The 72,089-nt window shown below is 42.9% G+C and overlaps 1 protein-coding gene and 2 pseudogenes across 1 annotated transcript; all 3 read left to right on the forward strand.

The window, feature by feature from the left end:
* Window positions 1–826: 826 nt before the first annotated feature.
* On the forward strand, window positions 827–2,215 carry LOC141502631 (fizzy-related protein homolog pseudogene; annotated as a pseudogene).
* Window positions 2,216–5,849: 3,634 nt separating this feature from the next.
* On the forward strand, window positions 5,850–15,403 carry LOC141502621 (small ribosomal subunit protein eS1-like; annotated as a pseudogene).
* Window positions 15,404–31,950: 16,547 nt separating this feature from the next.
* Window positions 31,951–51,491, forward strand: LOC141499765 (extracellular matrix protein 2-like). Its single transcript, XM_074202456.1, has 9 exons — window positions 31,951–32,236; window positions 34,501–34,938; window positions 36,334–36,609; window positions 37,628–37,743; window positions 39,347–39,479; window positions 39,947–40,104; window positions 42,685–42,824; window positions 50,334–50,660; window positions 51,012–51,491. The coding sequence occupies exons 1-9, from the start codon at window positions 32,071–32,073 to the stop codon at window positions 51,187–51,189; spliced, it is 1,932 nt and encodes a 643-aa protein (XP_074058557.1). The 5' UTR covers window positions 31,951–32,070; the 3' UTR covers window positions 51,190–51,491.
* The last annotated feature ends 20,598 nt before the right edge of the window (window positions 51,492–72,089 follow it).

Below are 72,089 nucleotides of genomic sequence, written 5' to 3' on the forward strand. Positions count from 1 at the left end.
CTTCCAGGGCAGCTGGGTAACACAGTGGAGAGAACATTGGCCCTGGAGTCAAGAGGATTTGAGTTCAAATATTATCTCAGATACTTGATGCTTACTAGCTATGTGACCTTGGACAAGTCACTTAACCCCACAACCTCACAAAACCCAAAAACAAACAAAAAAAGAAAGTACCTCCTCCACAGAGCCACAACCAAAGTGAGAGTATCTGTGGTGTGTGAAGGCCTGTCTGCCCCCAGAACCAGGATCCTACATGTCTTCCCACTCTCCCTAGACCGAGATCTGTTTCTTTTCTGATGGTGGTCATTCTTTCCAGACCAAAATCTCAAAAGCCATCTCCTCCACAGATCCTCATTCAAAGAAAAAGGATCTTCAGTGTAAGAGCCCCCATCTATCTGTTGTCTCTATCTTGCTTTCTCCCTTGGACTGAGATCCCAAAGCTATCTCCCCCCAGATTAGCCTTAGTCATTCTCTCCAGGACTAAGATACTTAAAAGGCATCTCATCTGCAGACCCCACATCCTCACTGAGAATACTGAGAACCCATGAGCACTTAACTCTCCATTGATCCCTGCATTTTTCCATTGATCTAAATCCCAAAGTCCTCAGACTAACTTTAGTTATTCTCTTTAGGACCAAGAACCCTAAAGGTATCTTCACTACTGAACCATATCCACATCAGTCAACTGTGGGCATCCAAGAGATCCAGAAAGAGATTGACACGCACAGTCTGTGCCTAAGTGGACTTTACTAAAGGCTGTGTCACCCCAGCTAGACCTAGAGTGAGACCCCAGCAGAGCCCAGAAAGTTTGACTAGCATGGGAGCCATGATGAATTGGAGTCTGATGTCATCCAGGTCTCCAGAGTCCTCTTCCAGCAAGCATGGAGACCGCTACATTCCCTCCCGAGTTGGAGCTAAGTGGAACCTGCACTTCCAGAGCATAGATGACCCTGACAAATCTCCCAGACAGAAAGAGAAAGAGGATCCCTGGAGCAATGACAAAGGTGACCCAGTCTACTCTTTCTTGTTGAAGAATGAACTGTTAGAAGCTGAGATCCAGACGGTCCCCTATTCAAAAACAGAGGACCAAACACCTGGTCTACCAAAGAAGAATCTCTTCACATACACCCCCAGCACTAAGCGCTGGAAACCTGATGATGGCAGTGAAATCACTCCATATGCTTTATCCCCTATCAGTGACAAAAGTCAGACTCTACTTCTATCACAAAGGAAACCCATTAAGAAAATCCCTCAAGTGCCATTTAAAGTCCTTGAAGCCTCAGGTCTTCGGGATGACTTTTACCTGAACCTCTTAGACTGGTCTTCTCTCAACATTGTTGCTGTTGGACTGAGCACTTGTGTTTATCTGTGGAGTGCATATACATCCCAAGTGACCAGGCTCTTTGACCTGTGTGATGAAGGAGATTCTGTAACCTCCGTGGGTTGGTATGAAAGAGGGAACTTATTGGCAGTTGGCACCCAAAAAGGGTTTGTGCAGATCTGGGATGTAGATGCTCAGAAGAAAGTGTCCACAATGGAGGGTCACAAAGCTAGAGTTGGTGCATTGGCCTGGTATGCTGACCAGATTTCTTCAGGGAGCAGAGACACACGGATCCTTCAGAGAGATATCAGGGCAATCCCCCTACAGTCTCAGCGCTGGCTGCAAGGTCACAAGCAGGAAGTATGTGGGTTGAGGTGGTCCCCAGATCACCAGCTGTTGGCCTCGGGAGGAAATGACAACAAGCTTCTGCTCTGGAACCACTCTAATTTAAGGCCTGTCCAGCAGTACACCAATCACAAGGCAGCCGTGAAAGCCATTGCATGGTCTTCCCATCAGCATGGCCTGTTGGCATCAGGGGGTGGTTCAGCTGACCGCTGCATCCGCTTCTGGAATACCCTGACGGGGCAGCCCCTCCAGCGCATCGATACTGGTTCCCAAGTGTGCAATCTGGCCTGGTCCAGACACGACAATGAGCTGGTGAGCACCCATGGATATGCAGAAAACCAGATCGCCATCTGGAAATACCCCTCCTTGATTCAAGTAGCCAAACTCACTGGACATTTATACAGAGTTTTATATCTGGCAGTGTCTCCTGATGGGCAGGCCATAGTTACAGGGGCTGGAGATAAGAGCCTGAGGTTTTGGAATGTTTTTCGTAAAGCCCGTTCACAAAAGGAATCTGCATCTGCCCTCAACCTCTTCACTAGAATCCGGTAATTTCCCAGCCCCATGTCCTGGACTGGACTGTATACATTCAAGGAATAATCATTGTTTCTTGTCAGTGTGCATGATCCCAATGATCAATGGGAAGGGAAAAAAAGGTGGGATGGACAGGTGGACCTGAAGAAACCTTCCAGATTATTGTAAATTACGAGATAGTAGAGTAGCATTTAGGGAAAATACCAGGTGGAAGGGAGCAACTCAGAATGCATGAGCCCATTCTTCAGAAAGGACAGAGAAGAACCACACTAGACGGCTCTCCATTCAAATCTTGTCAACAGTGCTGTGACTAGGATCAGAGAAACTTAAACACAGAGTTGGCTCTCCTGCTTCATCTTCTGGGAAGAGACAAACAAACTTCCTTTTTGTTACTATTGTCTAGGACAAATATTTGGGAAAACTGGGAATGCTGGGGCAGGGGACAGGGGTGGTGGTGGTGGTGGTGGAAGAGAGGTTTACTAGTACAAGTGCCTTTCATTCAGATGGACTGCCCTGTAAGTTCTTTCCTACGTGAACTTTTCCTTCTTCTTCCTTTTGTTCATACTGGGCAAGTGGTTTAAAGGGCAGAGTGTAGGGAGCCTTGGGGATGAGCTCCATGTAACTTAGAGAAACAAACCAAAATTTCTGTTCCTAACAACAATGACCTCCTATTGCTAGGCTTCCCCTCAGTCAGGTTTTGCCTTTGACTTCCATTACTGGCCCTCTTCCCCTTCTTGATTTCCCTACTTCTGGCATCCCACCCCATCAGATGAATAGAGCCTGGGCAACCTGAGGGAAGAAGTCATGGAGAACAGGTCCGCAGGGTGATCAAGGGGAGAGGGGTCTCCTTTAGGGAGGATTGAGTGGTTTGGACATTGCCAGTGACCTATTGCTCCTTAGGGTCAACTGCAGTCATCTAGAAGGCAAGAGATAGATCCATGGAGAAGAGAGAAATGACTACTGGGGACCAGCCTGGGGTTTCTCAGATACCAAGTTTATTAACTCAATCCAATGGCCCAGGTTATTGCTGGAATACTCCTGGATCATGTCCTCTTAGGAAACCTCTTCTGCTCTGGGCTAAACAGAGACCATTTGGGGCATGAGTAAGAATGTATTTGTTTTGGTTAGAAAACATTTTACTTTGCCCCGTGGCTTCCTTGAGTCCTCTCATATATTTGTGTTTATATATGTTTTGGGGCATGGAACTTTGAGGAGTTTGTTGGATTCAAGTGTGGTAAATCAGCCCCCACTTCTTTCTTTTTTTTTAGTTTGCCTCAGAAAAGTCTGGGGACAATAAGAGAAGAGACTAACCCCTCAAATGTACAGAGGAACCCTTTTGAGGGGAAATCACTTAGTCTACATATTATTTTTATTCTTTTTTTTTTAGTTTTTGCAAGGCAATGGGGTTAAGTGGCTTGCCCAAGGCCACACAGCTAGATAATTATTAAGTGTCTGAGGCCAGATTTGAACTCAGGTACTCCTGACTCCAGGGCTGGTGCTCTATCCACTGTACCACCTAGTCGGCCTTTATTCCTTTTTTTAAAAATGTTTTGCTTAAAAACAAATTGTATGAAAACTGGACAGCTGAGAGAAAGAATTTCTTCTCACACCAAAGCAGAGGTAGAAAGGCAAACATTCTCCCAATGGTATTGGTCTCTTAAATGTCCCTCATCATCAGCCATTTCATGTAGTCCTTGGGCAACTCAGAAGGGCCACCAAACCCTGAGAGAGTCATTCTAGGCCCTGGCATCACTTACAGTTATGTGATTGTGGGGAAGTTTAACCAACTGCCTGGGGCACCTGAGAAGCTAGTAGGTATGGGAAGGGGTAGGATGAAATATGTTTATATTTGAATATTTACAGGTATATACTTTGTTATTCTTTTTATCTATGATAAAACTAGTCCTACTCTGTCTTTGCCCTCTGGCCTATGTAATTGGATAAATTCAGGAAACTCTTCAGAAAAGTTATCCTAACAGATTATGAGCTTGTTCATTGGGCAACTAGGTGGTACAGTGGAGCACTGACTGGGCTTGGAGTTAGGAAGATCTTGACCTCAGATACTTACTAGCTGTTTGCCTCAGTAAAATGAGCTAAAGAAGGAAATGGAAAACCAGTCCAATATCTCTGCCAAGAACTACTCCCCTGCAAAAAAGAGGTCAAAAAAGAGACAGATATTACTGAAACAACTCAACAACAACAACTGTTTAGGGGTGAGAGCAAGAGCTATATGGACACCTGGGACCTTGTATAGAATGGGGAGTCATTGATCTTTTTTTTTTTAGGTTTTTTGCAAGGTAGATGGGATTAAGTGACTTGCCCAAGGCCACACAGCTAGGTCATTATTAAGTGTCTGAGACTGGATCTGAACCCAGGTACTCCTGACTCCAGGGCCTATGCTTTATCCACTGCGCCACCTAGCCTCCCCCGGAGTCATTGATCTTGCCAAGCAATTGGTTGTCTAACTTCAACTGAATTCAACTTGTAAATGAGCCAACAGGAAGATAAAATTGTGTATTCTCCTTGTATGATTGGTGACATTACCAAGTGGGATGGTTTGGGGAAGAAGGACTGGAGCATAATTACACAGACCAGTCCACAGAAGAGGAGGCTTGTCCCACATGTTATATCAGAGGATGGGGAGTATATACTGAAAGTTGAGGAGAGGCAGGTAGGAAAGAGAGAATTTTGAAATGAAAATAAAGTGGAATTCATTAAAAAAACAAAAGCACAAGCAAAAGAGGGTATATATCAAGTAAGCTGTGTAAGTTCTTCATATAAAGTCATGCAACTGTCATTAAACCGATTGCAAATTTTAAAAAGTGCAGTTAGTGTTCTTGTGTTCTGACAGCCTGTCAACACTGAGGATTCTTACTTTTTGTCAGCCTTAAATAAGTAAATGAACTAAAAAGTATCTATGGACTTACTATATGCTAAGCATAATGCTAAAGACTGGGGACAGAAAGAGAAGAGCAAGGTGGCTCATTGAATTCAAAGTGTTCACAATCTGTACATAGTAGGGCTCAGCTCGATGGTGTTTGAAAGGACTTTGTAGTCCTAAGGGTACAGTTTAGGGAGGAGGGGAGAAGATATAAAACCCAGGGGTCCTCAAGGTGCATTACTGGTACAGAAGGTGATTCCTTAGAGTTCAGAGAACATAGAGGTGGGACTCATTGGAAGGCCAGTTGGGCCTGTGAATGTAGTGGTAAGAAGACAGGTGGGAAGGTCCACTAGTCTTTCATATTACTAAAGCAGTCTTTCACATTACTTTCATATTACTAAAGTTGATGACTCTGTTTATCCAAGCAATGTAAAAAGCCACATCTACCTGGCAGGGGGGCAGGAATGCTAGAGGAATCCCCTGTTTGTACAACCTGATGGCATGTTTCCCTCTTTATTGGGTATGAAGTAAAATCTCAGAGTCATTTGGATTTGAATTTTTCTTATTAATGATTTGGAACATTCTTTCATATGGCAACTTTTGGAAATTTTTCTTTGGAGACCTGTTGATTCATGTTATCTGACTATTGAAGAGTGGTTCTTAGACTTTGATTTTCTTTTATGTTCAATCTCTATAAATTTTTGGATATAAGACTCAAAGTGGCTTGTTTTAAGACTATCAGTGATATCTTTTGGTTTTCAGAGAGGGATGATGGCAGTGGGCAAGAATAAGTGGCTGACCAAAGGCAGTAAAAAAGGAGCCAAGAAGAAAGTGGTTGATCCATTTTCAAAAAAGGGTTGGTATTATGTAAAAGCACCAGCTACGTTCAACATTCACAATATTGACAAGACAATGGTTACAAGAACTCAAGGAACAAAAATTGCCTCTTATGGAGTGAGTTTGCTGATTTGCAGAATGATGAGGTTGCTTTTCATAAGTTCACATTAACTACTAAAGATGTTCAGGGTAAAAATTGTTTGAGGAATTTCCATGGGATGAATCTTAGCCAGGACAAGGTGTGCTCTATGTCAAAAAGTAGCAGGCCATGATTGAAGCCCATATTGATGTCAAAATTATCCATGGCTACTTGCTCCACCTCGTCTGTGTTGGTTTTATTAAAAAGTACAAGAACCAGATTCATAAGACCTCTTATGCCCAGCATCAACAGGTCCATCAAATTCGTAAGAAAATAATGGAGAGGCAGCTAGGTGGCGCAGTGGATAAAGCACCAGCCCTGGAGTCAGTAGTACCTGGGTTCAAATCCGGTCTCAGACACTTAATAATTACCTAGCTGTGTGGCCTTGAGCAAGCCACTTAACCCCATTGCCTAACAAAATCCTTTAAAAAATGATGCAAATCATGACCCAAGAAAAAATGATGTTTTTTATACATTACTAAATATTCTTGTCTAAGAGTAAACATAATACCCCCTCCCCCAAAAAAATATAGACCCTCATGAGAAATAAAGTAAAGAGAAAAAATATGTGCTTCAGTCTGTGTTGCAACACTACCAGTTCTCTTGCTGGTGAATCACATTCTTTATGATAAGGCCATCACAAAAGCTACTTCCATATTTTTCCACCATTGCTGTTGCTGATCACAACTCCCTCCATTCATACCTCCCCACTACCATATACTATATTTTCTCTCTCCTTTCACTCTGTCCCTTTTCTAAAATGTGCTGTAGGGTTGCTGAGTAGTGCAGTGGACTGATCACCAACCCTGGGGCCAAGAAGTCCTGAGCCCACATACCACCCCTAAGACAGAGCAACTACCAGGCCTCATGGTACTGGACAGGCCACCCAATCCCAGCCCCTTTCAAGAAGTAAAAAAGAAAATTTGTCATATCTGACCACTCTCCCCCATGAGTCACCTTCTCCTACATCACTCACAACCCCCCCCCCACCCCCCTTCCTCTTCTTTTTACTCTAGATGTCTATACCCCATTGAGTGTATATGCTGTTTCCTCTCTGAGCCACCTCTGATGAGAGTGAAGGTTCCCTCATTCCCCCTCACCTTCCTCCTTCCATATCATTGCAATAGCTCATTGTAAAAAAAATCTTTTATATGAAGAATCTTAGCTTATTCCACCTCTCCTTTCTCTTACTCCCAGTACATTTCCCTTTTAGCCATTGACTCCATTTTTACAATATATTATATATCTGCAAATTCAGTTCTCTCCTGTGCTTCATCTACAAAAGCTCCTTCTACCTGCTCTATTTTTTTTTTTACTGTAAAACAAGTTTATTCAACAACTGTTAAATTTAACTGGTAGGCATTTCAAATCTATTCTGATGATTCTTTTACTAGACACTATTGTCATCCTTAAGATACATTTAAAATTTGAAGCATTTATTCATATAGTAAGTTACACAATGATATATCTAGTTATCAGAAGATTTGTACTTGTGCTACTGGCCTTTGGCAATAAGATAAATTCTTTAGCCAACCATTCCAAGCCAACTCAAATTTTTATATTACATTTAATAGGCTTGACACATAAAAGGGATTCAAGATGCATAGTTAAGTAGAAAGGTCTGACAGAAATGAGGGACAGCATTATTATTTAAAACAATGGCTAGTTTTGTTACCAACTGAAGGGGAAAAACATTTACTTTTAACTTTTACCACAGGATTAGTTATATGAAAAAATGCAGGTTACAAGATGGCGACATGAAGGGATCGAGTCTAAGGAGCTCTCTGATAAAAACTCATAAACTAAGGACTCTAACTAAACTTTTGAGAGACAGAACCCACAAAGGGACCCAGTGAGGCAGTTCTCCTACTCAAGGTAACCTGGAAAAGAGCAGAAAAGCTCTGCTCCCTGGGGTCGGAGGGGTGGCCCGCCAGAGGGGTGGCCCACCAGAGCCAAAGAACTTCAGCCTCCCGGAGGCAGCCCCAGGGCACTGGGAGCTGAGGCTCACAGCAGCGGGGGAGTCTCCTGAGCTGCACCCCGAGGAGCACCAGCACAAAGTGGGGGAACAGCAGGGGACCTCTGCCAGAGTGAGCACGTGGAGCCCAGCCCTCAGGGCACACAGCAAGCAGCTTGGTCTTCCTGCAGCCCAAATCCAGGAAACAGAAGCAGGCAGAGCTGGTAAGCAGGAGCCTCCAGGGCATGAGCCCATTGAGCTGAGGGAGGGGAGTGAAGAGAGAGAGAGACTGCGGAGCTCTGTTCTCTGCCCCTGGAACAGGACTCTGGAGCTCTAACCACATTCAGATCCTGATCACAGTCTAGGCCCCCCATAAAACAGCAGCACCCCCCGCACCTCAGCCCCATGGCAGAGGGGCCGCTTATGGTCATTCACAGACCAGGAGGGAGGACAGAGCCTCACACACTGAGACCCTTGTGGGAGTGTCCCAAAAGCTCAGGAAGCACCCTAAAAAAACAGGCTTAGGCTGGGAAAATGAACAAGCAAATAAATAAGAGGAAGACCATTGAGAAAAATTTTGCAAATGAGCCCAAGAAGGATCAAAATACTCAGTCTGAAGATGAGGAAGCACAAGCTCCTGCATCTAAAGACTCCAAGAAAAACAGAAATTGGGCTCAGGCTATGATAGGGCTCAAAAAAGACTTTGAAAATCAAATGAGGGAGTTGGAAGAAAAACTGGGAAAAGAAAGGAGAGAGATGCAGGAAAAACATGAAAATGAAGTCAACAGCTTAGTCAAGGAAATCCAAAAAAATTCTGAAGAAAATAGCATGCTAAAAACCAGCTTAGGTCAAATGGATAAAACAGTTCAAAAAGTTATTGAGGAGAAGAATGCTTTAAAAAGCAAAATTGGCCAGATAGAAAAACAGATAAGAAAACTCTCTGAGGAGAATAAATCCTTCAGACAAAGAATAGAATTCAGGGAGATTGATGAATTTAACAGAAATCAGGAATCAATACTTCAAAACCAAAAAAATGAAAAATTAGAAGAAAATGTGAAATATCTCATTGAAAAACCAACTGATATGGAAAACAGACTTAGGAAAGATAATTTGAAAATTATTGGAATACCTGAAAGTCATGATCAGGAAAAGAGCCTTGACATCATTTTCAAAGAATTACTACAGGAAAATTGCCCTGATATTCTAGAAGCAGAGTGCAAAATAGAAATGGAGAGAATCCACCGATCCCCCCGAGAGAGCGATCCCAAAAAACCACCCCCTAGGAATATTATAGCCAAGTTCCAGAACTCCCAAGTCAAAGAGAAAATATTACAAGCAGTCAGAAGGACACAGTTCAAATATCGTGGAGCTGCAGTCAGGATCACACAGGACTTAGCAGCAGCTACATTGGAAGCTCGTAGGGCTTGGAATACAATATACCAGAAGGCAAAAGAGCTTAGAATGCAGCCAAGAATGAACAACCCAGCAAGGCTGAATGTCCTCTTCCAGGGAAAAAGATGGACTTTCAATGAACCAGGGGAATTTCAAAGGTTCCTTTTGGAATGGCCAGAGCCGAACAGAAGGTTTGATCTTCAGATACAGGACTCAGGTGAAGCATGGAGATTGGAGGAGAGGGGGGAAATATGAGGGACTTAATGAGGATGAACTGCATGTATAGAAAAATGATACTGATAATATTCATATGAACCATCTCAGTTAATAGAGTAGGTAGAGGGAGCTTTTATAGTTGAAGCACAGGAGAAAGCTGAATTCGAAGATAAAATATGGTGTAAAAATGGAGTCAATAAGAAAAAAAGGGAAATGGAATGGGAGAAAGAAAAAAGGAGAGGGGGAATAGTCCAAGCTATTTCACATAATAAGATTTTTTTGTTACAATGAGCTATTGCAATGATATGGAAGGGGGGAGGCAAGGGGGAATGAGGGAACCTTTGCTCTCATCAGAGATGGCTAGGAGAGGAAACAGCAAATATACTCAGTGGGGTATAGACATCTGGAGTAAGAAGGAGGGGGGAACAGGGGAAAGGGGTGGGGATGTGAATAAAGGAGGGGAGGATGGACCATGGGGGGACAGCGTTCAGATATAACACGTTTTCTTTTTTACTTCTTGCAAGGGGCTGGGATTGGATGGCCTGCCCAGGACCATAGGGCCAGATGGATTCTGGGCCTAAGGGGTAGTATGGGGGCTCAGGGCCTCTTGGCCCCAGGACCAGGGATCTGTCTGCTGCACCACCAGCTACCCTACAGCAGAGTCCGAGTGAAAGGAGAGAGAAAATATAGTACACAGTAGTGGAGAAATAAGAAAGGAGGGAGTTGCGATCAGCAATGGCAACAGTGGAAAAATATGGAAGTAACTTTTGTGATGGACTTATCATAAATAATGTGATCCACTCAAAAAAATGCAGGTTACAAAAAAGTTACTAAGTACAGATATTTTATGGTTTAAATGAAAACATCAACCTTAATTAATTTAAGTGGGTGAGAAGAGACCAAGAGATTAGTAGACTAGACAATGTAGAAAACTTCATTGTTAGTGTTTTAATCCTTGAATAAAATCTTATTGGTTATTGTTATAAATTAAAAAATCAGCAACATAGTATTGCACCTTAAGGAAAGATAGATTGCATTAAAGATATTAGCAACTGATGACAGTTTCAAATAGCAGTTGGTGGTTTCTCAGTAATTCAACTATTAGTTTTGTATACTTTATATTCTTGCTAACCAAAACAAGTTCTAGCCAAAACAAATAAATTTTGGCTTTATTGTTTCTTTTCTAGGTTGTAAATTTGTAAAATGTCTTCCTCAAGAAGTCCTTGCTGTCTTCTGATTTACAGGTTGTGAACTTTTAATTCCTAGGGGATCAAATGTAGTTCTACAACACTCCCTAGATATTCCAATCTATTAGTGAAGCTCAAGAGAGGCCATTAACTAATGCCATTGGTGTAATCAAAGTCATGAGTCATTTAACATTATAAGTATTTACCTTAGGTAGACAATAACATACTAATTCCTAGTGCTCCATGCTCAGCTACTCTATACATTTGATTATACTTTGGCCTCCCTCTTCATCTGAAATACTTCAACATTAAGAAACTTTATTATTCTTTCCCCCATTCCCTTTTTCAAAGTTGCTGCTTGCTTCTTTCTCCTTGACTGATATTAAGAGTGCACAATTCATTCAACCAATTTTTTAAAATAAAAATAATGGAGAGATAATTAAATTAGTCTTAGAACCTTACAATCTACTAAAGCTTAGCTATATACCAAATCTGGGGGTATTAACTACTAACTACTCTATATATTAATTTATCAGTCTGTGGTTTAATTTATATAGCATTTTAAACTCTGAAAAGACTGTCTTATGCCATTGATGAGGGTGTAATAATCTTCCCACTAAATAAATTTTAGTCAGAAAATGGTTTTCAAGCAACTCGTGGAAACTGCAATAGTCAAATCTGAAATTCATACATTCAAGGGTCAACCAATGAATTTCAAATTTCTTTTTCCTAACAGTCTTCATGGTGCTCTGCTTCACTGTCCTGTTAAAAGCTAAATATTCATTGCTTGTCTGCCAATAGTATTTTCTTTAGATATGTATATACCTGGTGAATCTGCTCTTATCCTCCTGGTTTACCCTTGAGGTACCCAGCTACCCACCTTTCAGATGAATGAGCTAGATCTTTACAATGAGTCAAAACAATCTCATGTATTTAATAAAGACCTAGTTCTTCCACTATGATAAAGGTGCCAACTCCATTATATCTTCACTGCTTTCACCTTTCATTTATGCCTCCTTCATATTTCATACCAAGAAAACCTAATGAAAATGTTTGATGGTCAAGCTTGTTTTAGGTTGTTTCTATAACAATGAAATTTAACAGAAAAAGGCAAAATCTGAAAGTCAAATCAATCCTACAAACTCCAATGGAAGACTGTTAACACTCTTCTACTTTATCTCTCCCTCACTAGCATCATCTACTGAAACTGCACAAGGAACAGTCTTCCCAGAAACCTTCCTCATATTCAAATTCTCTTTCAAAATAAGTCTTACTGTCTCTTTATCTAAAGATAACTTTTCAGCCATCATTCTCACAGTCAATCGACTATTTGACCGAACCAAATCTCTGACCTTTTCAACGTTTTCATTGGTTCTGTGGGTGATTGGGCGCCCACTTCGTGCATCATCATGGACATCATCCCTACCTTCCTTAAACCTTTTGTGCCAGTCAAAACCTCTTGCTCTCAACATTACTTCATCTCCATAAGCTTCTTTTAACATTTCAAGTGTCTCACTGGCAGATTTGTTTAGCTTTACACAAAGCTTGACATGAATTCTTTGTTCTAAATAACGGTCACTCATTTTTCCACCAACAGGAAGCATGCTTTTCTATACTCTATAACTACAGAATTGATTCAGAGACCTTGAAAAATATTTTTCTGCAAAGTGAAGCATTTTCCACTAGGGCCACTTCTCTTTCCAAGTCAGACAATAAACACTAGTCTCATATAATGATCACACCTTGTGAATTATACAGCAGTAGATAAAAGATTTTGGAAGTCTCAGAATCAGATCATCCCAGCTTGTATTTTTCCTACCTGATACTGCAAAATCACATATTAACTTTCAATTTTCCAAGGCCACAAATGGGTGCTCACAGGTGACATGTTCCAAGCAGCAACAGCACGGCCAGGGCAGGCCTTCCACAAAGCACCTCTGGTCCCGGGAGCCACCCGCATCCTCCACCGCCGCTGCTGAGAAGAGAGCTACCTGCTCTATTAAATGAGAAGTTCTACATAAATATTATCAGTATCATTTTTCTATGCAGGAATACATGCAGTTCATCATCATTAGGTCCCTCATATTTTATCCTTCTCCTCCACACTCTATGCTTCACCTGAGTCCTGTATTTGGAGGTCAAACTTTCTGTTCAGTTCTGTTTCAACAGGAACAATTTAAATTCCCCTGATTCACTGAAAGTCCATCTTTTCTACTGGATGAGGATGTTCAGTTTTGCTGGATAATTGATTCTCAGTTGCATTCCAAGCTATTTTGTCTAACATAATATTATATTCCAAGCCCTACAAGTCCTTAATGTAGTTGCTGCTAAGTCCTGTGTGATCCTGACTGCAGCTCCATGATATTTGAATTGTGTCCTTCTGGCTGCTTGTAGTATTTTCTCTTTGACTTGGGAGTTCTGGAACTTGGCTATAATATTCCTGGGGGTTGTTTTTCTGGATCTCTTTCCAGGGGAGATCAATGGATTCTCTCCATTTCTATTTTGCCCTCTGCTTCTAGGATATCTGGGCAATTTTCCTGTAGGAATTCTTTTTTTTTTAGGTTTTTTTTTAACAAGACAAATGGGGTTAAGTGGATTGCCCAAGACCACACAGCTAGGTAATTATTATTAAGTGTCTGAGGCCAGATTTGAACTCAGGTACTCCTGACTCCAGGGCCGGTGCTCTATCCACTGCACCACCTAGCCGCCCCCAGGAATTCTTTAAAAATGATGTCAAGGCTCTTTTCCTGATCATGACTTTGAGGTATCCCAATAATTTTTTAAATTATCTTTCCTGAATCTGTTTTCCAGATCAGTTGTTTTTTCAATGAGATGTTTCACATTTTTTTCTAATTTTTCATTATTTTGGTGTTGAAGTGTTGCATCTTGATTTCTCATAAAGTCATCAGCTTCCTTTAGCTCCATTCTACATCTGAAGGATTTATTTTCCTCAAAGAGCTTTCTTATCTCTTTTTCCATCTGGCCAAGTCTGTTTTTTAAAGCATTCTTCTCCTCAATAACTTTTTGAACTGTTTTATCCATTTGACCTATGCTGGTTTTCAACATGGTATTTTCTTCAGCATTTTTTTGGATCTCCTTGACTAAGCTGCTGACTTCTTTTTCCATGTTTTTCCTGCATCTCTTTCATTTATTTTTCCCATTTTTCTTCCATCTCCCTCCCTTGATTTTCAAAATCTTTTGTGAGCCCTGTCATAGCTTGAGCCCAATTTCCATTTTTCTTGGAGTCTTTAGATGCAGGAGCTTGTACTTCCTCATCTTCAGATTGAGTATTTTGATCCTTCTTGGGATCATAGACAATTTATTTCTCAATGGTGTTCCTCTTTTTTCTCTGTTTACTCATTTCTCCAACCTGTGCCTGGTTTTGGGGTGCTCCTGAGTTCCAGTATTCCATCTACAACTGCCTTGTGAACATTTCAAAATAGGTGTTCCATAGGCATCTCAAACTCAAACAAGTCCAAAATGAAATTCATCATTCTTTTCCTTCAAACTCATCCGTTCTCCTAATTTCCCTAGTTCTGCCTAAAAGTGGAGTCATCTTTTCAGTCACCTCAGAACTTTTGACTATTATTAGGACACACCCCCTCCCACAAGGATCTCAGTGTGTGAAGCTCTAACTTCCCTCCTGGTCTGTGAATACCCACAAGCACACCCCTCTGCCATGGGGCTGAGGTGGGGGGGGGCTGTTCTATGGGGGGCCTAGACTGCAATCAGGATTTGAATGTGGTCAGAGCCCCAGAATCCTGTTCCAGGCACAGGGGACAGACCCCTGAAGTCTCTCTCCACTCCCTTACCTTCGGGGGTCTGAGCATTTAAGGCTCAGTTGCCTGGGGGCTCCTGCTTACTGGCTCCAAGCCTGCTTACTGGCTCCACGCGAGGCTGCTGCTGCTGAGCTGACCACATTGACTACAGCAATTGCACTGAGGGCCTGGGTTTCACGTGTGTTCACTCAGGCAGAAGTCCCCTCCACTGATCCTCCAATTTGTGCCCAGTGCTTCCCAGAGTATAGGTCAGTAAACTGCCCCCTCTGCCATGAGCTGGGGCTCCCAGTCACCCTGGGGTTGCCTCCAGGAAGCTGAAGTTTCTTCGCTCTGGCTGGCTGCTCCTCTAACCCCATGGAGCAGAGCCTTTCCACTATTTTCCAGGTTACCTTGGGCTGGAGAATTGTTTCACTGGTTCTTTCTGCGAGTTCTGTCTCTCAAAAATTTAGTTAGAGTCATAATTTTAAGATTTTTGAAATATTATGGAGAGAGCACCTAAGAGATGCTCTCCTCCTGTCACCATCTTAGCCCCACCCCACCCCCAGAGAAAACCCAGACAAATGCCTTGAAAGAAGTAGTCAACAAACTAATTCCAGACAGCACTGGAAAAGACATAGAAAAGGCTTGCCAGTCCATTCACCCTCTCCATGATGTATTTATTCAAAAAGTCAAAAATGTTCAAGAAGCCAAAATTTGAATTGGGAAAGCTAATGGAGCTACATGGTGAAGGTGGTGGCTCTGGAAAGCCTTCAGGAGATGAAATAGGAACAAAAGTAGAAAGGGCTAATGGCTATGAACCACCAGTTCAAGAATCTATCTAAAATAAGAACTTTTAAATGAGATGAAAAATAAAAATTTATCATTGTGAAAAAATACTATCAGTGATAACCTTCATCTTATAAACAACTCATGCTAGGTCTTTTTCAAGGGTTTGGTATCACTCAGTGACATTCAGATGAACTAGGATTTACCCTGTTACAGTTTCAGTAAGAGTCAGACATCTGAAGAGTTACATTCATGTAAATGATTTGACCTAAACTATGATGCCTTCTCTTGGTGACAATTTATCCAGGTAATTTCCAAGTCAGATTCTAATTGTCATTCTTTTCAGGACCCCCTTCTCTTCTCCCTCTACATTATCTCTTTTGGTAACCTCAGTAGCTCCCATGGATTTAGTTCCCATCTTTTTAAAGATGAAAACCAGCCCTAGACTCTCTCCTGAGTTCCAGTATTCCATCTCCAACTGCCCAACTTCTCTCCTATGTGTGCCTTTCTCTCTATTCATACAATCAGGTCTCTCTAGCTTATGCCATCATCACTTCTCATCTGGACAATTACAGTAGCCTTCAGAACTGGTGTCCTAGCCTTCAATCTCTCACTTCTCCAGTCCATTCTGCAAATAGCTGACAATTTGACATTCCTGGGACCATGTTATTCCTCTGCTCAAAAAGCACTAATGGCTTCATCTTGCCTTTAGGAGCAATACAAACACCTCTGTTTGGCCTTTAAAATCTTTCATAGATTAATTGAAGCCTACCTTTCCAGGCTTATTACATGATTTCTACATATACATATCTGGCTGTTCCCCATACCTGAAATGCTCCTAGAATCCCAAAATTCTTTCAAGTGTCACTTCCTCATGAAACCTTTTCAGATCTACCCCAATAGCTCTTAACTCTCCTGTCCCACCCCCCACAATTACCTGATATTTACTTTGTGATTTCGCTGTGTAGATATTAGTTCCCTCTGATAAGATTGAAAACTTGGGGCAGGGGAGAGAAAAACTGTTTTTCATTTTGTTTTTATATCTTCAGAATAAATCCTTCCTTAATGAGTTTATTGGGTGACTGAGGGCAAACTCCAGGAAAATGTAAAAAAGTTAGAAAGAGGATGTGAGCCTTCTGACCGTTTGGGCCACAACCATAGGGAGTCATGGATGGTTAGATGACACATAGCACTGATGTACAACAAAAAGCTCCTCTTGAGGAGAATAATTTCACAAGAGAAGAGAGCCTGGAGGAGCTGCAATCTGCCAAGAGAGAGACAGATAGACAGAGAGAGAGAGAGAGGGAGAGAGAGAGAGAGAGAGAGTATACCTTCATTGATGAGGTTTCAGATCTGTAGATTTGAATTATTGATAAAATGGTTTAAATGATTTCTTATTGGGTAGAACCAAGATGGCAGAGAAAAGGCAGGGATTAGCCTGAGTTTTCCCCAAAACCCATCCAAATGACTTTAAATAATATTTCAAAACAAATTCTGGAGTGGCAGAACCTACAAAAGGATGGATGGAGTAAAACTATTTTTTAGCCCAAGTGAATTTAGAAGATTGCCAAGAAAGGTCTGTTGCACCAGGGTAAGAGTAAAGCATAGTCCAGCACAGATTGAGTCAACTCAGTTCATACACTAGTAATTCAGCAGCAGGGTTACAGTGGTATTTCCACATTAGTTTTCTTCTTTCTTTTTTTAAATCAAATTGACCAGAGGTTTATCAATTTTATTGGGTTTTTTTCATAAAACCAACTCTTGGTTTTATTTATTGATTCAATAGTTTTCTTGCTTTCAACTTAATTAATTTCTCCTTTAGTTTTTAGAATCTCTATTTTGGTATTTAATGGGGGGGGTTACTTTGTTCTTTTTCTAATTTTTTTAGTTACACATTTAGTTCATTGATATCCTCTTTCTCTAATTTATTTGTGTAAGCATTTAAAGATATAATATATCCCTTGACAGCTGCTTTGAGTGAATCTCATAGCTTTTGCTATGTTATTTCAGTATTGTCATTATCTAGGATAAAATAATAAATTCTTTCTATAATGTGTTGTTCGATCCACTCATTCTTTCAAATGTGGTAGTTTTGGGTCTATATCTCCCTGGTCCAATATTGCATATGATTTTATTGCATTATGATCTGAGAAAGATGTATTCACTATTTCTGCCTTTCTGCAATTTATTATTAGATTTTGATGCCCTAGTATATGGTCAATTTTTGTGTAAGTGCCATGTATTGCAGAAAAACAAGTATATTCCTTTCTATCCCCATTCAATTTCCTCCATAAGTCTATCATATCTAAGCTTTCAAACAATCTATTTACCTTCTTTACTTCTTTCTTGTTTATTTTTTGATTAGATTTATCTAAATCTGAGAGCAGGAGATTGAGATCTCCCACTAGTAGAGTTTTGTTGTCTATGTCTTTCTGTAGTTCTTTCAGCTTCTCCTCTAAGAAGTTGGATGCTATCTCATTGGGTGCATATATATATATATATATATATATATATATATTCAGTATTGAAATCACTTTATTGTCTATGGTACCTTTCAGGTATTGTCTATGGTACTTTTAGGCCCTTATGATTTCTTATAGAATAATGTTCTTTATAGAATTTTCTTATACATACATATACCACAATTTGTTCAACCATTCCATAATTGATAGGTATCCCCTCAATGTCCAATCCTTTGCCACTCTGAAAAAGAGCTGCTATGAATATTTTTGTACATGTGGAATTTTTACCCTTTTTCATGATCTCTTCAAGATACAGACCTAATAGTGGTATTGCTGGATCAAAGAGTATGCACATTTTTATTGCCTTTTGGGAATAATTTCAAATTGCAACTCCACCAACAATGCATTAGTGTCCCAGTTTTCCCACATCCTCTCCAACATTGATCACTTTCCTTTCTAGTCATGTTGGCCAGTCTGAGAGGTGTAAAGTGGTACATCAGGAGATGTTTTAATTTGCATTTCTGTAATTAATAATTATTTAGAGCAATTTTTCATATGACTATAGACAGCTTTGATTTCTTCATCTGAAAATTGCCTTTCCATATACTTTGACCATTTATCAATTGGGGATTGACTTGTTTTTTTTATAAATCTGACTCAGTTCTCTGTATATTTTAGATTGAGTCCTTTGTCAGAAAAACTAAGTGTAAAAATTGTTTCACAAGTTACTACATTCTTTTTAAACTTGGTTGTAGTGGTTTTGTTTGTGCAAAACCTTTTTAATTTCATGTAATCAAAATTACTCAGTTTGTTTCTTATAATGTTCTCTATCTTTTCTTTGGTCATAAATTATTCCCCTTTTCATAGATATGACAGATAAACTATTCCTTGTTTTCCTAGTTGACTTATAATATCACCTTTTATGTCCAAATCCAAGCAGGATACTTTCAGAAAAAAAAATCTGGAAAGATTTACATGAACTGATGTAAAATAAAATGAGTGGAACCAGGAGAATATACTATACAGTAACAGCAATGTATGATGATCAATGGTGAATGATTAAGCTATTCTCAGCAATATGATGATCCAAGACAATTATGCAGGACTTATGATAGAAAATGCTATCTGTCTCCAAAAAAAGAATCATTGCAGTCTGAATGAAGATTGAAGAACACTTTTTCTTTTCTTCCTTTATTTTTCTTGGTTTTTTTGTCTATGTTTTCTTTCACAACATGACTAAATTAGAAATATGTTTTGCATGAGTGCACATGTATAACCTATATCAAATTGCTTGCCTTCCCAGTAAGGGGTTAGGGAGGGGAGAGAAAGAGAGAATTTGGAACGCAAAACTTTTAAAAAGAATGTTAAAGATTGTTTTTACAAGTAATTGGGGAAAAATAAAATATTAAATATAAATAAAAATTTAAAAATAATAAATAGCTTCTCATTTCCCCCAGGAGGTAGGGGAGGGGTGGAGCAAATATCTCTGAGGTCTTACCTGGCAATAGAATTAATAAGAACAAGAAAATCCCTTGACCCTTTCCACTCAAAACCAGATAATACTAATGGTCTACCTTTCCCTAACACTTACAAAGTTCTATATGTATGTGTGTGTGTATATATGTGTGTGTGTGTGTGTGTGTGTGTATTATGTGTATCTGTTTATGTGTATATATATATACATACTCATATCTGTGTCTATTGTGTATATGTATATATATATATATATATATATATATATATATATATAGAGAGAGAGAGAGAGAGAGAGAGAGAGAGAGAGAGAGAGAGAATCTTACTTGCTCTTCACAACCCTAGGAGCTAGAATCATAAGATCAAAATTTAGAGGAGGAAGAGATCCTACTGGCCATTTTACAGATGAGGAAATTGAGGCCCAGAGAAGTTAAGTGACTTGCCCAGGGTCACTCACTGAGATGCCTGATGTGTTATTCAAGTCCACATCTTCCTAACTACAAGTCCAACATGATCTAGTGTACCTCTAAACTGTCAAGCATTCCAACATTACCACAGAGAAAGCGAATACAATGAACTGGCCACGTTATTAGAATGCCAGAAGTACTGTTGCTAAAAAGACTATTTTATGGAGAACTCACAGAGGTCAAGCACTCACAAGGGGGTCAGAATAAGTGATACCAGGACACCCTGAAGGTCTCTCTTAAGAACTTCAGAATTGATTGTACAGCATGGGAGACACTTGCACAGGACCCCCCCCCCCAATCATGGCGTGCTACAGGATGCTGCACTCTATGAGCAAGGTAGAATTGAAGCAGCTCAAAGAAAATGTGAAATTCGTAAGTTTAGAGTACCCACCACAAATGTTCACCTGGACTATTTGTGCCCAACCTGTGGTGAAGCATTCTGAGCTCGTATTGGGCTGATCAGCCACAGTTGGACACAATAATTTGTCTCCAACATAATGATGCCATTTTGATCTTCCTCAGTAATGAAGAAAAAGAACCAAACAAATATACCCCTGCTGTGCTTTCTTATTTTCCCCATTTTACAGATGAGGCAATTGAAGCTAAGAAATTGCAAGTCACTTGTCCATGGACACAAAGTTAACAAGGGTCTGAAGCAGGATTCAAACTCAGGTCTTTGCTGACTCCAAGGACATCTCTCTAACCACTCTACTACTTGGAAGCTTTGGATAAATGAAATCTTTCTCATTACAGGAACTTTTACTTCAATATAATATATACATATATATGTGTATAATAGTTTATTTTCCCTAATAACATATAAAACAGTTTTTAACATTCATTTTTTTAATTAACTCAAAACTCAAATTCTTTTCTTCCCTCCCCTTCCACCTCATTGAAAAGGCAAAAAATTTGATATATGTTTTATATACATATATATATATGCAGTCATGTAAAGCATACTTCCATCTTAGTTATGTTGTAAAAGAAAATACAGATCAAAAAGAAAAATAAAGTTTTAAAAGTGTGCTTCAGGGGCAGCTAGGTGGTGCAGTGGATAGAGCACTGACCCTGGAGTCAAGAGTACCTGAGTTGAAATCCAGCCTCAGATGCGAAATAATTACCTAGCTGTGTGGCCTTAGGCAAGCCACTTAACCCCATTTGCCTTGTAAAAAAAACTAAAAAAAAGTATGCTTCAATCTGCATTCAGACTTCAACAGTCTTTTCTCTTAGAAATGAATATTACGTTAATAAATACTTCAAAATTGTCTTGGATCATTGAATTGCTGAGAATAGCTAAGTCATTCACAGAAAGCATTGCTCTTTCTGTGTACAATGTTCTTCTGGTTCTGCTCATTTCCATTTGCATCAGTCCATGTAAGTCTTTGTCAGTTTTTCTGAGAGCATCCTACTCGTCATTTCTTACAGAATTCCATCACAATAATATGCCACAACTTGTTCAGTCATGCTCTAATTGTTAGGGAATTACCTTCAGTTTTCAATTCTCTGTCACCACTAAAAGAACTGCTATAAATATTTTTGCACATATAAGTCCTTTTCCTTTTTAAAATATATGTGAGTTATATACCTAGTAGTGATGATGATGGTGGTGCCATGACAAGCATGTGAATTGGATTTGAGTAAGAGAGCTGTACTAAGTTACTAGCCTCACTTTCTCCTCTGGAGTCATTTGGTTCAGTGACCAGATATACATCAGGATGACTGAAGTCAGCCCTGGATGCAAGGCAATAAGGATTAACCCAGGGTCACACAACTAGTAAGTGTCCAGTGTTTAATGCTGGATTTGAACTCAGACTTTTCTGACTTCAGGACTCTATCCACTGTACCAACTGCCACCTAATAGTTGTATTGCTGGATCAAAGGAATGCATATTTTATAGATCTTTGGGCATAGTTCCAAATTGCTCTCCAGAACAGTTAGATCAGTTCACAACACCAGTTTTCCCACTTCTCTCCAACATTAATTATTTTTCATTTTTGTCATCTTAATCAATCTGATAAGTGTGAGATGGTACTACAGAGCTATTTTAGTTTGCATTTCTCTAATCAATAGTGATTTAGAGCATTTTTCCATATGATTGTAGAAAGCTTTGATTACTTCAAAGGAAAACTGCCTGTTCATATCCTTTTACCATTTATCATTTGGAGAATGGCTCTTATTTTCATTAATTTCACTCGGTTTTATATATATGTGTATATATATATATATATATATATATATATATATATATATATATGTATATATATATTAGAAATAAGGCCTCTAACACAGAAACTTTCTGTAAAATTTTCTTCACAGTTATGATTATTTTGTATTTCCTTCCAGCCTATTTTTCTACTTATTTATCCTAATCTGTCTGTTTCTCTCTCTCTCTGTCTGTTTCTGTCTGTCTCCCTCTTTCTCACTCTCTTTTTGCCCTGTCAATCCTCAAAGGTGTTTTGCTTCTGACTTTTACCTCCCCCAATCCACTATCCCTTCTGTCAGCACTCTACTTCTCTTATCCCCTTCCCCTCCAACTTTCCTATAGGGTAATATAGATTTCTATGCTCAAGTGAGTGTGTATGCTATTTGCTCTTGGAGGCAATTTCTTTTTTTTTTTGTATATATATATATATATATATATATATATATATATATATATATATGTATATATGTATATATATATATGTGTGTGTGTATGTTTCCCCCAATTACATATTAAAATAATTTTTAATCTTTGCTTTTTTTTAAGTTTTAAGTTCCAAATTCTATCACTCCTTCCCTCCCTGCCCCCCTGAAGACTAAGCAATCAGATATAGGTTATACATGTGCAATCATGTAGAATACTTTTTTCAGAGTGATTAAAATGTTTTTATTAAGATCTCCTAACAAAATGGCACACCTCTCTCATGGTGGGAGAGAGGGGCCCATGTAGAACATTTTTAAACCAGTTTCAAAGAGAGTAATTAAGCCTCCCCATCTTCCTTTACATTTTAAAAGCTCTTTCATGTCTCCTTTATATGAAATAATTTACTCCATTCTACCTCTCCTTTTTCCTTCCTTTCTCCCAGTGTATTCCTTTTTCTAATTACTTAATTGTATTTTTTCTATCATTGTCCCATCATATTCAACTCACACCCATCCTCTGACTACATATATTCCTAAATAACTTAATGAGAACACGCTTATGAAATAAAAGTGTCATATTCCCATGGAGGAATGTAAACAGTTTAACCTTATTAAATCCCTTATGAAAAGGCAGGGACTCAACCAAGCTCTCTCAAATTTCCCTCCAAATACCTTTAAATAATGCGTCAAGGGGGCGGCTAGGTGGTGCAGTAGATAGAGCACCATCCCTGAAGTCAGAAGAACCTGAGTTCAAATCCAGTCTCAGATAATACTTACTAGCTGTGTGACCTTAGGCAAGTCACTTAACTCCATTACCCCATAAAAAGAAAAAAGAAAAAAGAAAGATAAAATTTAGGCTTCTATTTTGATCATGGCTGTCAGGTATTCTAATAATTATTTAATTAGCACTCCAGAATCTATTTTCCAGGTCAGTTGTTTTGCCAATAAGATATTTCACATTTTCCTCTCATTTTTCATTCTCTTGATTTTCTTTTATTGTTTCTTGATAGTCATTAGCCTCTACTTGCTCAATTCTAATTTTTAAGGGATTATTTTCTTTAATGAGTTTTTGTACTTCCATTTGGCCAATTTTGCTTTTTAAAAGGAGTTCTCTTTGAGTCTTTTTTTTACATTTGACCTATTCTGTTTTTAAGGTGCTCTTTTCTACAGTATTTTTATGTCTCCTTTATCAATTTGTTGACTTTTATCATGCTTTTCTTGCATCACACTGATTTCTTTTCTCAATTTTTCCTATACCTCTCTTATTTGATGTTTAAAATCCTTTTTGAAACTTTACAGGAATTCCTTTGGGACCTAGGATCAATTTGCATTTTTCTTTGAGGTTTTGGATATAGCAATTTTGACTCTGTTGTCTTTTTGAGCATCCCTGTCATCATAGTAATCTTCTATGGTCAGTTTCTTTTTTGTTGTCGTTTCCCCATTTTTCCAGGCAATTTCTTGACCTTTATCTATGTTAAAGTTGGGCTCTGCTCCTGAGGTGGGGGGAGGCACTAACCCAAGCTTCAGGCCTTTCTTGCTGCTGAACTTAGAGACATTTCTGGGGGTCTATAAGCTTTTTGAGGCATGATCTAAGGAGAGGTGTGTTTACTATTCTTCTGACCTGTGTACTGGTCTATGAGCACTCTTTTCTGCCCTAGAATTTGGACCAGGCTTCTTGCTCCCTTGTAGCTTCAAACACTGGTGTACTATTGCTCCTTTTTAACCCTGAGACTGTAATTTAGGACTATGGATCCAAGTATGAGCAATGCAGCAGAATTCTATCCCTGGTGCCAACAAAGGGGTCCCAGTAATCTCCTTTTGACCACCCCCCGACCCTTAATATTTGCGGACTGAGAGTTTTGGAAGCCACTGTTGCTGTCAGTCACCTCCAAGGCCAATATTAGACTACACTTCTTTCTCAGCCTGAAGCAACAGACCTTTCCTATTAACCTTCTAAGTTATCCTGGATTGGAAAATTGTTTTACTTTGTTCTTTTGTGGATGCTACTGCTCCAGAATTTATTTTGAGGCATTTTCTTTGGCTTTTGCAAGGCAATGGGGTTAAGTGACTTGCCCAAGGTCACACAGCTAGGTAATTATTAAGTGTCTGAGGCTGGATTTGAACTTAGGTCCTCCTGAATCCAAGACCAGTGCTCTATCCACTGCACCACCTAGCTGTCCCCTTGAGGCATTATTTAAAGTTATTTGGAAGGAAATTTGAGAGAGTTTGGTTGGGTCCCTGCCTTTTCTCTGTCATCCTGGCTTTGTTCCATATTTCAGGAAGCTTGATATAAAGAATGGAACTTTATAATCAGATACAGATTAAGGAATAGTGATTTGATTTCTCAAAGGATTGTCCATTTCACAGAATGCCCTGTGTTTGCACGAATGTAAGGAAAAGCTTTGGTTTGAAAGGCAAAAGATCTGGACTTTAGTGTTGACTCTGCCCTCTTCTTTGTGACCTTAAATCAAGTCACTTCCCTTTCCTGGGCCTCAGTGTCCTCATCTGTAAAATAAGAATTAAAAAAAAAACATGCACTGTCTGCTTCACAGATCTGTCACAAGGATTGTGTGAGCTAATTTCTGGTCACATGGTAAGAATATAGGATTTCCAATGGACAGTCTTTAAGTAGTAGAGTCAGAAATTCCAAAGTCAAACAGTCCCTGACCTCAAGGAGTTATTTTGTAGTGGGAATGATGACCAGGGAAGCTGTTGAAGGTTGGATGGGCTCATAGCCTCACCCTAATTCTTATTCAACCAAGCATTTATTTTAAGACCTACTATGTGCCCTTCATTGTGAAATATGGGAATACAAAACAAAAACAAAACCTTGTTTTGGAAAGACCCTTCCAGATCAATTAGGCTAATCTCCTTCCTTTAATTTTATGGAGAAGAAATCTGAGGTCAAGAGAGAAGAAAGGACATTGACTTAAGGTTACACAGAAACTTGGTCTTCAATCCAGGATTAGGACTTGGGTCTCCTGTCTCTCAGGTCAAGGCTCTTTCCACCTCCCTGCAATGCCTTCCTTATTTACTGGAAAAACCACTCAGACTCTTCCCCCTCACTCTCTGCCTCCCACCATGGCTGCTGACGCTAGCAGGGGCTTTGAGCAAAAACAGTGGGGCTGAGTTCCATCAATATTAAAGGATTAATGTTGGCCTCCCTCCTTTCCCTGGCCCCACAGCCAAAGTCCACAAACACTCCTCCCTAGCTCTGGGGGGATGGTGGGGGAGAAACAGACAACTGATCTCCCTGGGCACCCTCAAAGTCCACTGAGGTTCCTTTCTTGCAGTTTCCTATGGGATGGGGGTGGGCATGGGGGCTAGGTTGGAGGAGGGGCTATAAAACAAATGGAAGTCCTCTCTTTTCCTTTTCCCATTCCCAGAGGCTTCTAGGGTGATATAGCTGTGAAAGAGAAAGGACAGAACATCAGAAAGGTCATGGGTTCCAACTAGATGAGGGAGGAAATTCAAGGTGGGGAGGAGGAAGAACAGTGATCCTCTCCTTTCCCCACCTGGAGAGGTCTGGGCCTTGGTACTTCAGCAGGATAGGTCAGAAAGTTAGGCATCCCAGAAGTATGATGATACATGTGGTTAGACAGGAATGGGAGAGCTAAGACAAGGGCTGTGCCCACCCCCAAAAAAACCTTGGCCTCTGTTCTCCTTGACTGGAAGGGGGCAGAGGTTACTAGAGAAGGACTGGTGCAGATCTGATCTTGCTAGAGAACCCCAGGAGTGGCCCACAGACCTTACCCCCCCTGCCCAGAATTAATAGGAACCAGATGTCATGATGTTTAGTCAGTTCCCAGGGAAGAAGGAAAAAGTTTTGGGGGGCAAAATTCCAGAATCCATTTAACTGATGGGAGGGGCATGGAGGGGGTCTGCAATCCTAACCCCAGACCTAAATCATTCCTCCTGCACCCTAGGCCCTGATCCCAAGCCCTGACCTCTCAGAAGTCATATTCCCCTCCTGGTCTAGTAGAAAGCTAAGGAGTCACTTAGAAGGCCCAAGAGACTGAGTTCCAGTCTGCCTCTAATTAGTTACATGACCTTGGAGAAGTCCCTTCTCATCCCTGGACCTCAGTTTCCCTTCTCTGTGAAATTCCCATCAAGAGACTACTAAAATCTCTTCCTCCTTTCCTCCTCTTCCTCTGAATGAAGCTCTTCTGAGACAATCTTCCTCAAGTATCTCTTCCTCTTGACTCCCCATCTGGATCATAGAGGTTTCTGTGTGAGGAGGTAGTGTCTACAGAGTGAGGGGAGGAGCAGCACTATCTTGTGAAGTCAGACCTGTCTATGCAGTCTTTACCATATTCTACTTACTTTCTATATGATCTATGATGGGTTCTGGTAACACCAAAAGGCAAAGAGAATAGTCCTTGACTTTTAGGAGTTTATTTTCTGCAGAGGAAGGAAAGAAGGAAGGGAGGGAGGAAGGAAGGAAGGAAGGAAGGAAGGGAGGAAGGAAGGAAGGAAGGAAGGAGGGAGGGAAGGAAGGAGGGAGGGAGGGAGGGAGGGAGGGAGGGAAAGAAAAAAGGAAGAGGGAGGGAAGGAGGGAGGGAGAGAGAAGGAAGCAAGGGAAGGAGGGAGGAAGTAAAGAAGGGAGAAAACAAGATTATGTTATCACCTACTAAGTGTGGACACTGAGTTTTTCAACTAATATTATTTTATTTGTTCCTTACAACAACCCTTGGAGAGAGGAAGATCCTCTTTTGATCCCTATTTTACATTTGAAGAAATTGAGACAAAGTTAAGTGACTTGCACAGTTTGTGTTTGAGGTCAGATTTGAATTTAGGTCTTCCTGACTCCAGGCTCACCTCTCCTCCATCTTGCTACCCTATCTTGTTCACACATGGTGGAGATGGAGGACTGAGGGGAGGGGGTTCTCCTTCCTGGATTCATAGGTTCTTCAGTTGAGAGCTGGAAGGGGCCTTAGAGACCATGAAACCCAATACCCTCAATTAAAAGTGAAAATATGGAGGCCCAGAGAAAGTAAATTGACTTGCTCTGAGTTCCATAGCTGGGCTTGGGGTGGGTGACAAGTGATGGGTTCCTGCTAAAGGAAGGGGAGGCTTCTGGGAATGAGTTCATTGAAAACTTTGACTGCCCTCCCCAAGGCCTTGCTTGTCTTCCTCATCTTCTGAGGCTGTAGGACTTTACAAAGGCCTGAACACACAATTGTGTGGGATGCACATTTTGGTTTAGGACCATCACTCTCCACAGGCATGAACATGTATATTTGGGGTGAGGTGTTTGTGTCTACATGCTTGTGCAAGTCTGTATGTCTGCATGTGTGCGGCCATGTTCATATGTGGCAGTCTGATCACAAGTATCTGGACACACTTGACTGCCTGGCCCTGTCTGGGGTTGGCTGGGGCCACTCTGGAGAGGTTTCCCTCTTGGTCATTAAGTTGATCAAAGTACTGAGCCTGACCCAGACCCAGAAACCTCACAGCAACAAAACGTCAATAGAAAGACAGTCCAGTCCCCCTCCCCCACCTCCTCCCTTGCCAATCTCAACCAGTCAATAGCATGTGAAAAAAAGGTTTGGCCCAAAAAGGGGAGCCAGAGAAAGCTGGAGAGAAGCCAAAGTGACCCCAACTGAAAGGAAGAGACAGAGGCAGAGACAGAAAGGCTCAGAGAGAGAGAGAGACAGAGAGGTAGAGAGACAGAGACAGAGAAACACAGACAGACACAGAGAGGAAGAGACAAAGTGAGACAGAGACAGAGAGACAGAAAGACAGAAGAGGGAGAGAGACCCAGGGACAGAGACAGAGAGACAGAGACAGAGAGAGACAGAGACAGAAAGACAGATTCAAAGAAAGAGACAGAGGCAAAGACAGAGATGGGGAGACAGAGAGAAAGACAGATCTAGACAGGCAGAGATAGAGACAGAGAGAGAGATAGAGAAAAACAGAGAAAAAATGTAAGGGCATGGAGGAAGGGTGGTGATCCTCCTTTGAAACCCAGATTGGCCCTGAAAAGCTGGGGAAGAAGGGACAGAGAAGTTTCAATCCTATCCCTCTTGTTCCCTGCTCAGCTCCTACTTCTCCCCTGCCCCCTGCCAGTTCCTTTTTGCCTGGGCAACAGGAGACTTGCAGCTGAACTGCCAGGCCCCCTGTGGAGCCTCTGGGCCCATGTCTCTTTCCTCACGGCTGTCTCTTGGTCTCTCCTCTCTCATCCTTTCTCTTTCCCTCATGCCTGTCTGCTCTCTCACCTCATCTCCCCTTTCTCTCTTCTCCTCCTCCCTACCACTCTGTTTCTCCCTCCTGCTGATGCTCCCTTTCCTTTTATCTGTCTCTGTGTTTCTTACATTCATTTTGGCCTCTCTCTTGATATGCCTCAGGTTATCTCAGTCCTCTCCCAGTACCCCTGTTTTCCTCTCTTCCAGACAGACATTTTCTATCCTTTCTTGCATCTTTTCCCTCATTTCCTCCATTTCTTCCCCCCATCTCTTTCCCCCTTTTTTTTCTCCATAACTGTGTATGGAATATATGTCTGCATGTATAAGTGTGTGTGTGTATGTGTGTGTGTGTGTGTGTGTATTTTTTCCTGTTGTTCTTCCTCTATCTCCCTCCTCCATCATTCCATGAAAGGAAACTAATGAAATCCTGGTACTCTGAGGAATCTCAACTCCCCTCCCCTTCACCTTTGCCCATAATTAACTCATTTTATTGAGATTTCATCCAAATGTAAGTCAGTACTGGAACAGTGGAATAGAGCAAGCTTCCTTAGGGCTGGCTCTCCAAACTCCCCGCCCTATCTGTCCCCAAGCTCAGCAGGTGTCCAAGAAGAGCCTCCCTGGACAGCAACCTGGAAGGCAAAGCTCCAGGTGAGAGGGCTCTGAGTTTCCATGGGTCAGGATCTGAGCATTCCCTCCACCCAAAGACAGAGGGCTGCCCAAAATAATCTCTTGGGGTTCTTAGTAACTTCCTGCTGTGATTACAATTCTATTTCTCCAGTGTCCTAATTCTGACCTTAACCAAAGGAAACTGATTGGACCTTGACTCCTTTCTGTCCTTGGGAAGAGCAGGACTTTAGGGTTTGGGTTTTTATCATTAACGGACCTACCAGACATCTACCAACAAACAGTGAGCGAACTACTACTCCCAGGAGGGGGCAGTGATGTTGGAAGCTACACAAAAAAGAATAAGGCAGTTCAGCCCTCTCTCAGTTAGGTTGCCAAGGACTACCCAAGACCATTCTCTAGAAAGGAAACTGGGGGGAAGGCTTAATTGGTCTATGTCAGATGTTGAGGATGTTGGGAAGGGAGAGGGAAGGGGTCCTTTCTTTGGGGAGGGTAGACTTCTGGCTAGGGTTACCAAAAAGCTAAGGATTGGGGGTGGTCATCTTAGCCCCAGAAACTAGGGCCTAGAGGTAGTGAAGTGAGGAGTATCTGCCTTCCTTGTCTAGTCTTGGCCCGTTAAATGACATTGTGGGTAAGGATCATTTTGGCCGGACAGGAATTCTCTAAAATAATCACCAAATGACTAGAAAGATTGATTAATGAGTAGGTTTGGGGTGAGGGAACTTGGTAAGTGTGTCAGGAGAAGAAATCTTCAGAAGATGATCAGTGTGGAGCTGAGCTCTGTCCCCCTGGTGTGTGTTTGTGTGTTTGTGTGTGTGTGTGTGTGTGTGTGTGTGTGTGTGTGTGTAACAGGCAGTACTAAACTTTCTGTTCTTTCCTCATCATCACTGAGGTATCACTGAGACAAAAGGTTGCTGGGAAAGGCCCTAGGCTGCCCCAGAACCCCCTCCCTGACTCATCTACATAGTCCCACTCCATCCATATCACAATCAACTGCTGGGTAACCCTCTCCTCATTACTTACTCAGCATTCTCATCTACATCCACTGAATCCTGAGTCACCAGCCCCTATCTGGAACCCTTTAAAACCCCTAAGAATTCCAGGATAATCAACTACCCTGCTGCCCACACCATATACACAGTCACTGATCAGTAGGGTGAGTAGAGAGGGGGAAAAAAACCTTCCTTCAGCAAACAGCATCACTGCCTCCCCCAGCCAGATTGGTCCCTGGGCCTGAAACATACATACCTGAAATGTTCACCCAGCTAGCACCTTGGCATTCAATAAGATTTCTACTTATCCTTGAGAATGGAAATTCTAGTTGGGGACTTGGGTTGTATTGGGAGGCAGGATTACAAGAAGTAAGTGAGTACCGGTGCTGGGATCAGAGGTCTGGGTTCAAGGCCACCTCTGACACTACTTGGGTGACCTTGGACAAATCACGATCCTAAGAGATTGTTTTTCTTAACCTGGGGTGGGAAGGGGAGAGAAAAAAGGGAAACCTGTGAACTTTAAAAAATTGATTTGTTGTTCTTCAGTCGTTTCAGTTGTGTCTGACTCTGTAAGCCCATTTGGGGTTTTCTTGGAAGGGACAATGGAGTAGTTTGCTATTTCCTTCTACAGCTCATTTTACAGATGAGGGAAACTGAGGCAAACAGGGTGAAGTGATTTGTCCAGGTTCACATTTGAACTCAGGTCTTCATGATTCCAAATCCAATACTTTATCCACCTAACTGCCCAAAGAAACTGATAACTATTTTAATATAATTGACTTTCAATGGATTTTGTTTTAAAACAGTTCTGAGCAGATGGTAGGCTTCAGCAGACCAATAAAGGGGTCCATAAAAAAGATTCAAGGCCCTCAGACTGGCTTCTCCCTTGTCCTGTGTCCTAGGAAGACATCATCTGAATATCCTATACAGCTCTAGGTACCCCATCAGAATTCTGGCAAGCCAGGACAGGGTGAAGGGTGGGGGCAACTGGAATGATGATGGGACTGAGGGGAAATTATGTAATAAGAGCAGTTAGAGTAACACCAGGAGATTTCTCACCTGAGAACTCTTGACCTCCTGCTATTATCGTGTCTAAGTTGGAGGCTGCATATCTCTATCTTACACAGGGGTGAATAAGGCACAGTCCTTACCCTTGGGAAGCTCCCAATTAAGTTAGGGTCATTGAGCTCATTCTCTCTCTCTCTCTCTCTCTCTCTCTCTCTCTCTCTCTCTCTCTCTCTCTCTCTCTCTCTCTCTCTCTCTGTTGTCAGCCATGCTAGGTAACTGAGAGGGCCCTATATTTGGGAAGCCAGACCTGGAATTAGTCTTGGGGATGGTGGCTGGCAGTCTTGAGCCCTGAGAGTGAGCAGGCTTCTCCTCAACAGTGGGACTCACAGATGCTGAGACAGAGACCTCATTCATTGGGGGTGTGAGGGAGGGGGAAGAAGGCCCCAGGGCCTAACCACTGGGAAACCTCCATTCCCTTTCTTAGTCAGTGGATTAGGGAAAGGGGGTGGTTGGTAGAGTACTGGGCCAGGGCCAGGGCCAGGGCCAGGGGTAAATAAACTCAGGTCTGATTTTTAATGCTTTAAAAGGGAAAAACTTGGGTCCTAAAAAAATCAATCTCTCTTTCTTCTCCAGTGGAAGAAGGGAAAGTTTGGGGCAAGGCAGGTAATGGATGTTTGTTTAGAGAGAAACCACAAGAGAAGCCAGTTGGTTGGGGGGGAAGGGGAGGGAGAAAGCTTAGACATAAGGAACCCCCAGTCAGCAGGGTGGGTAGGCAGCCCAGCTGGGACTTCTTTCTGACTTGCTCCCTTTTGGCCAAGACCAGAGTGGGTGGGAGACCACACTAAGCAGAGCAGGTAGAAGGAAGGTGTGGGGAGGAGGAGGCCATGAAGCTCATCATCCTCACTGGGTTGGTCTTCTGTCTGATGGGCCTTTCTGGGGAGGCTAGGCTGACTGTGAGATTGATGACCAAGGAAGAGCCAGGGAGGAACGACTCAAGCAAAGAACCGGCCCTGCTAGCAACGGAGTGGCCTGACTTGAGTTCCCATGAAGGTGAGGAGAGGGGATGCTCAGGATCCTAGAGCTTTGGGGTGTGGGCTGAAGCAAAGGCAAGGAATCCCCTGAGGAAAGAAGTACCTAAGATGCTTCTCCAGGCAAGGTTAATTCAAGAATCCCAAACCAGAAGGCAGTCACTAAGCAACCTTTCATTTGACAATCCCAGAGTGAGACTTCTTGTACAAGAAGACCTGCTCCCCTCAGGGCTGAGGCTCCCAGATTAGCAGTGTGTGGAGGGGGAACAAGTCAGAAAAAAAGAGGGAACAGCAGTAGATGATGGAATGGAGCATCAGAGGACTGTAAGGGCTCAGAGGAGGACAAGCCCCTTTGGGGAACAGAAGTGACCAGGCAAGGAAGACTGGGAGAAGATGGGACTGCAGCTGACTGTCAGTATCATTGGGATAGGCAGAAACAAGTGAGGAGAGGAGAGAACCTTCTACTTAAAGAAACCAGATAGGGCCTGAAGGGAGGAAGGAGAGTGGGCAATGAGGGCATAGCCCTGGCTGGACCTTGGGTCACTACTACATCCCCAGGAAATGGCGGTCCTAGTCATTGACCAGGGGGATGTCAGTGGCTAAGGAGACCAGTATAGGCCTGTGTAAAGAATGTCACCAAATGCCTCCAGAGTTCCCTCACTTGATGGAAGTGGAATTCAAATAACATTTCAGGAAACATTGCCATCAGAAATGTGCATATCTGTAATCCCCTGGATTTAAGTGATAGCCTAACTGGTATGGTGAAATCCATCTCTCTCACACACACTACACACACACACCAATTTATATGAATTGATTGTTTGGGTGCCTCTTTGTGTTAGAGTGACAGTGTGCAGTAGTGGAGAGAGGGTCTTGAGGTCATGAGGATCTGGATTCAAATCCTGATTCAGCTACGCAGATAGCCATGTGACCCTGGGCAAGCTGAATCACCTCTCTGAGCCTCAGTTTCCTTATCTGAAAATAGGTTTAATAATACCACCTGCATTGAAATTGCTTTGCAATTTGCAACATTCCCTATGTTTCACATTCATGCCTAAGGAGGATTTATTTAAAACATCATCTTCCAGTGAGAATGAACTCTTACCAACACTCTATTCTCTTGATGTTTTAAACATGATCTAATTTTTATCTCTAAACCACTCTCGAAGGAATGTTGACCAGGATCTTTTTCTCCCTAATTTGCAAATGAAGGAAATGAAGTTCAGAGAGAGTAAGTCATCCCCTCCAAATAGGTGCTAAGAATCCAAGGTCACTAGGGCAGGGAAGAGGAAAGGAAAGAATATCCTCCAAGGCCCTGTCTCTCCTGGTGCCCCTGAAGATTGTGGGAGGAGATAGGGAACTCTTATGCCTCCCTGGTCTCTGAATGATACAGACAGGTGACTGGGAAGGAGGAGAGGAGGAAAGGGGAGGAGGGGAACAAGGAAGTTGCCTCCTCCTTCTTTCCCTTTCAGTAGGACCAAGTAGAGTCTACCATAGGCCATGGTGCTATGCTTCCTGGGTGAATTGATTTGACTTGCCACAGAAATGGTAGGAGGAGAGAGAAGAGTCACTCTCAGTTTGGGTAACTTATTTATTCTTATATTAACTCCAACTTGGTGTTAAAGGGCTACCAACCAGAGGATGCCCGTCTTGGTTGTGAGCCAGACCCAGCTCGGGGAGGTTGCTCATATTAAGAAGGGTGATAAGTGGCCTCCAGGATTTGAAAGGCTGTTCCACATAGGGAAGCCTTAGACTTGTTCTTCTCAGTCCAGAGGGCAAAGCAATGGGTAGAAGCTCCAATGAGCACTGCACTGCCCCAGAGTGGACAAGGCCACCTCCAGAGGGAATGGCTTCCTTCTCCTTAGACAGCTTCAAAAGAGACTAGTAGAGGTTGAACCAGAGGCCTTTCTCTGAGCTCAGTTTCCTTACCTGTAAAATGATATGATTAGACTTGAGGATTTTTAAGATTCCTGTCACCTATAGAGCAGAGTAGGGGATGGGAGTAAGAACAAAAAAACAGGGAAGAGAAAGGGAAAAAGAAGAGGAACAGATGAAAAAACATCCCAGAATGCTTTGAGATCACCACAAAAGGACAGGTTGGACTTTTTTTTTCCTCTGAAATGTTGGTTATAAGACTCCTCCCCATACCAACCCCCAATCTCACCCTCTCCAGTCTGATCTTAGATTTTCATCAGGGATATTTCTGAGACAGTCCCCAAGATAATGTAACTCATCTGCTCAGTTATGTCTGTGATATCTGGCCAAATCTAGTATATTCTTTTGCAGGGATGGTGAGACCCATGCTGGAGCAAAAGCACAAAGTGAAGGTTATAGAGAAGGAAATGGTATCCCCAAGAACTAGCTACCAGAAAGCCATGAAAACTACTAAGATGGGCACTCACAACTATGCAGAGCTCAGCCAGGTCCCAAGGTCAAGTGGCAAATCTCCCTCTAGGAATCATAAGAAAGGACTCTCTCAGAGCAAGACTCATACCCTAGGGCTCAGGGAACAAGACAAGGCAATCTTTCTGAAAACAGAGAAGGGAAGGAGAAAAGAAGGAAAAGTAGAGTTCTTATCATCAGCCATTAGCCAATCCAGGAAGAACAAGACACTGACTCAGAAAGTGACCCGACCCAAGGAAGAGAAGAAGAACAGGAAATTAGGAGGTGGAGATTCCAAAAAAGTCAACATCAGGAGACAAGAAGTAAAGAAGACCATCAAAGGTAAGGAGGCAGTAGGACCAAGAGGAGGATGAGAAATCTATAATAATGAGAAACTGTCTCCCTGTCCCCCAGTTCAGTCAACCCCAGTAATTAGGCCACACTAATCCCATATAGTCAAATTTCATGAGGGATCTCTTATGTGTCAACTGGAGGGAGAGTCAAAGGAGGCTGAGGTTTCATTGGGGAAGCAGAGGTCTAGAGTCTGAGTAGTTGACATCGTGGGGAGTTCTGGGAAACCAGACGTGGATCCCAGGAGACTTGGAGAAGGGATCAAAACACAGCAGAGGGGAAAAATCTTAGTCTGGGAGGGAAGGTTCAATGACTTCCAACCATCAAGACACTTTCATTGATGACTCATATACTCCCAGAGGCAGATCAAAGCCAAAGATATTGTTAAGTCCCACAAACCTTTGTTTCCTTTGGGATACAGAAACCTCTCTACCAGAGATAAATCTGTGTTTCCCATTGCCCAGACCTCAGGTAACCATCAGCAGGGACCAAGACTGTCATATCTCCCAGGGAAACTCTGCAACCCCATACCCTAGGAGAAAGCCCCTCAGGAACAGCCAAATCTTAGAGTAGCCCTTTAGGCCTCACCTGTCTTCCCCCTCTGCTCCTTCTTCCTACTTCCAACATTATCAAATTCTCTTCCTGAAGTCTCACAAGGTTCAGTCTCCAACAACAACACCCTTCCTTTTAGGTGCTGTCTAGTCAGCCCCGGCTCAGAAAAGTTGCTACTGTAATCTACTCTCCAAACTCAGTTGCTCTGCCTTGCCTGCTTGGCTAACACTGGATCCTAGATCTAGAACTAGGGAGGGATCAGGAGACCATTCAGTCCAGCCACATCTCCCACCCCTTGCCCCTGGTTTTACAGATGAAGAAATGGAAACCTGAGGAGGGGACGTAATGGGAGTCAATACAGTTATCCCTTCCCCATCACAACTCTTCCCATTTTGGTTTCAATATATCGCTGATAGGCACAAAAAATTAAATGAGAATTTTGGGGGAATTTTGTGGAAGCTGTATACAACACAGAAAAGTTTAGAAACTCAGAAATGTATAAAATAGATGTATTAGCATTAAATAATATCATCATATTTTCTCTTTTGAGACCATAATAATTTGAACTTCTTTTCTGGTATGAAGGGAGGACCAAAACATTTTATGAGGATTTATTAGGGGCTTGCCATGCCCCTAAGCCACCCCCCAACTGAATTCTTTCCTTTTTGTAAACTGCATTATTTTCCCTGACTCAGGCAATCCCCATAAATTCTAGAGTAGGCTCTGTTGCTGTTGGTTCACTGGGTACCCTTGACCAAGGCTTTGGTCTCTCAGGGCCCCATTTTTAGGTTGACTTCCTCATCTATGATCCTCTGACTCTGCCTTCCCCTACAGCTGCCACCTGGCAATTACAACAGAAAGCAACAACGGGCTGGAGCCAGAATATCCATGAAATGGAGAGTCTCTGGAAAGATTCAGGACCTGACCATGGTGATGCTCCCTTCCTCCAAAGATCCATTATCTTTCCATCTTTGAATTCTTCTGAGGGCATCATGCCCTCCCTCCCAGCCACATGTCACTTGTCTGAGACCACCATCTCCTGTGAAAATGTCAAAATGAAATCAATTCCACCCCTCAATGACCCAAGTCTGAAAACTCTCTTCCTGGCAGGTAAGCATCGAGGACCACAGAATCCCCAGAAAGCAGAGGATACAAGGTGGCTGCATCATCTTGGGCTCTGGGAGTCAGTTTCCCCATTTGTAGAATGATAAGAATTATGGTCCCTTCTTACCCACAAAGTAGCCTGAGGATCAAAAGAGATGCAGAAAGTATTTAGGGGCACAAATCATCATCCAGATGCAAGAGGGTATTATTAGACTATCATTATCAATACTATCATTAATAATACTTCCTTTATGGGGATACATTTCCTTATGGGATCATGTATCTAAAGCCAGAAGAGATCAAAGAATGCCTCACTTTACAGATGAGGAAACTGAGGCCAAAAGAAGTTAGGTAATTTACTCAAGCTCACATACCTAGCAAATAGTCATGATAGGATTTGAACCCAGAGTCTTTGACTTGAAATTCACTGTTCCAGTGAACTAAGCCCATCCCACAAGTTTGATAGGCACACCACCACCCCAGAAAGCTTTAAAGTTAATAAAGTACTTTGCAAAGATTACTTTCCTTGAGCTCTACAACTTTCCTGTGAGGAAGGTAGAATAGGTCTCATTAGTTTCCTTTTCCATGTGGGGAAACTGAGTCTCAGAAAGGGCAAGCAATGTGCCCTGGATCCCACAGGTAACGACTGAGGCAGGATTTGAACCCAGGTCTTCCAGACTCCCAAGTCCAGCACCCTGGTTGCCCACATTGTGGAACAAAGCTCTGGCTAGTCTGATCAAATGGAAATACTTAAAATAAGGGCCAGATAGTCTGGTTTCTGAGCATAGATAGGCCTTGTTCAATCTGGAGAGGTTCAGCCTCAAATGTGCCATAGCCCCTGGTAAACTTAGATCCTGGTGCTGTTGAGGGGGATAACCTAGTAATCTGATCATCCTTTTAGAACCCAGGTGGTCTAGCAAATATAGGGCAGATCTAGGAGGTGGGATGGGGGTGGGAGTGGAATGGAAAAGAAGTTAGAAACTGAATGGTAAAAGGTGGTGGTTTTCCTTTTTTTCCCCCCTAGAGAATGAAATTTCCAAAATTCCACCTGAGACCTTCAATGGAGTGCCCAACCTGGAATGGCTTGATCTGAGCAAGAACAAATTGGACAACCAAGGCCTGCACCCTGATGCCTTTAAGGCATGTGACCCTAGGTCCTACTTAGTCACTAATTAAGGAGTGTGGGGGTGGGGGCGGAGGGAGAATGACCCAGAAGTGTTACAGAGGCTGATTTGAAGTGTTTGGGGGAAAGCCAGGCCCCTTTCATTCAATAACTCTTCTACAGCCCATCAGGGGCCTAAAATCCCACCATTGCAACTTTATTCTTCTGGCTTATGCTTGATTCCATGGCTTACTCAAGGTACTAAAGAATTGGGAAGGGAAAGTTTGGGGGTAAGAGGAGGCATCACAGTGAAGGCCCAACAGGCAGGAGCTCTAGACTCTAGTCCTTTCTTTTCTTTCTTTCTTTCTTTCTTTCTTTCTTTCTTTCTTTCTTTCTTTCTTTCTTTCTTTCTTTCTTTCTTCTTTCTTCTTTCTTCCTTTCCTTTCTTTCTTTCTTTTTCTTCTTTTTTCTTCTTATTATTCCCTTTTCTTCTCTTCTCTTTTCTTTTCTTTCTTCTTTCTTCCTCTTCTTTCTTCTTCTCTTCTTGTTCTTCTCCTCCTCCTCTTCCTCCTCCTTCTCCTCCTTCCCCTTTTCCTTCTCCTCTTTCTCCTTCTCTTCCTTCTCCTTCTCTTTCTCTTCCTTTCCCTTTTCCTTCTCTTTCTGCTTCTTTGTTCTCCTTCTCTCTCTCTTCTTCTCCTCCTTCTCTCTTCTTCTTCTTCTCTTTCTTCTCCTTCCTCTTCTCCTTTTCCCTCTTCTCTTTCTTCTCCTTCTCCTTTCCCTTCTCCTCTTCATTCTTCTCCTTCTCCTCCTCCTCCTCCTCCAAGGTAGGTGTGCCCTTACCATTGTAACCAGTGATTTTCCAGTTTCTAGAATACTTGTAATAGGGTCTGCTGTGGGCCCACATAGAAATTTGCTTCCAGAAATTTGCAGTGTTCTGAAAAGGGGATGGATAAGACCCCTCTATCATTGCAATAACTTGGGAACTGATAGGAGCCAAACTTCTGATCATGAATCCCCTTCACCCCACATTTAAGCATCTAGCCTCTTCTTGTTCAAAGGAGCATGGATAGATCTAGGACCAATAGAGGCTTCAGAGGTCATCTAACCCAACCCCATTCACAGAGGGGGAAACTGAGGCAGAAATATGGCATGAAGTCACACAACTATTAGGAGACACACACCTCCCATGTACATTTCCTATGGCAGGCCCAAGGTTTCTCTTCACTCTTCCTTGATCACCCTCATAGGTAACACAATAGTCCTAATTATAATTCCATATCTTCCATATTGAATTTGCAGCACAAACATAAGCATATATATATATATATATATATATATATATATATATACATAATGGTCGACACTTAGAATTATACTCAATTCATGCATTATTTGAACACTGATAGTAGCTATTTAGATGACATCTTATTGGTGACTGAAACAACCTTACTAGAGGCAGGCATAACTCTCATGCCTATTATGCAGGTGAGAGAACTGAGTCTCAGAAGGGAAGTGACCTACCCAAAGGCACTCAGTCTAAGGGAGCCATAGGCCTCACACTCAGGCCTTTGGACTTCTGATCTGGCAGCTCTTCCTCTTTGACTTCTGGTCTCTGAGCAGCTAATATATGTTCCTCTATAGAACCTGACTCGGTTGAAGCGTCTGAACTTGGATGGAAATTTTCTTTCTACTATTCCTGAATTACCAGGATCTCTCCAAGAGCTCAAGGTCAATGACAACATCCTCCGGGGCCTTCAAAGGACCAGTTTCCGTGGTGAGGGCAAGGATCACAAGGGGCTATTGGACCTTTGGCATCTGCCCCTACTTCCCCTGAGGGATTGATTGGTCCCCATCAGGGAAGGAATCTAGAGTATTTTCAACTAACACCCAGAGGCTAGTGTCCCTAATGGGAGGTATGAAGTTTGGGATAGTAGAAAGGAAACAAAGTAACTAAAGTTCAAAAGTTATGACTTTTAGCAAGTCAAGTCCCCTCCCGAGGCCTCAGTTCCCCCTCTTCATTTCTGTAAAATGAAGAAGTTAGTCTTCATGGTCTCTCAAATCCTTTCCAGTTATAGTTCTCTGAATCATCACTGGATAATCCTTAGCAATGAAACAGACCCTAAAGGATTCTGGGCTTAAACTTGGAGATGTTGTTTATCCCTCCCTTTGTCTACCTCTCCTGGGGCCCTCCTCAGGCTGCAATGCTCACAAGCTCAGGTTCACAGGGGCTCTTTTCCCCAGGGCTCACCAAACTGTTGACCCTGGAAGCTGAAGGAAACCAGCTGCACGATGGGAACATCTATCCTCTGGCCTTCCAGCCTCTGAAGAACCTAATGTATCTGAGACTGGACAGAAATCGCCTCCGAGGCATCCCCCAGGGCTTGCCTGCTTCTCTTCAGGTGAGGGCAAGAGTCCTTTCTGGGCCCAAGGTCCTTTGGAAGGGTGGAGTAGGGGGGAAGGCAACCCTCTACATGCGCCTGGTGAAAGGAAGGGGGGAGGTCACCTCCTATGACACAACAGAATGGCCCTGAATACTTGAGATTTTTTCCATAATCCTAGTGTTTCTTACTTTAAACAAAACTGATACATGCCAATCCGAAGAGACAACTGAGAAATTAGATAGTGAGGAGGCATTTACAAAAGGTTTCCCTTGATGAGAATCAGCTCTCCCAGGGTTCCATTGATAAAGCTTCATGATGTGTGAAAAGAACATTAGATTTGGAGTCAGGAGTCCTGGGTTCAAATTCTACCCACTATCTGGACCTCAGTTTCCTTTTCTGTTAAATGAGGGACCTATACTTCTAGCTATAGAATTAGGCTTCAATGGGGCCATCTCCAGTTGTCCTGATCTATATCTGGTCACTGTACCCAGATAGCTCCACCAGAGAAAGAGGTTAGTGACTGCACAGCCCTCCCTCACGTAAATCCAATTCATATGCACATCATGGCATCACCCCTCTGATGTCATGGTCCTCTTGGAGAATGAAGGACCAACAGCCTGTGAAGCTTCAATGAGGCTCCAATTCCCTTTCTCAATAACTAAAGAGGTATTGCAGCTTATCTAAGAAAACCCCAAGTTGAGAGGATCCCCTCCCCACCCATTTTCCCAATCTGTTCATTTTCCAGATGGGAAAACTGAGGCCCATCAAAAGAAAGGGACTGAATGGCTTGACACTGGATTTTAAACTCTGGCTCTGCTCCCTTAATACCTGGGCTCTCAGTTTCCTCATCTGTACAATGAAGGGAGATGGACTAGCATATCTCTGGGAAGTCTAATTGTCCCAACTCAAAGTTCCAGTAGCTTCCTGGCAAGGTTAAGAGTTCTGTCCATGGGGCAGCTAGGGAGTACAGTTGATAGAGCACCTAGAGTCAGGAGGACCTGAGTTCAAATCTGCACTCAGACACTTAATACTTATTTAGCTGTGTGACCTTGGGCAAGTCACTTAACTCTATTGCCTTGAAAAAATCAAAAAAAAAAAAGAGTTCTTTCCAATGCACAAAATGGAAGAGAATTTCCCTCTCCCCAGGCTCCTTTCAATAGGAGTTCCCCCCTGCCCCCCCCCACCTCCAAACATTGAATATAGGGCTCACTTTATAGTCACTGGGGCTCCACCTAATGATTTTGTAGCACACACCTGCAAGATGAAAAAGCCTGTCTCCCATCCTCCTCTGGACTTAGAGCTAACTGGCTGGGCCAGGCCTTGCTTCTGGTTTGGAGATGGCAAGGGGAAGGGGGGGGAGTCAAGGGTCCTACCCTGGACTTTGGAAGGAGAAGCCTTGAGATTTGATGATCTAAGGGAAGGAGGAATCAGTCCCATGTCCATGGCAGCCCTGCAACGCCCACCAAACTTCCTTTCCAGGAACTCTCCCCTTCCCTCCACCCCTTCTGTTTGCCTTGGATGGCAGTGTGCAGGAGATGCTGTATGTTTTTTGTGGCAGCTGTCTCCCTCCCCTGGCACCAGGGTGAGGGAGCGGGATACAGAGCAGGGTCTGTTCTGCAGACCAGGCTTTTTTGGAGCCAAAGGGCGTCTTCTCAGTCATGGTGTGGTGGAAATTGGAATGACTCAGGAGGGCCAAGAGACTTGAGTTCTGGTCCTGGTTCAAGCATTACCTTGTCATGAGTAACCCTGGGTCTCTTTCTGGGTCTCAGTTTTCTATCATGATGAAGGACTTGACAACCTCTAAGGTCTTTTCTAGTTCTAAATTCACTCATCTATCACTGATCCTGGGACTGGGCCAGAGGGAGGGAAGGGACTTGGGATATATAGCTCAGGGCATGCATAGGAGCCAGTTACCCTATGAACTAGTCCCTTCAGGCAAAACTGTAGAAGGGTGGGAAGGGGCATGGAAGGGTCTTCTTGCCCCAAAGCAAAGACTTAGAGAATAGTGAAGTAAGACAGGAAGTAAGACAGGAGACAACCAAGGCCCAAGGAGCAGAAATTATTTGTCCAGGTTCACAATAGACTCCTAGATCTAGAGTTAGGGAATGCTACATTTTACAGAGAAAGAAACTGAGACCCACAGGGACTATATGATTTGTCCATATTCATACAAGTAGTAAGGCAGCAGAAGCAGGACTTGTCCTAGACTGTGTGACCTCAAAGCTAATGTGAACTAGGAAGTACTGGAAGGTGGGCAAACAGCATTACTGGCAAGTAAATGGTAGACATCACTGGTGGGTGGATGGGTGGCATCATTGATGGACAGATGGCAGGCATTACTGGTGGCTGGATGGTATCACTAAAGGCTAGATGGCAGGTATCATATCATCAATACTTGAACCCTAAGTTGTAGTTTGGGGCTAGAATCTCCCTGACGGGTCATTATACAACTAACCTTCTGGTCCCAAGCCTGGGCCCCCTCAAGTCATCAGGAAGGCAGGTGACTTGATGTAACTTGGTCTTTAACTATAGGAAAGGCCACCCCATCTGTCTCCCTGCTTTTTACTCTCTGCCCTCTTGGGGTTTGGTGGGGTCTAGGAACTCCACCTTGACACTAACCACATTGAAGAAATAAATGAACATGTACTGAACAAGTCCCGGAGCTTGAGCCTGCTGGTACTGAGCAACAACCGTATCCAGGAGGATCGCATTGCCCCCCGAGCATGGATTGACCTACCGTGAGTGTGGTTCCCCCAAAAGCCCCTCTTCTTATTTTAGAAAAAAGGAGGAAACTGAGGTAAATGGCTTACCCACAGTCACATAACCAGTAAGATTAGAGGTAGGATTCAAACTCAAAGGGGACATGGCAGCACCACTCCACAATGCCAACAGAGCAATATTTCACCAAAGGAGCTCTCAGAAGATCCTTTTACCTCAACCAACAAATGTGACCTGAAGGTTACACTCCAAAGATCTGCTGTATCTCCCCTTAGTTCCTCTGGTAGCCAATAACATCTCCTGTAAGACAGCTGGTCCAGGCAGGGCTCAGGCAGTAGCTAGGATCATGGAGCAGGACTGTTCTGGGGAGCTGTCACCCTAGGTCCCAGCGCCAGATTCAAATTTGGAACTTATTAGCTGTGGATCCTCACCTGTCAAGTCACTATATCTCCCATGTCTTCCCATGTGGTAGACTTCAGAACTTTCCTAGTTTACTTACTGCCCAAAGAGTGTCTAAATCTCCCCCAAAAAATATATGCAGGACACACTTTTCAATTTCATCTGCATTATTAACATTTTCTCTATCATTTTCTGAAGCCTAGATAGTCAACAAACCAACCCATGAAGCCCTGATTTATAACATTTGCAAATTAGATAGTTCTCGCTCATACCTTGAGGTATCTCTTCCTTGACCTGGGTCCTTTCTTCCACTCCACAATTACCAAATCTGTGCTTCTCCCCAAATAAATAAGCATTTTCCAAGGCTGACTTGACCTACCATGATTCAATTACTAAGATTGGCCTTGAGTCAAGCAACATGTACAATGAAAAGGGTATTGGCCCTTCCCATTGAACTTGGAGTCATGGTACTTGAGTTTAAATCTCGGCCATACAGTCCTCTCTGGACCTCCTTTTCCTTCTCTCCATCATGAGGGGCTAGATTAGATGGTCTGTGCTCATAGACTAGGCATTTAAAAACGTTTGTTGATTGATGATTCTGTCCCATTATATTATGATCCCTCTAAGGCCCCTAGATTTCCCACCTGATTCCAAAGGAAAATGGCTTTCTTCCCCTTCCTCCCCCGACACAAGGTAACTTGGAATTGGTCTCATAGTATCATAGATAGGATTTAGAGCAGGAAAGCTATCTTAAGTATCATTTAGTTCAGCTTCCTCATTTTAAAGTTGAAGAAACTAAGGCCTAGAAAGGAAGAAGGGTAAAGTCACACAGATCCTCTAAATATTTCCATCTCCCCTAAGACAAGGCCAAAATGTGCTTAGCTTGAGCCATTGCCCCATTCTCCAAAAACTGTGCACCCATCCTATTATCATTGTGCCTGTTTTGTTTTCTTGCTCTCTGTTATGCCAGAGCCGAGGATGGAAGCTGGCTAGAGACCGAGAGAACCAGAGTTAAAGACACTTCGAGTTTAGGGCAGGTCAGACGTCCGGAATCCTGGTAGCTTGGTGAGGTTTGGAAAAAGGCAGGTCATCTCAGAAGTTGGGAATGATGAATAAGAAGTCAGGGATACAAGCTCTAAGGATGGGACCTGATTTCCCACTTTCTTGATCCAGTGAAATGTCTATTGCATCTCTCAGAGGTTCAGGCCTGTCTAATCTAAGACCAGTACTGGGTTAGAAAGTAGCTGGAGATCATATGCACCTCCCCTTTGGCTCATCATCAAACTCCATGATGGCATCTAGGTCTAAGACTACTAGCTAAATCTTGATTTCCTGGTGTCCAGACACTGCCTGGGTCCCAAATCAGGGGAGTCCTATCCTGAGTTATTTTTGAGTTCCCTGCTGCCTGACCTCCTGTCCTCTGGACCTTATATGCTGTGACTGCTTTATCCAGCCTTAGTAGACCTCCCTGGATTTGCCCTTTTATTGTTCAGTCATTTCAGTCATGTTCTTTTCATGACCTTATTTGGGGTTTTCTTGGCAGAGCTGCTGGAGTGGTTTGTCAATTCCTTCTCCAACTCATTTTTGCATATGAGGAAACTGAGGCAAATGGGGCGAAATGACTTGTCTAATTATAGCTAGTAAGTTTCTGAGGTCACATTTGAACTTGTCTACCTGGCTCCAGTGCAAGTACTCTATTCACTGCAGCACCACCTAGCTTCCCCAGACTTGCCCTCAGGCCCTCCTGATTGATAGCATCTGCCTGTCCATCTTCTGTTTAGCCCTATTCCCCTTCCCTTTTCCAGCTTGTTGCTGCCTAAGTAATTTGAGATATTGAAACCAAAGGTTTGGGAATCTCAGAGCTCTGCTTTAAGAATATTACTCTCCATTCATTATTTCAGGAGTGGGGAGAATCTGGATGCCAGGGGACCAATCAAAGATTGTTACAATAGGCCAGGGAAGAGGCAATGATGGCCTGAACTAGGGCATTGAGGAGGAGAGTGTAGAAGAATGGATGGAGAAGGAAGACAAGGATAGGGAATAGGGAGTCAGGGACAAGGAGAAAACCCAAGACTCAGGGCAGGAAGGAGCCACTGATCCCTTGATTCCCAGAGAATCAAACCTCCTGCCCAGTATCATTGCTCCATTCCAGGAAAAAGTTACCCAGAGCTCTTGGGTTCAATTAATATTTTTTTTTCTCTTGCCCCTCCTCGCCAAGTGAGGCAAGGGAAAGCAGACACCAATTTTGGTAGAAAAGAAGCCCCACCCAATTGCTCCGTTGGCCTGCTACACCCATTGTGTGGTGGGGCTGGCCTCCCTTGTAGAATTCCCAGACAAGCCCTGGCAGCAGGCCCCTCAACTGCCCTACTGGCCCTCCAAATGTAGGGGTCTGTGGTGGTTGGGACAAAAGGATAAGCAGAACTGACCATCCTAGATACACAGAACCCCCAAACTGGCAGGGCCCTCAGCAGCCATCTAGTCTGCCCCATTCTGTGACATTGCTGACAAATGTCTGTCTAGCTTCTACTTGAAGATACCTAGTGATGGAGGGAAGTTGGAGGGGAACAATATCTCCTCTCCCTCCTAAGACAGCTCATTTGGAACCATCAGTTCTTAGGAAATTCTACCTCACTGTCAGCCCCAAATCTGCCCCTCAACAACTTCTTTCATTGCTCTTCAAGATGTCCTGTCTGACTCAGTAAGCTGTCTTTCTCCTTCCACACATTAGTTCCTCCAGTTTTTGAAGATTGAGATTCCCCTGGGTGCCTCTTCTCCAAGCTAAACATATACAGTTCCTTCAGCAATCCTCATTATGAGTGCCATAGTCTTCAGTGAAGAGAGGGTCTGAAGAAGGAAAGAGAGGTGACTAAAGATGACTAAAGAGGAAAGGTGACTCAAATTTTTTTGATGTCTGGGTCGAAGTCCAGATCACCCTGGAAGCTCTATTCATAACCTGGGCCCTTACACACACACACACACACACACACACACACACACACACACACACACACACACACACTCCTAGATAATGTGGTGACACCTTGCTCTTGGGGGTTTACCTATTGGGACCAGTCTTGGTTTGGACAACTAATTGGCTTAGCCAATAGTAACTTGGAACTCCTGAGCTCAAGTGATCCATCAGCCTCTACATTCTGAGCAGCAGGGATTAATTACCCAAGTCGATCTAGTGAATTTTTGAAGTGCCCCCAAAAGTACCTAAGTTTGCTAATTCTAACCATAGCCCTTAGATATTCTCCTTTACTAAACTAGTTTAATTTATCCTAAGTCTATCAAGCCTTTTCCACCATTAATATAGATTTAACCAGATTTCCCCAATTCATGTCACAGGAAAATTCACAATTTGCCCTTGCTGCCTCCTCTGTCACTAAGTAAGTCCACCTCTCTGGACTCTCTCTGTTGGAGGTCCTTCCAGCTGTAAATGTCACTGATTCTCCCCTCTTCTTTGACTTTTAATTCTTTCTTCCCCACCTCATTATTGTTTACTCATTCAGTCTTCATGACTCCATGGACTATAGTATGCTAATATTGTTTTCTTAACAATGATACCATCACAGCAGAAGCTAAAGAAGGGAGAAAGTTGGGGGGGGGAGATGGAAGGGAAGGGATGCAGTCAGACTGGGATGTCTGGAAGGTATCTCCTCATACCATCCCATCCCATCCCAAAGCGTCCTCCTCATGTGCTATCACAGTATCTGAAATGCTTTAGGCTTCACTTTTAGAGGTACCTACAAAGCTTCCCTCAGGTTCTGAAGTCAGAAGACTTTAAGGGTGAGGGGATGGAATGGGTAGGGGTAGTAGGGGAATAGAATGGAATGAGAGAGGTCTGCCAGTTTCCAGATTGTATTTGTTTGACTTGAGGAAAGATTGGAATCTGAGAGGAAAGAGGAGGCAGACAGAAGAAACCTGGTCACCACCTGTTTTGATTTTCATGACTGAATATTGCTTTAGCTCCTTCCATTTGAATAATCTTTCAATATCTTTATAACCCTGGGGCAGCTGAAAGGGCTTTGGATTAGACAGGCCAGGAATATGTACAGTTGGAAACATCTGCCTTCCAGGTGTTAGGTGGCAGGCCCAGATGAAGTTAATCATCTGCCTGGGGAGTTCTCACCAGTCAACTCAAGTCTCTGTACCCCAACTTGTATCCTATAAGCTAGAGCTTATAAAGCACTTGAAAGTTTATAATAAACTTTAGATTTGTGGTTTCATTTGGTCTTTACAACAGCCCTTGGAGGTCCACACTATTACTACCCTTTTTTACAAATGAGGAAACTGAGCCATAGGGAGGTTAAAGGACTGGAGACAGAATTCAATCTCAGGTCTTACTAAGTCACATAGATGAACCTAAGACAGTTGACCCATCTGACTCACAAGTCTCAACTGTCAGCTTCTCTACTTGGGGAAGAGACAAAATAATGGGGCAGACAAATGGGTGAACAGTCCCAAGAAGGGGAAGGAACTTGCATAAGATCACAAGCTGGGATTAGAACCCAGGGCTCTTGACTACCTGGGCATGATTTCCATTACACCTGTTGCCAATCAACTGTTGAAGGTAAGAAGAATGAGAAAAGTAATTTTGCATGGAGGAAACAGGAGAACTCTTAACACCTCCAGGGGAGGGAGGGAAAGAGAAGTCTTCTGGGTATGGTAACTCAGACAGAAAGAACAGTGAGTCTGTGTTTGTGTGTGTGTGTGCTTGTGTATGTATGTGTGTTGTGTGGGGTATATATTTATGGCATGTGTGCACGTGTGTGAAGTATGGTGTGATTTGTACACATGTTTGTTCTCTGTGTGGTATGGTTTTATGTACATTGTGATGTGTGCATTCTGTTGTAGTATAGTGTTGCGTGCTGTGTACATATATGTAAGGTTGTGATGGATGAGTTGCATTATGTGTGGTGTATGGTGTATGGTTTGTATGCAGTATATATGTGCACACATGTAGCCATGTGTAGGGTATGTTGTATGGTGTGGTATGAGCGTGTGTTGTGTGTGATGTGTGTGGTATTGCATGTGCATGTTGTTTATATGGTATGTGCATACTACTACATGGTATATTTGTGTGTTTGGTTTATTGTGTAGTATGTTGTTTGTCTGTGGTGTGTACATGTTTGTGAGGTGTATTTTGTATGTAGTGTGTATGTGTTGTGTGATGTATATTTTCCATGTGGTGCGTATTTTGTCTGTGGTATGTATTTGTGGTATTGTGGTGTGTGTTTATTGGTGTGTGGTGTTTATGTGGTGTGGTGTGTATGTGGTTTATGCATGCATGGTGTGTATGGTTTATGTATGTGTGTTATGTGTGTGGTGTGTGTATATATAATGTGTGTGGTAGTGTGTGTGGTGTGAGGTTATGGTGAGTGTGGTGTGTTTGGATGTGTCATTTGTGTGGGGGGTCATGTGGTGTGTGAAGTAGGCGCATATGGTTTGTGTGGTATATGTTTGTGTGAGGTATGTAGTATATATTGTGTGTGGTATTTTATGATATGGTATGTGATTTATGTGTGTGGCTATGTCTATATGGTATATGAGATGTGTGCTTGTGTGGTGTATAGAGTATGGGGTGTGTGGTGCTTGTGTGGTGTGCTATGTGGGGTTTATGTGTATAGTATGTGTGGTGTATGCTGTGTGTGATATGTATATGATGTGTTTGTGGTGGGTGGTGGGTATATGTGAGGTGCTTGGTTTTTGTATATGGTGTGTGTATGTGGTATGTGTGCTGTGTATGTACTTGGTGTGTGGTAGTGTATGTGGCATGCGTAGTTCTGGTATGTAGTATGTGTGGTGTGTCATTTGTTTGATGTTTATGGTTCGTGCGGGGGTGGGGGTGATATGGTATGTGTGATTTATGTACATGGTATGTATTTACAGCATGTCTATATTGTGTGTATGTGATATATGTGTTTGTATAATGTGTGTAGAGGATTTGTGTGATGTTTGTATGGTGTGTGTAGTAGTGTGGTGTGCCATTTGTGTATGGTGCTTATGTGGTATGTGATGTATGTGGTATGAGTGTGTGGGGTGTTTGAGAGTATGTTTGTGTGGTGTACATGGGATGTGTATATATGGTGTGTGTGGTGTGTATTTATATGGTATGTGTGGTTTGTGTGGGGGTGTTTGTGTGGTGTGAGTGTGTGTGTGGTGTATATGTGGTTTTTTCATGGTGTTCTGTGCTGTGTGTGAGTGTAGTATGTGTATATGATGTGTGTGGTTTGTGTTTGTGGTGTGGTGGGTGTGGTTTATGTGTGGTGTATTTGATTTGTATGTGGTAAGTAGAGTGTGTGTGTGGTGTGTATAGTGTATGTGGTTGTGTGGTTTGTGTGTGATCTTTGTGTGGTGTATATGTGTATGTGTGGTGGGTGTGGTGTATAGATATGATACGGGTTGTGGGGGTGCGGTGCATGTGGTATGTATGGTGTGTGTGGTGTGTATATGATGTAAGGTGTGTGTACATGGTGTGTGGTATGTCTATGTGGTATCTGGTGTGTATACTGTATGCAGTTTGTATGTGTAGTATTTGTGTAATGTGGTCTGCCTGGTTTATGTGTGTGATGTGTGTGGTTTGTGTATGTACAGTATGCATGGTATGTGTAGTGTGCATTGTATGTCTAGTGTGTGCTGTGTGATTTGTGTGTGTGTGGTGTTTGTGTGATGTAGGTTGTGGTGTGTATATGAGGTGTGCATGGCATGTGTTGTGGTGCACATGGCATGTATAGTGGAGGGGGTTGTGTGTGTGATTTCTACCTTCACAGTCTTCAGCCAGTGTTTTTTAGATTCAGTGACTGAACTGAGCCCCCCAGTCATATCACTGAAGCCGCCATCTAAAGAGGGGAGCCCCTTCCAAGCTCCAGGGGTCAAATTAGCATCAGACGTCAGGAGGCTGTTCTGAGCTGGGCCTGCTCCATTAGGAAACTTGGGGTCTTCATTTCTGCCCTGCTGCCTGTGTCTGACTCCCATTTTGTCCTTGACCCTAAAGTTTCTCTTTGCCTCTCTATGTGTATGTGCTTCTCTCTGTGTGTCTCTCTGTCTCTGTGTCTCTGTCTGTCTGTCTGTCTCTCTCTCTCTCTCTCTCTCTCTCTCTCTCTCTCTCTCTCTCTCTTCCCCATTAGGAAACTGGAGTCCCTGGACCTGTCCCACAACCACCTGGTCCACGTACCCTCCTTTCTCCCTCGGGTCCTGCGGCGGCTCACTCTCCATCACAACCAGATTGAACGCATCCCTGGATATGTCTTTGCACACATGAAGCCAGGCCTGGAGTTCCTGCACCTTTCTCACAACATCCTCCAAGATGACGGCATCCACAGTGTGTCATTTCTCGGCCTGCGCTGGTCCCTGGCAGAGCTTCTCCTGGACAACAACCAACTGCAGGCCATTCCCCGGGGCATCCTGGGACTCAAAGGGTTACAGGTGCTTCGTCTCAGCCACAACAAGATCAGGTATGCCACCTCGGCAGCTGCCCGTCGGATAAGAAAATGGTGCCCTCTCCAGGAGCAGCCTAGCCTGGCCAAGTCCACTGTGGCTACAACTCCCTGGAGGTCTGGGAAGATTCCTAACTCAAATAAAGCCCCCCCCCCAAGACCCCTGGTTTCCTCTTCTTCATATCCCCCATGGTTCCAGGGCCCAGGACCAAGAGGCCCAATAGACAAGGTCGATGTCTAGGTCCAGTTCTCAGAGAGTTCTGCAAAAGCCATGGACCCCAGGAAGGCAGAAGAGACCCCTTCTGTCTTTCCTTTCTTCCATCTGGGGGTTGGACCATCCCCAACTGCCTCCTCTCCTTCCTTCCACAGGCATGTGCCTCTGAATTCAGTCTGTGATACAAGAGTGACCCAGGACTCAAACCTCGTCTCCATGCATCTGGAGAACAACTTCATCGATCGGCGCCAGATCCCCCCCACAGCCTTCTCCTGCATCAAGGCCTACCACAGTGTGGTCCTCAAGCCACAGCAGAATGAAGAAGAGTATTAGTCTCCTACAACCCAGTCCTCTCTCCTGAGTATCCCTTCTCCCCAGCCCCCACCCCACTGGAAGGAACAGGCTCTTCTTTTCCCTTGTTCTTTCCTCCCCACCTTTGACCACTCTTAGCCTACTCAGGCCTCCCTGTCAACCCTGACAAATTAAGATTTTATGTTGAAAATCAGTGAATGTTCTTTCTTCTGCTCAAGAAAAGAAAAGATCCAAAGGGGAATGTTTCATTTCTGAAATAAACTGAGTCATCCCAACAGACCCGAACCCCCTACCCCACAACTTCTGGTTTAGCCTGATTTGAATTACTGTATATACTTGAATAAAATAAAAGCATATATCATTTAAAACATGGTCTAAATCAAAAGGCCCAGCTTCATGTGAGCTTCAATTGTCTCTCTATGGGCCTGACATGAATTTTAGAGGCGGGGGCCAACAATGCTGTCATCCATAACCAGGCTGGATTAAGAACTTAGTGGTCTCTCCTAATTAGGGGTAAGTATGATGAATGGGGACTCCCTCCACCAAGGAAGGTCAGCATTTCTCTTCAATTTCTGCCCTCAGAGAAGGGTTGGGGGCACTGAAAAGTTAAGTAACTTGCCCAGGGTCATGTGACTTCAAGGTCCACTATCCGCTTCACCTATTAGTCCAAATCAATGAAACATTGTCACTGTGTCACCCCAATCTACTGGGTGACTTTGACTAAGACTATAAGCTCTTAGTTTTAAAGCTAGAAAGGATATTAGGGCTCATCTCATCCAATCTCTCAATTTAAAGAGGGAAGGGAAGGGGAAAAAGGAAGGAAAAAGGGAAGGAAAGGAAAAAAGGAAGAGAAGAAGGGAGGGAAGGGGGAAGGAAAGGGAGAAAGGAAGAGAAAGGGAAGAGAAGGGAAGAGGGAAGGAAAGGGAAAGAAAAGGAAGGGAAGAGAAGGAAAGGGGAGAGGGAATGGAAGAAAAGGAAAGGGAAGGAAAGAGGGAAGGAAAAGTAAAGAAAGAGAAGAGAATGAAAGGGAAGAGGAAGGGAAGAGGGAAAGGAAGGGAAAAAGGAAAGGAAAAAGGAAAGGAAAGGAAAGGAAAGGAAAGGAAAGGAAAGGAAAGGAAAGGAAAGGAAAGGAAAGGAAAGGAAAGGAAAGGAAAGGAAAGGAAAGGAAAGGAAAGGAAAAAAGGAAAGGAAAGGAAAGGAAAGGAAAGGAAAGGAAAGGAAAGGGAAGGAAAGGGAAGGGAAGGGAAGGAAAGGAAAGGAAAGGAAAGGAAAGGGAAGGAAAAGGAAAAAAGGAATGAAAAGGAAAAAGGAAAAATGGAAGGAAAAAGGAAAAAGGGAAGGGAAGGGAAGGGAAGGGGTGGGGAGGGGAGGGAAGGGGAGGGGAGGGAAGTATTAAGCATCAGCAATTAGGAGGGTCATGTAGAAAGTGACATTTGAGGGGCTTTGAAAAAAACTAAAGGGACTTCCATCCATTCCAGATAGAGAGCACATCCAGTGCAAAGGTATGGTGATGGGAAATACAGTTCACATAATAGGTGGAAAAGACTGGATCTGATCTCAGGGAGAGTCAGGTTCTCTTGACTCCAAAATCAGCATTCTTCTGCTCCACTATGTTATTGCTTCTCTTAATATTAGTTTTTGCATCGTAAAATGGAACCCTTATTCTCATTATTCACTACCTCAGCACTGCTGGGAGTGCTGGGACTTTCTAGGATTGCTACCAGATAAAATGATCTCAGGACATCCCCTTCTTATACAATAAAAAGTTGGGTTTAAATAATATATGATTCCCGTGCCCCCTCAAATACCTTGTGTATTATCTTTGTAGGTCCCCTCTTCCCTAATCAGGAAGAACTCAAATCAGAAGGAGAAAGAAAAGTGAGAGGACTGCTGACCCCTCATCATGGTTCCATGTGAATAGGAACAACTCAGCCAAGTGGAAAGGACATTGAGACTAGAGTCAGACACCCTAGGTTTGGATCCTGATTTTGTCACTGCCTAGGTGATCTAGAGTTATCACTTGCCTTAACTGTGCCTCAGTTTCCTCCTCTGTAAGGTGCAGTCACCTAGTTGGTACTGCAGTAGAGTCCTAGGCCCAGAGTCAGGAAGACCTGAATTTAAATTCAACCTCAGATACTTACTAGGTATATGACCTTGGACAAATCACTTCACCTTATTTTCTTTCTTCATCTGTAAAATGAACTGAAAAAAAGAAATGGCAAATCAGTCCTGTATCTCTGCCAAGAAAACCCCAAATGGGGTCACAGAGAGTCAGACATGGCAGAAATGACCAAAACAACAACAAAGTGTAGGTGTTGGGCCAGGTTCTTCTCCCTTTTTCACAAGGCAAAGGGGTTAAGTAACTTGCTCAAGGTCACACAGCTAAGTATTAGGTGTCTGAGGGATTTGAACTCTAGTCCGCCTGTCTCCAAGATCAGTAATCTAGCCACTATGCCACCTAGCTGCCCCCTGAGCCAGGTTATTCTCAATCCCTTCCAATTCTAAATCTCTGATCCTAACTCTTAGAAGGAGACCATTTTACCAGTCGGGATAGGGGGCAGTTTCAGTCTGATGAGTCTTGACTATTAAAGATGAACCAGGAATGAATAGATTGATCCTCTGAGCTATAAATGAAAATCAGTGGGAAATGGGATTAGCTCTTTTAAAAAAAATTTTGCCACCTAACTTTTAGGAGACTGGGAAAATTGTGGTGTGTTGCCTATTTCCATCCAATTGGCCTGCCTCTCTTTGTTGGGTCCCTACCCATTTCTTGGAGGTGTCCAGAGAACTGGGAATGGGGCCCAGCATCCCTGGTTCATTGTGACCCAGCATAGGAGGGGGCTGTGGAAGGAACACTGAATTTGGCATCAGAGATCCCAGATTGAGATGCCAACTCTGACATCTTACCACTATCTGAGCAAGCCCTTGAACCTCTATGAGTCTCAGTTTCCTCCTGTGGAATAAATGACCCCTAAGAACCATTCTTATCAAATTAATTGCTTGATCTAAAACATGGAGGCCCCAGGTATAGTGTCTCTTGTGCATTACTACTGCCAGCCAGGCCCAAGGCAACCCCTGGAGTGGCTCAACTGCACCTACTTCAGGGGTTGTGAATTAAAAAGTTAAATAATGAAAGAGAAAGGGCAGCTAGGTGGCCCAGTGCATAGAGGACTGACCTTGGAATCAGGAAGATGGGAATTTGAATCTGGTCTCAGACACTTGATACTTTCTAGCTGTGTGACCTTGGGCAAGTCACTTAACCCTGATTGCCTCACATCCAGGACATCTCCAGTTGTCCTGATTCATATGTGACCACTGGACCCAGATGGCTCTGGAGGAGAAAGTGAGACTAGTCACTTGGCACAGCACCCATCCCCTAAACTCAAATCCAATTCATGTGCTTGTCATGGCATCACCTCCCTTATGTCATGGTCTTCTTTGAGAATGAAGGACAAACATCAATAAAAGAGAAGAAAACAGGAAGAGGGAGGGAAGGAGAAGAAGGTGGGCCTCAGTGAAGGAGAATCAAGGGGCAAAAAGCAGAGTTGGTCTTGGGGTTTGCTACATGCTCCCCTAAGTTAACAAACAGTGACTGTTGGTCTTTCCATGTTAGAGATGTGTTGTTGGTCTGCTGGTGAGGAAAATGGCCTGGTCTATAGAGAAGAAAGGAGTCATTTGGAAGAAAGAACTAGTTAGATACTCTGGATAGGGGGGTTTGATAAAATGACTTTTAGTGAATCTTCCAAAAAAGATAGCCTTGTTTGGGAACCTGTTGATCATAAATCTCAGACAAGCATTCAACAAGGATGATTAGGCATTCACCATTGTGAAGAATGAGATCCATCATGGATTCCAAGTTGAGGAAGGATTCCCAGATTCTCCTATTTCTGATAACACTCTGCTGCTACCATCAAGCCCTGTAACACTGTAGATCTTCCTGGATGAGAGTTATAACCCTTTGCAAGAATTTAACTGGGGGCAACTAGGGGCGGCTAGATGGCATAGTAGATAAAGCACCGGCCCTGGAGTCAGGAGTACCTGGGTTCAAATCCGGTCTCAGACAGTTAATAACTACCTAGCTGTGTGGCCTTGGGCAAGCCACTTAACCCCGTTTGCCTTGCAAAAACATAAAAAAAGAATTTAACTGGATCATCCGCACAGGAAAGACCAAGTGGATGAAAAATGTCTATTTCCTGGATTATGACATACAGGAGGACAGGCTGCCTACAGAACTTTTCCATCAGTATGTATATCTAGGACAGAGAAAACAAATAGATCACATGTAGGGCTCAGAATTAAGTGGAAGAGGATGGAGGAGAGCAAGCAACATTGCCTTCAGGGAACTGCAAAATTCCTTTAATGACCACAAACTTTTCTCAGAAACAAATATCTATCTTTACAAAACTCATATTTTACTGGTGATATTGTTTGATTGTGAGACATGGGTCACAATGGTCCCTGAAGTATTAAAAATGAGTATCATGGGGTAGAGCCAAGATACCAGCAGAAGAGCCTCTCCTAGGTGCTCTCTCCAAAATATTTCAAAAATCTTAAAATTATGACTCTAACTAAATTTTTGAGAGACAGAACCCACAGAAAGACCCAGTGAGGCAATTCTCCAGCCCAAGGTAACCTGGAAAATAGTGGAAAAACTCCATTTCACAGCGTTAGAGGGGCAGTCTTCCAGAGTGAAGAAACTTCACTTCTGGGAACAGCCCCAGAGCACCTGAGAGCCATGGCTCTCAGCAGCAGAAGCAATTTCCTGACCTGCACCCTGGGGAGCACCAAGCACAACTTGGAGGATCAGCGAGGAGACCTCTGTGAATCCCAGGCCCTCAGGAGTGTTGTGGCACTGAGGGAAGATAGCCATGATGGCAGTCCAGATCCAGGAAAGGGAAGCAGGAGCCTCCAGGCAACTATGACCTGAATGCTCAGCCCACCGAAGGTAGGGGAGTGGAGGGAGACTGCCAAAGTCTGTCCTCTGTCCCTGGAACAACTCTGGGACTCTGACCGCATTCAGAGCCTGGTTGCAGTCTAGGCCCCCGCCCCATAGAACAGGGACCACCTCCCTCAGCCCCATGGCAGAGGGGTGCACTCGCAGTCATACACAGACCAGGAGAGCAGTCACTGAGGTCCTTGTTGGGGAGGGGGTGTCCCAATAATACTCAAAAGCTCAGGAAACACCCCCAAACCAGGCACAGGCTAGAGAAAATGAGTAAACAGAGAAAAAAGAAGAACCAGACCATTGACACATACTTTGTCTATGATCCCAAAGAGGATCAAAATACTCAATCTGAAGATGAGGAAGTACAAGCTTCTGCCTTTAAAGAATCCAAGAAAAATGGAAGTTGGGCTCAGGCTATGACAGAGCTCAAAAAAGATTTTGAAAATCAAGTGAGGGAGATAGAAGAAAAATTGGAAAAAGAAATGAGAGAGATGAAAGAAAAACAGAGAAAAAGAAGTCAGCAGCTTAGTCAAGGAGATCAACAAAAAAGCTGAAGAAAACAACATGTTAAAAACCAGCATAGATCAAATGGATAAAACAGTTCAAAAAGTTACTGAGGAGAAGAATGCTTTAAAAAGCAGAATTGGCCAGATGGAAAGGGAGATAAGAAAGTTCTCTTAGGAAAATAAATCCTTCAGATGTAGAATGGAGCTAAAGGAAGCTTGTGACTTTATGAGAAATCAAGATACAATACTTCAACACCAAAAGAATGAAAAATTAAAAGAAAATGTGAAACATCTCATTGAAAAAACAACTGATCTGGAAAACAGATTCAGGAAAGATAATTTAAAAATTATTGGGATAGCTCAAAGTCATGATCAGGAAAAGAGCCTTGGCCTCATTTTTAAAGAATTCCTACAGGAACATGTAGGATGTCCTAGAAGCAGAGGACAAAATAGAAATGGAGAGAATCCACTGATCTTCCCTGGAAAGAGATCCAAAAAAGAAAAAAAAAGAACCCTAGGAATATTATAGCCAAGTTCTAGAACTCCCAAGTCAAAGAGAAAATATTACAAGCAGCCAGAAGAACATTATTCAAATATCATGGAGCTGCAGTCAGGATCACACAGGACTTAGCAGCAACTACATCAAAGTCTCATAGGGCTTGGAATATAATATTCCAGAAGGCAAAAGAGATTGGAATGCAGCTGAGAATCAACTACCCAGCAAAACTGAACATCCTTTTCCAGGGGAAAATGAAACAGGGGAATTTCAAATGTTCCTGTTGAAACGACCAGAGCTGAACAGAAAGTTTGACCTTCAAATACAGGACTCAGGTGGAGCATAGAGAGTAGAGGAGAAGGGTAAATTATGAAGGACTTAATGATGATGATCTGCATGTATTCCTGCATAGAAAAATGATGCCAATAATGTTTATATGAGCCTCCTCATTTGGTAGAGTAGGTAGAAGGAACTTTTATAGATGAAGCACAAGACAGAGCTGAATTTGAAGATATAATATATTGTAAAAGTGGATTCAATGGCTAAAAGGGAAATGTACTGGGAGTAAGAGAAAGGAGAGGTAGAATAGGCTAAGATACTTCATATAAAATATATTTTTTGCAATGATATGGAAGGGGTAAAGGCGAGGGGTAATGAGGGAACCTTCATTTTTGTCAGAAATGGCTCAAAGAGGAAACCGCATACACACTCAATAGGGTATAGACATCTGGAGTAAGGAAGAGAGAAGGGGGACAGGGGGAAGAGGGAGGATGTGGGTGATGGAGGAGAGGGTAGATCATGGGAGAGAATAGTCAGATGTAACACATTATCTTTTTTACTTTTTTGCAAGATGCTGGGATTGGGTGACCTATCCAGGACCATGGGGGCAGGTGCTTGATGGGTCTCTGGGGCGAAATATGGGCTTGGGGGGCCTCTTGGCCCCAGGGCTGGTGCTCTGTCTGTTTTGCCACTCAGCTGCCTTACAGCATATTTTGGAAGAGGGGCGGGGTGAAGGGAGAGAGAGAATATAGTATATGGTAGTGGGGAGGAATGGATGGAGGGAGTTACAGTCAGCAGCAACAACTGTGGGAAAGTATGGGGGTGACTTCTGTGATGGACTTATGATGAAGAATGCAACCCATCCAAAACAGAACTGATGGTATCAGAACACAGACTGAAACATATTTTTTTTCTTTCTTTTACTTTATTTCTCATGAGGTTCTATATTTTTGTGGGGGGGAGGGGGTATTATGTTTGCTCTTAAACAAGAATATTTTAGCAATGTCTAAAGAATTGTGGAGTTTGAACAAAAACTAAAGACTATCACCTTTAGGATATGATTTCTCTCTCATCACATTCAACTGAGATCAATGTATACCATGGAAACAATGTAAAGACTAAGACTGCCTTCTGTGGGGGGGGGGGGGGGAAGCAAGATTAGGGGGGAAAATTGTAAAATTCAAAATAAAGAAAGAAAAAAAAGAAAATGAGTATCATACAGCAGGAGGTGGAAAGTAGTATATAGGGGAGGGGGTCATGGGAGCATGACATAAAAAGGATGCAATACAACCAATAAAGGACTTCAAAGAAGACTAGAAGTAAAGAATTCCATGAGAGCCACAAATATCAGATAAAGATAAAGCTTACATGATGACAATGAGGATAGCCTACATGTTCCATTGGCATCTTGCAGATGACAGAAGAAAATGAGAAAGTCCCACAGGATGCTAAATAGCCTCCCTATTCAGCCATTTCAGTCATGTCTAACTTTTTATGATTCCATTTGGGGTTTTCTTGGCAGAGATGCTGGAGTGGTTTGCCATCTCCTTCTCCAGGATACTTTATAGATGAGGAAATGGAGGCAAACAGGGTACAGTGACTTGCCCAGGGTCACACATCTGCTAAGTGTCTGGGGTCAGATTTGAACTCATGAGGATGAATTTTCTAGTTCTAAGCCTAGCAGTCTATCCACTGCAGCATTATCTAGCTGCCTTCTAGCCTCTCTGCAGTGACCTTGGGGGACTGTATGGGCAAAAGTTAATCAGGATAGGCAAGAAGGTTATAATTGCAGATTCAGTGGAGTATCCAAGAGTAGTTCTTACTCCTTCTTGTCCCCTCCACTCCCATAGATTCCTCTTTGGTCTCTCTGTGTCCAATTTCCCTCCTCTCTAATACATCTTCCATATAGATACCAATGTGATTTTCTTAAGGGCTCACACCATGTCACTCTCCTGCTCAAGAAGTCTCAATTGCTCCCACTTGCCTCTATGAATTCCCATATTTTGCATTTCATGTCCATCATGACTTGCCCCCAATTGACTCTCTCAAGAATGATTGCATATTTATCCCCTTCCTCCCCCTACAGCTGGCCTACTTCTGGTTTCCTGTACCCAGCATCCTATCTCTTTTCTTTATGCATTTGCATAGTTTGGTATGCACTCCCTCCTCATAGATCCCTTCCTTTCCTTCAAGGAACTGCCTCATTCTACATAACTCTGACAGTTGGCATAGATTTTGTATTCATTCATCTGGGCAGGAATTACCAATAGAATAAAAGCTCCTTTGGGGCAGAGCCTAATTCTGGGCTGGTGCTTTTGCAATTATTATCTCATTTGATCCTCACAGCAATTATTCTTATCAACATTTTACAGATGAGGAAACTGAGGTAGACAGATGTAAAGTGACTTGCCCAGGGTCACACAGCTAGCAAGTGTCTAAGTGTTGAACTTAGATCTTCTTGAAATGGAAAAAAATAAAGAAACTGAAGCCCAGAGGGGTTATTGTGTCCCAGAGCACCCAGGTGTTATGGGCTTCATTCTATTTAAGGAAGCTCTTGCCCTGAAGGAAAGGGGCAACAGAAGCAAGTTGAAGAGAATGAAGAGAGCTGGGGAGTTCTTGAAGAAGGATTTATCACCTCCTCTGAAGCCTGAGGCCAATTGGAGGCAGACCTGGAGGAATCTGGTCCTGGAGAAAAGTGGCCAACCATGTCTGCTCCACCTCTGGCTCTCCTGTGCTCCAAGCCCTGAGTCAGGCCCCAGTGTTTCTAAACCACAAATGGAGAAAGTCTGTGTGTGTGTGTGTGTGTGTGTGTGTGTGTGTGTGTGTGTGTGTGTGTGTGTGTTGTGGTTAGCTCTGGAATTCCCAGCTCTGGGGCTGGGGGAGTGGGCATGGAGGGATGGATGGAGGGGAAGGGGCTGGGCCAAGCCTTCAGAAGCCCTAAGGCCTACTGCTGTTGCTGCCTCAGCCAGTTGTGCCCCCTCCCCTCTTCCCTCCCTGCCTTCTCCCCCTCTCCTATTCCCCCCAGGGGTTCACTGTCTTCCTTCCTTTATCCTAGGAACAGGAAGAAATCTCAAGCATAATCCCAGTCTCAAATTCATTCAGGGAACACCTCCCAAGTCAAATTGCCCTTCTCCATTATCTGAAATTCCTGCATCTTCTGCCTGGCTTATCTGTCCGGCTCCAAGTACAGAAGGCCAGATGGTCACCTCCCCAAGAATATGGATTCACAGAGTCTCCCAGTGCCCACCCACCCCCACACACATCCTCAGATTAAAGGTCAGTATGCAGTCAGCTGCCCCCCTGCTCTTACTCCCCACCCCCCATGGCTACTTAAATGGAGCAACTCCCTATACCAAGCTGTTTCTTATTTGAGAGAAGGGAAAACAAGGGGGCTAGATGAAAAAGACAGCCCTCCCTACCCCCTCCCAGACAGGAAAGAATTCCTTCCTTCTTTTCCCTTCCCACCCACAACACCCCCTGCTTTCCAAACTCCATTACCATTTCCAGCACCTCATTCCCCTTCCCCACTCCAGAGGCCCCATGGATTCCCCATTCTTTGATTTCCCCCTTCCACTGATCTACTCCCGACACTGCTCTCCCTATATTCTGTCTCTTTGTCCAACCACCCAAAAGAGAATTTCTTATGGAGACATGTCCAAAAGTTAGGAACAAAGAAAAGAAGATATGTATTCAAATCTTTCTCTGGACCCCACTTCTTCCTCTAGAGAAGTGAAGATCCAGGATGAAAGGATCTCCAAGGGCACAGTGACCAGGTGGCTGACTCTCCTCCTTTTAAATGGGGAAACAGGCAAGAGTAGGGGAATCACCAGGCCATGAAGTGTCACTCAAAAGAAATCTTCTGGGTGAAAAATCACAGTTTTGTACTAAGGCTTGAAAGATTCAAATAGATCAAAGAGTAAGGCAGTGGCAGGATTCAACTCTCTTGTCAAGAAGGTCAAAGAAAATCACTCTAGCCCTCCTTCCAATCTCAAAGGGTGCTCTCTAGCCATCACCCTCACCAGGCCTCCACTTCCTGCTTCAGTTAATGAGTCAATAGCCAAGAATTTATTAAAGATTTTCTCTGGATCAGGCACTGTACTAAGAACAAGGAGATTAAAAAGGTCTTGCCTCAGTTTCTCCACACATAAAATGGGGATCATAAGAGCAGTTACCTTTCAGAGTTCTGCAAGGATCAAATGAAATCATATTTATAAGGTACTTAGCATTGTCTAGGACATAGTAAATATTTTACATGTTTATTCCCTGAAATATATCTATATCTATATATATAGATACACACACACACACACACACACACACACATATTCAGAAAATTCATCAATAGTATTACTAAGATTTCTGGAGTTCAAAGTTCGAGCTCCCCAATTTCCCCTCATTCAAATCCAGTTCACTTGCATGTCATGGCATCACCTCCCTGACCTCATGGTCCTCTTCAAGAATGAAGGACAAACATCAACATCAACATCAATATCATCATCATCCCAGCCAGGTTCCTACTCCCAAATCATCAGGATTGTTTGTATTTGACCAATAAAATATTTTCAGTAAAATGAGCCCCCAAATAAAACACATAGATTTTTTAAATGGCAACAGTCCCTGCCTTCAAGGAGATTACATTCCATCAAAGGAATATTTCATCTTCTGGAAACAGGCTAAGATGATATGGCTGTATAAGGAATCAGTTGTTGAGCTGGTCATAGGGAAACTGCTTCAGGAAATAGACAAACATAACTAGTCAGTAGAGAAAAATGTTTTGTAACTGGTCCATTCATCATATGTAGACAGAAGCAAGAAAGTCCCCAAGATCATCATTGGACAATCTAAGGAACTGGGACATTTCTGAATAATGGAAAAAGTTTGCCCATCACTGAAAATCAGGAAGAGACTGAATAGCCCCTTGTCACATGGACTGTTGAGATTCATGCTAGGGTTCCTTACATACATGACTCCTGATTTCAAAAAGCTGCTCTGTTGCTTAAGTGACATTGATAAGGTTGTAGGCAAAGTTATTAAAATAAGCTTTGATTGTTCTTCAGTCTTCCATTTTTTTGGTCAATTAGGACATTAAAACATTGAGGGTATTCTTTTGGCTACAAAGAAATTGTGATCTCTAGATGACTTAGCCTGTGGATAAAGTACCAGGCCTGGAGTCAGTATTCTGTTGAATCTCTCTTTCACCAGAGATTAGTACAAGCCTCTAGCCTGATGGTATTGCTCTGAGGATTTGGACTCCCTTACAATGAAAAACAAATTTGGGGTCACTAAGGAAACAGTCCCCAACATTCTCATGAGTCCCCTAGTTACCAAAGAGTGATATGGTGGAGAGGATGCTGGGCCGGGAGTTAGGTGAAAACCTGAGTTCAAATCTGAACTCTCAGATACTAGTTGCTTTTCTTTCTGCCTCAGTTTCCCCAGTATCTCTACATGTAAGCTATGTATTTTATATGTGTATAGATAGTGTTATGTATATATTTTACTATGTGGGCATGTGGCTATGAGTCTGTATTGTGTATGTGAGTCTGTAAATACATGTATATATGGATCTGAGATTATATATCATATTGAAGATATGTATGTAGAGATTTAGATGTGTATGTGCATGTGTTCATTACAATGAACACATGTCTGGAGGTATTGTATTATGTTGATATGTGTATTGCGTTTGTGTATTGTGTTAGGTGTATGAATATGGTATCTATTTTGTGCACGCATTGAGACCTAAATATGTATATGTGGGAAGGCATATTGGGGGGGGTGTATAATACTTGTGTTGTACTGTGTGCAAGAATTGTGTGTATGTATATGTATATATTGGATGAGGTATTTTGTTGTGTGTGAGGTACATATATCTGCACATATGTAATGCATTGTGAACAGGTATGCACATGTATGTGTTGTGTAATGTATGTGCTATGTTTATATATGGGTGTATCACATGTATTTATTGTATATGCATGTCAATAAATATGTATGCATTACATGTGGGTAAAGGAATGTATTGCATTCGTGAATACGAATGTATGCATATATGTATCTGTATATCTGTGTTGTGTATATTGTCTAGTATTATGTGTAAATGTATGATGGATGGATGGATGTGTGTGCACGTATATGTATATTGTGGCTCTGTGTTGTGCCTTGTGCATATTCTGGATTGTGTATATGTATTATGAATGTATTTACATGTGCATGATTATGTGTGTTGGGTTTCTATGTTGGGTATATAGGAATATGGGTATATGATATGGGTATCTATGAACATGTGTGCTTATGTTTATGCCTAACCATGGTAAGTGTGAATCCGCTTGTGAATGATTGACTTCTGGACACTAATGCACTCTTGGGGAAGTTACTAATTGGGCCAGCCATTTTAGAAAAGAATTTGGAATTTGACTCCCAAAGTTACTTAGCTTTATATAATCCTTGACCCAGTAATGTGGGAACTAGACACATAGGTGGGGCCAAAAGCAGAAGAAAGGTCCCAGATGCACAAAATGATTTATATCAGCACTTTTATAATTGGAAAGAACTGGAAGTAAAGTAGGTGTTCATGGATTACTCATGGTTTGCTCTGTGGTCAAACACATTAGTCATACATGGAATTGTAGTAAGCCCTAAAAAATTATGAAGAATTCAGAGAGTCTTGGAAAGACTTCTCCAGACTGACACAGAGGGAAGTCAGTGGGGTCAAGAGAACAATCGATAGAATGACCACAAAAATACAAGGGCAGCGACCACAAAAGACGTCAAAACTCTGGTCCATCCAGTCACTAATAGTGATTTCAGAGGACTGATGTGAAGAAACAAAATGAGGCATACATTTTAGTCAGGGCAACTGGTTTTGTTTTGCTGAACTACACATATTTGTTATAAGGGAAAGTTCGTTTGGGACAAGAGGGGAAAATTGGTGGGAAGGGATGGTAATAGAAAAAGGAAAAGAAAAGGGGATCAATGAAAATTATGTGAGACAGAGACAGGCAGAGGAAAGAGGAGGGGAGGGAAAGAGGGAGCAGAGAGATGGAGGGAGAGAGACAGACAGACAGACAGAGAGACAGAGACAGAAAGTTCAAGAGGAAGAGAGAGAGAGAATGGCCTTGGAGTGGTCCTGGAAATAGACTATGGAAGAAAAAGCAGGCTTGGTTGGAAAAGTTTCTGTAAACAGTTGGAGAGATGGCCAGGACGTTCCCAGGGGGTCTGGGCTCTGCAAAGACTGACCCCTGACCCTTTCCAAACAGGAAGTGCCATATCTAGAGGCCTGGCCACAGAATGAGAAAGAATGCAGAGGAATCATCCAAAGAAAACACTCAGGAAGCCTTGGCAGGCCCCTCCCCCAGGCTTCTCTCTGTGAAGAATCTGACTGACAAGGGGAGTTAGGGGCAGAATGTGGGAGGGAGGCCAAGGCTTTCATTCCCCCATCTCTAGCCCTGTCCCTCCAGCTGTCAAAATACCTTATTCAGGAACTAGGGGGTGCAGGGGGCAGACGATAGTGAGTGAATAGAGGTCTAGGACTGGAACATAATAGAATGGGGCTGGGGCCCACCAAAATCATTTGGCTCCATTTCATTCCACATAGATTTGGAGCTGGAAGGGACCTAATATGTTTGTCTCTTATCTACCCTCATCTTACAAACAGGGACAGTAGCTTGCTCGAGGTCACACAGTCAGGAAGTGGCAGAATTGTGATTTGAACTCAGATCTAAATCCAGCATTCATCTCACTATGCCATATTGCCACAACTCTACTACATTCTTTTCAGGGATGGGGATAGGGGTTACACTTTTGATTTTACTGTTATAGGGAACTCCCAGAGGAGGTAATTCCCTCCACCAATGCAGATGGGCACTTTCTCATATTAAGTTAGCTAGACTATTGAGGTTGTATGACTAACTCTGGTGTACATAGTCACTATGTGTCAGGGGCTTTAGTTTGGCACTAGAGGCTTTCCCCAGTCTGGCCCCAAGGCCCCAAATCCATCTTTTCAACCTTGCCCTTCTCTGCTCCTTAGCACAGATTCCCTCTGCTCCCTCCAAACTGCCTTGCCCTTCCCTCACTACTACAAGAATCATTCCTTTCTTTAGTCTCCTTAGGTGCCCCCTCCAAGACCCTCCCTCTGCTTAACCTAATCCTCCTAGGGAGCCTTTCCAAAAGCCTCCAACCCATTTTGCTCTGATCCTCCTCAGAACTTCTAGAAGTCTCAGACTGTGCTACCCACGGGACCAATAAGCCAGTCTTGCTGTGTTTTATCATTTTACTGTTCTGTGTGGGTAAAGCCAAACTCCTCAATTAGACTGTGATTTTCCCACAGTGATCTTCCAGCTGTTATCTCCAAGTTTCTTTGCTGTGAGAGGCAGTGTCCTGGCTCTTGAATCTATAGCTCCCCTACCATCTTCAGTCTGTAGATTCTTTGGTTCAGGACCCCTTGTCTCCTTGGGAGTTCAAGTTCCCTTCCCTGGCAGGGAAAACCTCTGGAGCTTGGACTGGCAGACTCATAAAATGGATTCAACCAGAAGGTCCTCTAATCTAATCCTCTTATTTTACAGATGGAAAAACCAAGGTCCAGAGAGAAAGGAAGGGACTTCCTCAGAAGCAAACTGAGTACCCAACAGAGGTTAAACAAGAGCTACCAATCCCTTGCAGAGAGGATACTAACTTGGATGTTAAGGTTGCATTGGGATGGTCCTCGCCTATTATCAGCAGCCTGACCAGTTTTCCCTCTTACTGCCAACTCCACTGCAGGTTGATGATGATGATGTTTGTCCTTCATTCTAGAAGAAGACCATGACATCAGGGTGGTGAGCCATGCCATGCAAATGAAAGTCACCGGCCTCAGTTTCTGATCTAGTGTGTTCTTGTGAACACCCTTGATGGCCAATAAATCTTGATCCTCTGGAGGCAGAACTAGTTTTTGGAAATGGTCCAAAGTCTTCATGAGGCAAGAACTGAGAATGAGATGGAGAATGAGTGTCAGACTGGAGAATAAGAGCCAGGGAATTGCCCTGGAGGGCCCTAATACTAACTCTGAGAGAATCTGTGAAGTGCACTAAACCAGGACAACCCCAGGGAGTCAGTATGTAGCCTCCTAAGGGGATAGCTCAGAAACAGAGAATATAGATCCCTGGAAAGGGCTGACTCTGCTTTGCTTGTTCAATCATTAGATTGAAAGCTCCTTGAGGGCAGGGACTGTCTTATGCCTCTTTTGTATCATTAGCATTTAGCATAGTGGCTAGCCTTGGTAGGTGTTTAATAAATGTTGATTGATTGATTGATCTGTCTCCTTACGTCAAGCTCCCACAGGATGTCTGGGCCTCCTTAGATGCCTACTGGAGTTGGTAGTTAAGAGACACTAGGGAATGCCTAAGCAAGAAAAGTCTTTGGTGATGCCTGTGGAGACAGAGGACAGAGGCCTCCAGGTCCATAGTTCTAAATGTCTTCCTCTCCATCTCCACTTGGATGCCCTACCGGCACCTCAAATGCTATGCTTCTCAGAAGGAAGTCATTGCCTTCCCTTCCCAACCTGTACCTCTTCCATATGTCTGTCTGTCCATGGCAATCAACATCCTCTCTGCACCCCAGGTTTTGGAACTTCCTAGTCCTCCTTAAGTAGAAAGGACCTCTGGGACTTTCCAATCCAAATCCCAGTCTCTGTTCTGTAGCAGTCATCCTTTGCTGGGGGTAGGGGAAGTCCAGCACCTTCTAAGGCTGCCCTTTCACTTTGATACAGCTCCTGTGATTAGGAAGTTTTCTCTTAAATCAAGTCAAAATTGTGTGTCCCTGCAACTTCCCCTCACGGGCTACTGGGTCTGCCCTCTGGGGTCAAACAGACAAGTTTCAACCCCCCCCCTCCATAGGTCAGCCCTTCAATTACATGAATATAGCTATTATATCCACCCTGAATCTTCTCTTCTCCAAGTAAACTATCCCCAGTTCTATCAATCAGTCCTGATATGGCATGAGTTCAAGGCTCTTCACCCATCCTGGTTCTCCTTTGAACATCTTCAACTTACCTTTGTAAAATGTAACCTGCCATACTGGAACTCAGGCATAGGGAGGAGAAGTATTTGCCAAGGATTATAGAGGTAGAGTGTAGCCAGACCAGAATTTGGTCCTGGGTCCGGTGACTGGTTTCTCACCCTCTCTATATTGTTGCCTTCCCTCTTCTCTCCCCTCTTGCCTGTTCTATTGGTCATAGCTTCTATTCAGGTTCTCCTTACCTCTTCTAGTGTAATGATCTCCTGTCTAGTCTCCTTGACTCTGGTCTCTCTCACTCCCTTACCAAGTTGCCAGAGAAATCCTCCTTGAGCCAGGCTCTTTTCTAGTCAGAAATCATCATTGGTTTCCCTTTGTCTATAGTAGTGATCTCAAATTCAAATAGAAACTGGGGCTATGAAGCCACATATAAGGATATCTGCAGCTGTATCTTTGCTGAGAGAACCACATATTAACATTACTTATGTCCTATTGAGTTTTTATTTATTTTGTGAAGTATTTACCAATTATTTTTTAATCTGGTTCAAGCAGCACTTGGGAGTTGACCTCTCTGATCTGTAGGTGAAATCCAAACTCCTTTACACCTACCAGATACATCTCTAGTCAACCTTCCCATCCTGATCTCACACTATTCATCTTCACTTACCATCTAAGCTCCTCACCCATTCTACCCATGACCCAGATCATTTTTCTTTTTCTCTTAATTTCACTGTAATGGTGCCCTTTTTAGACATATTGATATTTCCTGACAAGCACCCAAACAAACTTCTTTTACAACATAATATTCTCTGAGAAAAAAATTCACTCAGTAATTGTTAATAGGAAGAATTCAGCTCATCAGGAAGGACATATCTCTGCTGTTTGTTACAGAATCAGCCCCCATATCACAGATGCCATCTCCTTTACTCTGGCAGCCATTGTGGTACTGACCTTGGCCACTTATAATTGGCTTTCGTTTGGCAGTTTCTACATGTTGGTTCTGAGTCAGATGATCACGGTCTTTGTCCATATGATTCTTTGAGCTCTGCCTTCAGTCCTACAAATCTTCCCATATTTTCTGGTGTTCAAATTCCTCATTCCTTACAAAGCAGTAATATTCCATAAACATTCCAGTACCATATTTCTTTAGCCATTCCCTAAACACTAGATATGTGTTTCCAGCTTTTTGTTATCACAGACAGCACTGCTATAAATATTTTTGATTACACGAATCTTCCCTTGCTGTCAATAACCTCTTTGGGATGCATGTTTCTGGTGATGGAATCTCTGGATCAAGCGATATGACTAATTTAGTAACTTTTTTGCATAATTCTAAATTGTTTTCTGGAATGGCTCTACCAGTTCACAGCTCGATCAGCAATGAATCAGTGTGCTCACCATTTTTTAAATGGATTGATATCTTTTTTTTTGCATCACCTTCATTTCCAAATATATCCTTCCCCCTCCCTGCCCAACAAACCATCCCTTTTAACAATGGATAAAAATAAAGACCAAAAAACCCCAAACTCCAAGCAGTTCAGGGAAACTAACCAATACATCAGCAAAGTCTGATAGTACTTGCCTGTTTTCCTTTCCGCCCTTCCCAATCTCAACCCTGTAGTTAACCCACACAGTTCCTGCTCTCAAAACTCTTACCCACTTGGCCTATTGTTCACTCCTCTATTGCCAAATTCGGGCCCCGAATTACTCACAATATCAGCCACCCCTGCTGTTCACTTGTCATTCAAAGGAACCAGAGGAAGTCACATACCCAGTCTTGCTGTCCAGGAGAATTCATGTTCTCAAACTTCAAGTGGGTCCTCACTTCAGCAGGGTGATACTTTGATTTCTCCCAAATTGATTCCCCATCTCATTCTCCAGAGAGCTATTACAAACCTCTTCTCTCCTTAAGCCAGACCTAGCCTCTTATTTTACTAAGACAATTGGACTCCTACTTCTCCTTTCAAAACCCCTTAACATCATTTCCCCACCCTCTCCTTTCTCCCAGAGTATAACAAAGAAGTTACCCCAATCCTTGCCAAAGTCAATCCTCCCACATGTACCCTTGAGCCTATCACTTCTCATATTTTCCAATAGAGTGTTCCCTCAATCATTCTCTCCATCTCTTTCCTGTCCTTATCTATCTATGGATTCCCTCCTCCTGCCTTCTCCTCCAGCCTTAACATTTCTTCACTAGACGCTCTCATCCCCTCCAGTTATCATTCTGTATGTCCTTCCCTTTCGGACTAAGCTTCTTGAAAAAAATTATTCCCACCCAATGTCTTCTCTTCCTCTCCTCTTACTCCTTTGCAATCTGGCTTCCACCCTCAGACTCAAGTAAAAGTGCTCTCTCTAAAGCTGCCAAGGCCAAGCTTCACTGTCAAACTTGCTGGTCTTTTCTCAGTTCTTGCCTTTCTCCATCTCTCAGTTGCATGGCACTGTCACCCCCTCTCTCCTGGGTACTCTTTCATCTCATTTTACTGCTATACCTGTCTGAAAAGTCTGTTATACCATCCTACTGAGCAGTCTGCAAGACCAACCAACTGAAGTCTAACTACCTGCCTGAATAGTCCACTAGCTCTCCTGCTAGTTCACTTTATCCAGCTGTGTGAGGGCCCCAAAGTTACATCCTTGGCCCCTTTATCTCTCTACACTTTCTCTGAATGAATTTATCAGCTCCCATGAGTTTAATTAGCATCTTTATACAGATGATTCACAGATCTCTATATCCAGTCTTGGGCTTTCCCCCAATCATCAGTACAACATGACCAACTGCTTATTAGACATCTCAAATGCAGGACTCAAAACAGGACTCATTAAATTTTATCCCAATACTTCTTCCTAACTTCCCTAGCATCATCATCCATCTTTCCAGTCTCCCAGGTTCATAATTTGAGTATTATACTTGACTTCTCCCTCACTCTCACCCCATTTCTATTTAATAAGTTGCCATATTTTGCCATTTTTATCTCTACAATTCTCTAGGATTCATCTCTCCACTTTTTCTCATGCTTTCCCCAACTCCAGTGACCTTCTCCTCCCTGGATCCTTCCTATATTTCCAGGTTTCCTCCCTTCTCAGCCCAGCCTATAGACAGACCCCACTTCTCAGCCCTCTTCTTGGCTCTACTGCACCTAACAGCCCCTTGTTTCCTGTGTGTCAGAAGCCTGGCTCCTCAAGCAGAGTGGGAGCTCAATAGTGGCATCAGATGAACCATACTCTTATTTAAAAGGTACAAAGGAGAGGTGAATGCACACACCAGTTGGACAGTGAAATACATCAAACTCAAGAGGGAAACAAATAAAGATAAGGGGAAGGAGAGCGAAGAGGGAAGATAATACCAGGGAAGGTCCCCAAAAGAGAAGTGAAAAAGAGAAAGAGGAAAGGGAAAGGGAAAGGGAAAGGGAAAGGGAAAGGGAAAGGGGGAAGGGGAAGGTGGAAAGAAAAGGGAAAAAAACTATAATCTAGAGGGATGCCATAAAATTATCTCTTAAATAATTGAGGAATGGTAAACAAATAGTTGTTTATTAATGTAATATAATATTATTGCACCATAAGAAATGATGAAAGAAAATTCTTTGTTAATATGAACAGACACAGGTTGAGGTGATCAGGACCAGAAAAACAATGTTTATAAAAAACAGTAATAGTGTAAATTTGACTTTAAAAACAAGAACTCTGATCAATACAACTACCAACTATGTCTTCAGAGGATCTATCTACCTCCTAATCCAACTCTCTTATTGTATAGAAAAGAAAACTGAGGACCAGGGAAGAAGAGTGTGTTACCCAAAATTGCACAAAAGTGTTATTTGAACCCAGGCCCTCTAAGTCTTTTTTTTTATCTTGTACCTCTTCGTTCCTGTCTCAGAACCCAAGGTGAATCCTTAGTTAGGCTCTCTGAATACTTAATGATAGATTGACTGATTCTCCAGAGTGATTTTCTTTGATGGCCAAAAATGTCCAGAAAGTGCTGAGACAAGTATGAGGCCAGGACACTGAGACCCCGAGTTCTTTCTCCAAGGACCAGCCCAGTTGGAAGAGAAGGCCCATTGCTGCCCTGGTAGAGCTTGTTCAGTTTCAACCCAGTGGCCTTGCAGTCAGTCCCTCCCCAATACTGTGTCACTGTGACATTATAGGAAAAACTCACTTCACTCCTCTAGACCCAGCTGTGAAAACATGGCGAAAGGCAGCCTCCTTCTGGAGCTACACCAGGAGCTGTCTCCCACACTACCTGGCTTTGTCTCGCCCTCATTCCCATCTTTCTCTGTCCATCTTTCTCCAGTTCTCTCTGTGTTTTTTCCCTCTCTCTAGATCCTGCTCTTCCTTTCTCTTCCTCTCTCTCTCTCTCTCTCTCTCTCTCTCTCTCTCTCTCTCTCGTCTCTAGTCTCTGATTGCTTCTCTCTTTGCTTCTCCATCTTTCCAACTCTGTCTCTCTGCTTCTCTCTCCCTTTCTCCTTTCTTTTGTCTCTCCTTGCCTCTCTGATTTTATTTCTTCATCTCTCCGTCTCTTTCTATTTCTCTCTGTCTTTTTCTTTGCCCCCCTCCCTCTCTCTCTCTGTTAGTTCTTTCTGTCCAATTTTCTCTAGTTATCTGTCTCTCTCCCATATCACTGTGTCTCTCTGTCCCTCTCCTGTGCCAATTTCAGAGTACTAGAATAGAACAGCTGGCTACAAGGTGCATTCCCACCCAGAATGTGTTCTCAAGA

The sequence above is a fragment of the Macrotis lagotis genome, chromosome X, assembly GCF_037893015.1.
Source record: "Macrotis lagotis isolate mMagLag1 chromosome X, bilby.v1.9.chrom.fasta, whole genome shotgun sequence".
NCBI lineage: Eukaryota > Metazoa > Chordata > Mammalia > Peramelemorphia > Peramelidae > Macrotis > Macrotis lagotis.

Excerpts from the sequence above, each read along its gene's own strand:
- LOC141499765 (XM_074202456.1), top strand. The coding sequence starts at position 32,071 with ATGAAGCTCATCATCCTCACTGGGTTGGTCTTCTGTCTGATGGGCCTT. Across the intron at positions 36,610-37,627 it reads GAAAACTCTCTTCCTGGCAG|AGAATGAAATTTCCAAAATT; the intron begins GTAAGCATCGAG and ends TTTCCCCCCTAG. Across the intron at positions 40,105-42,684 it reads GCTTGCCTGCTTCTCTTCAG|GAACTCCACCTTGACACTAA; the intron begins GTGAGGGCAAGA and ends GGTGGGGTCTAG.